General features: G+C 45.3%; 1 long non-coding RNA gene and 6 other non-coding genes across 7 annotated transcripts; all 7 read right to left on the reverse strand.

Annotated features, from left to right (window-relative positions):
* Positions 1–12,125: 12,125 nt before the first annotated feature.
* LOC138569395 (uncharacterized) lies at positions 12,126–37,491 on the reverse strand. Its single transcript, XR_011303232.1, has 10 exons — positions 37,361–37,491; positions 35,301–35,344; positions 34,277–34,325; positions 31,795–31,836; positions 28,468–28,516; positions 26,871–26,922; positions 23,726–23,774; positions 22,599–22,647; positions 16,627–16,862; positions 12,126–12,451 (listed from the first exon to the last, which is right to left on the reverse strand). It is a non-coding gene; the product is annotated as an uncharacterized lncRNA (long non-coding RNA).
* On the reverse strand, positions 16,491–16,574 carry LOC138570861 (small nucleolar RNA SNORD60). The gene has a single exon (XR_011303881.1). It is a non-coding gene; the product is annotated as a small nucleolar RNA SNORD60 (small nucleolar RNA).
* On the reverse strand, positions 23,384–23,467 carry LOC138570357 (small nucleolar RNA SNORD60). Its single transcript, XR_011303442.1, has one exon. It is a non-coding gene; the product is annotated as a small nucleolar RNA SNORD60 (small nucleolar RNA).
* Positions 26,737–26,820, reverse strand: LOC138570358 (small nucleolar RNA SNORD60). The gene has a single exon (XR_011303443.1). It is a non-coding gene; the product is annotated as a small nucleolar RNA SNORD60 (small nucleolar RNA).
* Positions 28,333–28,416, reverse strand: LOC138570356 (small nucleolar RNA SNORD60). The gene has a single exon (XR_011303441.1). It is a non-coding gene; the product is annotated as a small nucleolar RNA SNORD60 (small nucleolar RNA).
* LOC138570359 (small nucleolar RNA SNORD60) lies at positions 31,492–31,575 on the reverse strand. The gene has a single exon (XR_011303444.1). It is a non-coding gene; the product is annotated as a small nucleolar RNA SNORD60 (small nucleolar RNA).
* Positions 34,969–35,052, reverse strand: LOC138570355 (small nucleolar RNA SNORD60). Its single transcript, XR_011303440.1, has one exon. It is a non-coding gene; the product is annotated as a small nucleolar RNA SNORD60 (small nucleolar RNA).
* Positions 37,492–72,089: the final 34,598 nt, after the last annotated feature.

Consider the following 72,089-nt stretch of genomic DNA (forward strand, 5'->3'; position numbering starts at 1 on the left):
GTCGCCAATGATCCCTGCCTTAATGCCAGTAAAACTTTCTCCTCATAGGCACACCTGCTCCCTCCTTTCCGGTCGCTCTGGCCAGCCTCTATTGGCCCTCTTCCTGCTCACACCTGAGGCTAAAAATCTCAGGGTCAACTTTGACTCCACACTTTCCCTTATCTCCTCACATCTTTGACGTTGCTAAAAGTCACACTACAAGCTGCACCTCCTCGGGGGTTATTCCTCCTTTCCTCTCCTTCCCAAAGAAGCTCACTGTCTCCAGAGCACTGGTTCTTTCTAGGCTGGACTACTTCAACAGCCTTCCTAAACCTGCCTGCCTCCACTCTCCACCCTCTGCAACTCACCCAAAACAGGACTGCAAGACTTGTCCTTGGCCTCAAGCCCAGTGATCGTATCTCTCCAGGACTGAAATCTCTGCACTGGCTCGCAGTGGCAGCAATCATTAAATTCAAAACCCTCTGCATAGTCCACAAGGCCTTCTGGGGACTCAATACCTTCAACTGTCTTCCTAAATATCTTCCTTCACTCATCCGCCTCCAACTCCCTCAGCGTTGTCACTTCTCCAATCAACAGCCCTCAACCTTACTATCCCACAGGGGTACGCCATTATCCGGCAAGACCGCCTCTCCTCAGTAGGTGGTGGGGTAGCATTCATCCTGAAAGATCACCTCGAGGCCAGACAAATCACCTCCAATCTAGGTGACAACATAGACTCTCTAGCTATAAAAATTGCCCTCTCCCCTAACTCCACCATCACCTTCAACCTAGTCTACCGCCCGCCCGGCCCCCTAACAGAGTTCCATGAGAACCTTGTACACCGCCTAACAGAAAACCTAAAACTCACCTCCAAAAGCATCCTTCTAGGTGACCTTAACCTGGGGTATAACGATAAAAAGGACAAGCCTGCTAAATCTCTTGCACTAGCCTTAAAAGAACTAGGCTTCGACCAAAAAATAACCTCACCCACACACAACAAAGGCCGTATCCTGGACTGGATAGCTGACCACAACTGTCACGTCGACATTAGCTCCATCACCCCGACTCCTTGGTCAGATCACCACCTCATTCACTTCTTTATTCCCGCTGTATCTAACACAAACAAACCTAACCCCATCCCCCCAGCACTGGCAAGATGTGTAAAAAATCTCACTAAAGATAAAATTACACCCCACCTTCACATCCTCTCCACAGACCTCAAGTCATCTGACCCGTCAGAATTAGCAGATATCTACAAGAGCACCATAAGCACCGCCATTGACGCCATTGCCCCCTTGCAGACCAAAAAAGCCAAAACTATCAAACACTCAAATACCTGGTTCTCCACTGAACTCAAAGAACTCCGCTCACAGAAAAGAAAAGCTCTAAACTCCTGGCAGAAATCGCCTTCCCCAGCCACCCTATCCTCCTACAAAAAAATCACTGCCCAATACAAAAAAGCCATAATCACAGCTAAATCAGTCTCTTATAATGATAGAATTGCTAATGCAAGCTCCGAATCCAAAGAACTCTTCGCCATTTTCAACGAACTCACCACACCGGCCACCAAATCACAAGACATTGTTAAAGACCAAATCTGGTGCAACTCCATACAATCTGCCTTGTTAAATAAAATTGAACTCCTACAAACAAAAATTAAGGAGCACCACAAAAACCTATCACTGCACCTCAAATCTCCCACCACCACGAGCCACATGCCCACCCCTAGTTCGGGAACCACATCCACCAAAGCCCCCACTACCCCGTTCAAATTCAGGGAAGTCACAGAACACGAAGTTATTGAGATAATGAACAAGATCAAACCATCCAATTGTAAAGGAGACCCCTGCCCCGCCAGCCTGATCAAAGACTGCACTGAAACACTCGCCCCTTTCCTTAAATCATTCATTAATGCCTCTTTCAAAACCAACACTGTCCCTGACAGTCTAAAAGAAGCCTGGGTGCGCCCGCTTCTAAAAAAAACCACCCTCGACCCTGAAGTAGCTACCAACTACAGGCCCATCACCACTGTGCCTTTCCTGCTCAAGATACTGGATAAAATGGCCTACACACAAATCCAGGATTATCTCGAAACCAACCATATCCTAGGAAAAAGACAGTCAGGCTTCCGACCAGGTCACGGAACTGAGTCAGCCCTACTTGATCTGAAAATACAGCTTGCTGACACTATGGATAAAGGCAAACCGGCACTCCTTCTCCTACTGGATCTATCTGCCGCCTTTGACCTTGTCAACCACGATATCCTAGGCATGCACCTAAAAAATGAAGCACACTTCTCCCCGGAAGCCATTGCATGGGTGGCCTCATTCCTAAATGGCAGACTCATGAAAGTCTTCTCAGACACTGCCTCGGCAACCCCTACCACCATCCACTGCGGCGTCCCACAAGGCTCCTGCACCGCCCCCACTCTCTACAATATATTCACCCTTCCTCTCTTCAATGACCTCGACTGTCGTAACATAGCGTATACCAACTACGCAGACGATACGCAGGTACTACTCCCTCTAACTGGGACCTACGAAGAAGATGCGACAGCATTAACCAAAATCTACACAGCCATCCAAACCTGGATGGCGGCCAACGGCCTCTGCCTAAACGGGGACAAAACCGAAATCCTCATAGTAGGGACCAATGAAATTCTCAACAAACTCCCCCCCCAATACAAATCCTTCAACATCGACAACTCCACCATCTCAGTCTCCAAGACTGTTAAAACCTTAGGCGTTCACCTAGATGCCTCACTATCTATGTCTCGCCAGGTCAACGCCATAGCCTCTTCCTCGGCACTTACCACCAAGATGATAAATGCTGTCAAGCCTTTTCTCTCCGCCAAAAATTGCCTGTCCATCGCCAGAGCCACTATAGGTACAAAACTAGACTACTGTAATGCCCTGTTCCTAGGCACCTCCGCCCACAACCTAAAAAAACTCCAAATCACGCAAAACAATGCGCTCCGGGCAGCACTGTCCATTCCAAAAAGAGAACACATCTCGCAAGCAAGGAAAGATGCCCACTGGCTACCCGTGAAGGAACGCATACTTTTCAAAGCCATGACCATCACACATAGATGCCTATCCCTGGATGCCCCACCCTATCTCGCAGAAAGAATCACACCGAAAGCCTCCATCAGACCCACCAGAGCTCACCGCACCAACATGATTGATGTCCCCACGTTTCAAAGATCCAGGGCGGGAGGAACCAGCTTCCAACACCTCGCACCTAAAAACTGGAACTCCTTACCTACCTCACTAAGGAACGAAAAATCATACCATACCTTCCGTAAAAACCTCAAAACCCTCCTATTCCGCTAAAGTCTTCCACATGCACTCTCATGCTTGCATTGTAACCACAGCATAGCATAACCTCTAAGCTCAATGTTTATTACCAATGTGAAATGTACTCGGTAACTCGGTTTACATCTGTAAACACATTCCTATGCTTGTGTTCATGACTAAGTCTGCTGTAACAGCGCCACGATGCCCCAGGGCAGTTCTGTGCGCTTTATAAATGCAAATAAATAAAAAAAAATAAATAAATAAAAACAAGTAGGTGGTAGATCTTTTGTCTGCAGGGGCCTCCCTCTGGAACAGCCTCCCTGAAACATGTTGAGAACCATCTCTGGTTCCGGAAGCATCTCAAGACCTTCCTCTTTGCTTCTGCTTTCTCTCTTCCTCTCCCCTGCTCATCTCCTGGCTGAAACTGCACTGGTTACCTGGTCACCCTCTGATCTCTGGCCCAGGTCCCCTACCCACCAGTTGCACACCTGCACTGCCTTCCTGGCAACCCTTGCACTTGGGGACTGCTTTACCCATACAACCCTTACCAGCACTTGGCATCTGATGTCTGCACTTACCCTTGCACCTGCCACCAGCTGGCCGCACTCTTATTTATTTTTCTGTTATCCTATGTACAGCACTGCCCCTCCTGCACTTTTCCCTTCCCCCTCCCCTGCACAATCTCAATGTCACCTAGCCTAGTAAGATCGGTGTCCATCTTCCCTCACCTGCCTAGTCGCACCCTGAAACACTTGTGTATAGGGGCGTTATAAATGCCATATCGTATCAATCTACCACAGTCTGAGTAGTACAGACTAGTTGGGGGATCTACAAAAAACTGCTATTTTACTGAAGTCTTACCTCCAATTACAAAAACTCCCCTAACAGAAGGCAATATTCATCCAACTCTAGCTAGCATATTGGCACATGAATGGGCTGAAAAAGTTCACCAAGTGCCAATTCTACGCATACAGGAACATGGAGGACAAAGTCTGGATGTTACCCACGACTAGGGCCAATTGCTTTAAGATTTCAATAATTGGGTTGGGGGACCATTTGAGCTGCAGGAAGTGACTTAATGGTCAGCTGTTTGCAAAGCCCATTATTAAATGGGATTCTTATTGGAAGAGAAAGGCAAACCTCCAATACAGACAGGGAAGATTATAATGCTATTTTGTTTATGCTTTAAACATAAATATTAGAAGCTCAGAGGATGTGACAACTGTAAGATTTTTATAATTTGTGATAAACATCGACCTGTGTCAACCCCCAGAACCTTTTGCTGGTCTTTATGATTTTATTTCCTTGTTCCTAGGTGAATGAATCTTTTTCCCCCCTCACCTAGTCTTTTACTCTTTATGGGTGACCTTTACGTCTCGCCATGTGTGTGAATTTATAGTTCCCCTTTAACTTTTGGGCTGTATGTATTTTACTATGGCAGCACACAGCATCCTATCAGCAGTGTTGCCTTGGGGCTTCCATTTTTAAATTAGCTTTTTGTTCGGTGAACTACTGTTCGCAAGAGTAAAATTGAATTTCCATCACCTTTACATTTTATATGCAAGACCAGCGCACCACCTTATGTGGAGTGCTGGGGAAATACAATGAATCCCCTTTCTCACTGACCTGGAAACATTTTTCCAACAATTGCAAGCTAACTTTGCTCCTTTTTCACCATGTTAAGTACATTGCGTTTTCTTGGGTCTTCCTCTGCTGCCCTATGTGGGGGTGGCCATAGCTGTTTTGTCTTTGGCGGTAACCCTTTGTATTTCCTGCGGAGTGTCTGAAGACAGGAATCAAGGGAGAATCCCAAAACTCTGTAGCCCTTCTTAGTCTGCCTGAAAGGAACCAGTTCCTAATGGGGAGCTGGCTTTCCTAATGGACAGCCAGCCACTCCCTTCTGTGAACTGCAGTGAGAGTTTGCAGACGTTGTGCTTAGTTTCCTGGTAAATACTCAACCACTGGAACCAAATCCAAAGAGGAAGATAATACTGCTGTAATACCAGCAACTGGATAGCATGCTGTGCAGCCGGAGCTGGTTTTAACCCTTCTTTCCAAACTACCTGGGTGTCCCAAAGACGACTCCTACCCAGAGGCTGGTGAGACTCATTAGCCTAAAGACCTGCATTTAGCGCCATCCCTCGACGAGCTGCGACTTTGCTGGGCTGCAAACCGCCAATACCAGGGGACATCAAGCCAGTATGCCGTGCATGGTCGTGCAAAGTCACATTCATGCTGAAACTTGGTGGACTCCTGCTGGAACTCTAGAGACACGATTCAAAGCCTTTGAAGTCCCACCAGAGTGCAGGACCAGATTAGTTAAGAGAATCAGACAGGCAATATGTGTTCTTTAATCGGGTACCTGTAAAAGGGCACCAAAACTGCAAAGCTGTAGCTGTTAGAGGCTTCCAACAAAAAATTCAAGTCTTCGTCGACTGCTGTTGCCCTGTACTGCAGTCTCTCCAAGATGATCATCCCCAACCTCTTTGTGGATGTACTTTGGCTTGGAGAATACTTACCTTAAGTCTTGTGTCGATCCTGTGTTGGTGACTGATGCACGTGTTTGGGAATCAGTCCTTACCATTTGTCCAGGCCCAGCACTGGAACGCATACAGGGAGCCTTCTGTGAAGTCCTGAACACTTTCACCAACTCTGAAGTCAATACTTTATTGCATTTATAGCAGCACACCAAACCCTTAGGCATCTGGTTGCCAGTTAAAGTGTGAGGTGAACAGTTACATAAGAGGAAAAGTGAGGGTAGTTCAGACCAACACAGCCCTACCTCATAAGGGGGCTACATTAAGCATACAACACATGAAGGTCTGTTTAGGGTAATGCATAGCCAAGCATAGCCACACATCAGGATACAGGGGGGCTTCATCAGGTACACAAGAAGGGTGCATGGTTTGGTAGACAGCACATTAAGGGGTCTACATCCGGAAGGTGTGTAAACCAGACGAGTAGCAAATCCGGCAGGCTTCTGCAAAGTAGAGACTGGCATGAGGCGGCTGCCGGGGGAGGGTTTTACAGTAGGGAGAGAAAGGCAGCAGCCACAGCCGAGTTGGAGTGGAACTCCTGCTCCCAAACACTCCAGCAGACTGGTGGTACTTAGTGCATAGAGTGACAAGTATGCAAGGGTCAAGCCAGTGGGCAAGATACACTGCGAAGCCATGACTCTGGTGCAGGGGGGCTATAGCAGGCATGCAGTGTCAGTGTCACAGTACGATAGTGCTCTAACGAGATTGGCCAATTAATGGCTGGGTGGAGACTGAAACTGAGCCATATGGATGAGCGTGCAAGAACATGAGCCTAAAGTGGCCGGTGGCCATGCATGAACAGTCGATTCACCTTACCTTCCTGAACAGGGGTTGCAAACTGCCAGAAGCCTCCTGGTTAGATGTGGAAGCATCTTACTTGTTTGATCCTGCAACTGAACCCTATCCAGGCATGCCTACTGCTAGCTCCTAGACCACTAGGGTCCCTCTTCTGCCTCAGTGTACACATTCCCTAGAATAAGGAAGGACTTTGAAAGGCAAGGCTGTCTTGAAATTGTAACACGTGTTGGCAGTACCTTGCAAATGAGTTAATTTGTAACTTTGATTCCTGATCAGAATAAGTTACAAAGCGTCCTGGAGTTAGTACTCAAGTTGCTTGTTGCTCCTTTGACAATTATAGAAGTTATTTTGTTAGCTTTGAAATGGATCACACTTTTCTAGGTTTATCATTTGTAAAGTGAATGAGTGTAAATGCTTGCCAATAGGATTTACCCACCTTGAATATGTGTGCTCGTTATTGGTCTTGCTTCCCCTGGTCCGCTTTAGTGCATTTCTGAAACAGTCAAGTTCTTACATGTCTTGATTTGCATACTGCCCCTTTGAAAAGTAAATAGGTCCTTACTTGAACTGCCGATTGCCTCTCCAAGCCTGCTTACATACCTACCCTAGACCCAGACCCAGACGAAACCCAGACCTAGACTCCCCCGCTCGTACATACCGGACGAACACACCCAGACCGACAGACGCATCTAGATAGACGTTGGCCCGCGTAGCATCTGGATAGGATCGATTGAAGGATCACATGCGCACCTAGAAAAACGTGAACGCGAGCATGTGCCACACTCAGAGCCGTGAACACCAGCCTGCGTGGCGTTCGGATGGATGTTTAAATGTTAGCTTGCCCACACCTGGACTGATCTCTAAACACCAGCCTGTGTCGCGTCTAGATAAAAGTGTGAATGTTGGCATGACCACACCTGTATGGAGCCCTAAACATTGGCCTGCGTCACATATAGATGGGAATGTGAGGGCCAAACAAGCGCCACACTCCTCAAAACTACGAGTGCTAGCATTGGTAAAGGTCAGGTAACCCACTAACCTATAAGCTCAAACTCTGCATACCCATCTCACTCAAAAAACACACAACCATCTCTCGCACAACAAGCCGCACGCACTTCACAACACTGCAACACCACAAGCCGGAATAGCACACGCGGACTGACTCCGATCCGATACCCGCACAAAAGTCAGCACCCGGTGTATACTGAGTTGAAGCTGCCAGCAGAACACCACTCCTCTCACTATCCTACTCCCTTCTTTAACCTACTAACCCATCCCACCTTTATCATTTACAGATCCGCCTGGGGACCAATTCCGTTGGTGACGGTGCGCGGTACAAATACCTTTAACATTTAAAATTCTGAATATGGAACAAGTTACTTACCTGTAACTATTGGTTCTCCAGCATGGATTCACGTGCTCATGAATATTCCCTGTAGTCAGGTTGTGAATCCTCGGTAAAAGAAAAACCAGTTTCACTTTCACTATTTCTCTTCTAAACCAGTCACTGAACGCTGGGTCATACTGCCATCTCCCAAAGCCCCTCTGGCATTCATCTCCAGATTTGGTAGCATGTACAGTGGCAGTATGACCATGTAGAGGGGCAGGAGGGAGGGTTCATATGTGAACATTCCAGACCCATGTTGGAGAACAGGGTAAGTAACTTGTTCCTTCTCCAGCATGGGTTCTTGCATGTATTCACATGCTCATGAATAAATAGATAGCAGTACAACATTACATAACCATGGGAGGTAGCAAGGCTCAGCAGGCGCAATTACTCTGACCTCTGGAACAGGCTCACATTCAAGCTAACACGATGCATAGCACTGCGTGGCCAACCCTGCTGGACTCCTCTCTGGAATCCCTGCTGAGGTGTGCATGGACCTCCACATAGCAGCCCTGTACAATTCCAGCAGGGTCACACCAGACAGGAATGCCATTGCAGCGATCGCTCTGGTGGAATGGGCTCGGACAGCCGGGAAGCAATCGGTTTGCCAACCGGTGACTGATACAGCCAGAGAGCCACCTCGAGAGGGAAGCCTTGGACAAGGCCTTACCATGGTTCTCAGGACCAAAGTTCAAATAGTCGAGACGTCTTCTGGAAACTGCTTGCCACGTAGAACCTCAGGGCATGAGCCACAACCAGCGCGTGCAAAGACCTTTCCACCTGCGACAAGGTTTCGGAAAATACAGGCAACACTAAAGGCTCGTTGAGGTGGAATTTGTACAGAACCTTGGCAGAAGTGGTGCCTCTGCAGCACCACCCTTGGGTCGTAAAAAAGTCAGATAAGGCTGTGCAGGATAGGGCTTTGATCTCACCCACCCACCTGGCAGAGGTGATGTCCACGAGGAACACGGTCTTCCATGGGAGGAACTGGAGGGGTGTGATGCATAGACTCGAAGGGGAAGCGGTAAGCCTCGCCAGAACCATGTTGAGTTCCCATGGCGGGGCAGGAGCCTTCACCGTCTGGAAAGATCTAAACAGTCCTTTGAGGAACTCCTTGACTAGAGGGTGTGACCAAAGAAGATAGTCCTGAGACTTGGTGTTACAGGAGATAGCCGCCAGCTGCAGCTTGGAGGTGTGCACTTGCCCAGACCAAGGAATCTGCAGGGCCATAACCCTCAGAGGGCAGATCTTCTGCAACAGGAACCATGCAGAAAAACTTCCACTTGTGCCCTTAGCATTTAAGAGTCGATGACACTCGCCTTGGCAAGGACTTCCCTGCAGTTGACCTCTAGGGATGCATGAGCCAAGCCTCAGGTTCAGCGATCCTGTATCGTGGTGCAGGATTGCGCCTCCTTCCCTGGAGCAGATCTGCGACCACAGCAGCTTGACTGGAGGAGACGCTGACAGGCTGAGAAGGTCCAGGTACCAAATCTGCCTCAGCCACACTGGGGCAACTTGTACCATCCTGCATCGGCACAGTTCATGACTTGCAGCAGGGGAGGGAACGTGTACAGGTACAGGCCTTCCCACATGGAGAACACATCCCCATGCTCCTCAGCTGATGGAACCTGCTGGCCCTGGCCTTTGGAGTTCACTGCCATCACAAACAGATCGATCTGGGGGTCCCCCCCACTTAAGGAACATGCAGCCCACCTGATCCTGCCGAAGTTCCAACTCGTGGCAGGAACGCAGCCCCCTGCTGAGGGAGTCAGCGATGGTGTTCCACTCCTGCCAGGTGAAAGGGGATGAGGAACACCTCTTGGTCAACGGCCCAGTGCCACAAGCCCTGCGCCTCAGAGCGCTGGGATCGGGTGCCCCCCGTGGTTGTGTTGTCCATGAAGATCCTCACCACTTTACCCTTCAGGGACAGAAGGAATGACTTGAGGGGCCAGAACACTGCCTGCAGCACCAGGATATTCATGTGAAGATCCTCCTCTTGTGGCAGCCACAGACCTCTGGCGTGTAGATGTCCCGTGTGGGGCCTCCCCCAGCCCTCCAGGGAAGCATCCATGGTGACAGTCTCCTGGTATGGGGGTTCAGAAACCCTGGGCAACATTGGGGTGGACACCCCACCAACTTATTGGGGGGGGGGGGTCTAGTCTGCGAAGCTTCTGGACACCTGTATCCAGCGAGCATCCAGGATCTCCTGAAGGTGTCGCATCTGTAGCCTGCAGAGCCGGATAAGGTAGATGCCGAGCAGCGACTGGATGGGCCGCACTGTGGCGGTCTTCAGAAACAGCCATTGCGTGCCTTCCCCAATATGGCCGCTACCCTCTCTCCTCTGAGGGCTGCCAGGCAGGAGTCCATGTTGAGCCTGGCTCCCAAGAACATTGCGTTCGATTCGCAAAACAGTATATTCATGTAACTATACATCACCGAACCTACGGATCGTCCACTTGCGCAGACTGCTAGCAAGCAAACCTACAGATTCCAGTACCACTAATGGTGTATTTAACATTGGACGCTTGCCTTGAAAACAATGCACGTCGAAACATCCTACTTGAAAAAATATATTTCTGACTCATTACTGTATAAACTTTTTGGGATTTCTAGCCATTTCTAAATCAAAATATAAAGGCCACTAGCGCTATACGCCGGCCACACACTAAGATCTCGCAATCACTTTCTAAGTGGTCCGGAAGGAGACAGGCACTGAAGGCATTTGTCCTCTACAAATGCAGTCTGCAGCTGGAACAGAGCTTGAAAAGGGAGCTTCCCTCTTCTCTTCCGACATGGTCCGGTGCGGAGTAGACCGGATGGCTTTCTGGAACCTTGACAATCCATCCTTGCCCTCGAGGGGAGCGAAATTAACCGAAAACCCGAACCCTGCTCGTCGGCTAATGTAGAGAAAGAGCACTCTGGCTCAGTTTGACAAAAAGCGTGAAAAACCTAGAATAGCTCACGGAGCAAAACAAGGACTCCCAACACTTAACGTGCTGTAAAAATCCAAAGGCTGCCGCCAGAGAAGGAGCTTAGGGAGATGGCAGTCATTGGCCGGGGGCATGGCAGTCATTGGCCGGGGGCAGTAGGACCCAGAGTTCAGTGATGGAGGAATACAGATTGTAAGTCAAGTGAAACCTTTTAATGAGGATTCCCGACCTGACTGGGAATATTCATGAGCATGTGAATCCATGCCAGACCCCATTGCTGGAGAACACTGGTTAAACTGTATTAGAAATAGTGTAATAGTTTAGATATCAATAGGTTATACTGACCTTGAATAGCTGTTGCTCTTGTAATATTGGGTTCTGCTGGCCGAGTGGCTTTAGTGCACAGAGTTTACAAGGTTCTTACTCGTCCATGAGTATCTGAAAGTCGCTCTGAAAAGTAGGAGTTAATTTACTAGCTCTGAACCGTTTGTGAAAGTAATAGTGTTGGTGTAACTATCCATAATAGAAAGTTAAATATGTTGCAAGATATACTTGTAACAGTGTTGTGATTCTTTGTGATTCCGAAACTGAACGCGAATGACCAATAGGGTCCCCTCTGCCCTTTAATTACTTGCTGCATTCTAAAAGCATAACTAGCCTCGTCTTATTCCCCAAGAATAAGATTGCCATTCGGAATGTATAACTTTAGGTTTGACTTGCCTTGAACTGCTTACTGCTATTCTTAATGGGATGATGTTTTTTTGTGTTTATGTCACAATACATCGCTGAGATTATCTTGACCTTTTATTTAAATAAACCATTATTTTTGGAATGCACAGTGTCCTTCTCTTTGGACCATATGTATGCTACAAAATTTAGTAGTTCGACCTCCATCTTTCATTGTTCCATTTGATTTTCCTTCCCCTGTCATCTCCCCGTTGACCTGTGGGCGCTTAAACAATTTACTTGACGTACAAGCGCCGTACAAACACACAATAAAAAAAACTTGGCGAAAGCATGAAGGGCTTAATCTAACGGCAAATACATTACAACAGGGATCATTGGCAAACACTGGCAAACACGTTTAGGCTAACAGCTCAAGTGACACTAAAAAAATTACCGTTGCATCCCCTAGAAAATCATGTAACAAATTGACACCACTTTGATTCGGACCGAGTTTCCAAAGGAAAAAAACTGGTCATTTCGGCACAATTTATTTTTATTTCGGCATACCACAGCCACCGGTCTTCGGTGCCCCAGTCAGTGAACATCCACAGAAATACAAGACAAAATGAGGCAGAGATTGGGTAAACTTTGGAACCAAAGGCAGTATACATTTAACTTAGTGACTCTCTTTTGGAAGACATGCTCATGTAAGTATGGCGAGATGAAGGACTTCAAGGAAACAAAGGAGCAACATCTTTCCAAAAAGACACTTGTTCATCCGCCTTGCATTCATCTCAGAAGATGCCATCTTTCAGGGCTGGTCAATACAAGCCTTCTACTCCAGGTTTAATTTTCTTCCTAAACAAAGAAAAGGTTATTAGTTCTGCAGATCAAGGGTAGCACAAACCCAAATAGCAGCAGTACAGCATTACAAGGACAGCCCCATTTAAATAACTGATAAGGCACAGAAAGTAAAAGCACACTACAGAAATGTACGCAGCCAGTAAGGTTAAAAATCTCTACAGGGCCGAGACTGCACCTGCATCTTTTCATGGTTGATAATTTCAACTTCAACGCCAAGAAATTTGGTGGGGACAGTTATTACAACCATGGAGCGAGAGAAAACTATTAGCGGCTTTATGTACAAATCTTTTCAGGAGGTACGCTGGATTGTAAGCATTTCCCTTTACCCAATATTAAAGCACGATCAAATGCACATAAAACTAAAAAGGCAATGTACAGTGTGACCGTACACACATTAATTTACCATACATGGAAACTGAGCAGGCACATGCCAGACTCCTACTTATTGTAATAAAAAAGTGTGATTAACTCCATTCCACCTTCTAATTCATGCTTCATAAAACTAGTGTTAGTCCCTCTTCAGATCAGGAATAAATATAAAAGTCCCTCTTCCTGTGCCACTGCTTACCACAGATCCGAAAAGATCTGTGGTAATTTATATAGCGCTACGAACAGGTATCCGAGCGCTGCTTATTACCACCCACGGTGTTGTGCTCATTTATCGACCTCGGAAGGATGAAAGGATGAGTTTGGCCCCACCGGGATTCGAACCTGCGTTAGCAGGCTCTGCACGGATGTCAAAGCAAGCGCTCTACTCACTGTGCCACTTGACAGGCTTATGTAAAGGTGGGTTGATCATCATGGGTGGAAGCGGGGTAGGGTCCTAGGTGTCATGTGCGCCCCTTATCTATAGGGCTGACAATGAGTTGCAACTGCTGTTTTAGGGCAAAGTAATGTTTACCAGTGGCACAGGAATTCGAAATCGTACTCCGTTGTGCAGCAATTCTCCCGACAAATTAGACCTTCTGCACCTGAACTACTTCATTCTAGTCGCACAAGAAATCATAGGAATACCTTTGGCACACTCCCATTGGATGTCATTCTGTCTGGCAAATATCACACCTGAACCTTTTGCCCGCCACTAGTTATGATAACATTTGTATTCCAAGCATGTTCTGCATTTCCCAGAGCATGGTTTGACACGCAAATTAATAACTGCAACTAAACCCACTGCGTATACAGAGCATAGAATGCTTTCCTTTGGCACATACACACAGCACTGAGCAGGCTTAGAGGACTTAGGTAGCCCAGTAGAACTTTGTTCCCAGAGCAGAGGTCAAAATCCACCGTCATTTTAAGGGGCCGTGGTTAGTCCCAGCTTCCACTTATAAAACCTAGCAGTGGGCCCAATAAGGTAATATGCTCTGCTCCTTGATCCAGCCCTCCACTTCCTACTCATCAACCCTCTTGAGTGGCCAAGGAGAATTTCAGGCAGTACATTCACTGCACATTACATTGATGTGGACCAGTCTCTTTCCACTATTCATACCTCCTCCATTGATCATGCCTTTCCTGATTTTCACTATGCAGTTAGGACTCCAATTGACCAACACTGTTACCAGCCGTGGATCACTTCGGAAATTCAGACCATGAAAAAACATTTACTATTACTCACTAAACCTAATCTTCACCTAAAAAAACAAAAACGAATTAAAAAAGAAACCTTTGCTGTCCCATCCTCTGCACTGGGCTGCCAAATCCTACTTCAAAACAATCTGCTCCGTTCACAATCACTGCTGTAAACTTTCTACCATTCAATCTTTGCTCAAGCATCCCAAGCAACTATCCATCACCTTCACGCTAATGACTTTGCTAAATCACTTAATGTGCGACTCACTGCCTTCCTCTCACCAACCCTCCCGTCCACCAGCTGTCCCTGCCTCTCCTACTCTTGACTACTTCTCCTGTTAAATTAACACCCATCATTAGAAGATACAACACATCTTGCCCTCGTATCGATCCTTTTAGCTCACCTGGTTTAGTCTCAATCACTTGCCCTGATCTGAGCTCTTCAACCTCTTCCCCCACTAGACTCTTCTTGGCCTCCTTCAATCTACAACTGTCGTGAAACTCGCAACGTACCCAAATGTCGAGGCAAACCTCTCCCAGTTTCTCCCCTCCCCCATTATTAAAAAGGTCCTTGAGCGTGTGGTCTTCGACCAGATCAAGTTATCTTCAGGATAATTGCCCTGAGATGTCCAATCTGGCTTTCAGAGCAAACCCTACACCAAGACTGCACTCCTGCATGTCTCCAACTTTCTAATACTCACCACTTCATCTTTTCACTCATGCTTTTGGATTGGTCTGCCGCTTTCAACACCATAGACTACACCCCTCTCCTGCTCGCTTTCAAAGACATAGGATTATGGAAATATGCACTTGCCTGGATCCCCCCTACATGGAAGGTTGAGCCTTTAAAATATCTTGGAACTCTGAAACCTCTAGCCCCCTGGTCTGCATCCCCAAAGGATACATCCTTAGACCTTTGCTTTTCCTTTTGACTTAATCAAGTTTTTGCTTACAACACAAATAGTTTTCCTTTCCCTCACCCCAGCCATCTCTGACCAGATTACGAATGGTTTTAATGCAATTTGTCATGGGATGTCCACCTGCCTCCTGCAGCACTGTCATCTTTCTCTTGGCTTCCAATACCATTCCTACACATCTCATTCCAGACTGAACATGCTCCTTAACCTAAGCCTTGCAATCCTGATTTTTGTTGGCAACCTCTGACCAACAATTCATTCTTTCCGCTGCAGTTCATATTAACCCCATTTTCTTGCTACCCATGTTCCACTCTTGTGCTCGCAAATTTGACACTGTTCAAGCCTACTCCTTGGCCTTCCCCTCTAGTCCTTACTCCCTTTGGACACGTCTTCAAATTTGCAAACAGCACTTAACCTAAAGTGATCCTCCACCACTTTTACCTACCATCATACTGGTTGGCACTCAAACACAACCTCTCTAGTTAATTCTAGTTGACAAAGCAATCAATGGTCTTGCTCCCTCTGTCCCCATTTGATTGCATCAGCTTACAACTCATTCCCTTTGATCCTCTTGTACACTCCACCCCAATGCCACATACTTACCCAGCTCCACTGGAACCCCCTGCCCAGAACAAAGCCAGCCCAACTGTGGTTCTCTTCAAAGCACGGTTTAAAATCTGATAGGAAGCATCCCTGCACCCTTCCCCCACCCCCTCTACCAGACCCCCTCCACTATCCCTAGTGACACTATATAGTACACTGAAGCACTTGCCTCTTAAGGTTGCCTTTTTAAAGGTAACCTTGTTTTCTTATATATTTTTGTAGGTTGTCATTGGCACGTCATTTTTTTACCATGAAACAAGGCTCACTTGTTCCCATCTTTGGGCCACTGTGCAGGCACCCTTTATGGGAATGCCTCTATCTGTAAACGGATTCTTACAAGTAAATTAAATGCAAATGTTGTGGGAAAATTAAAATGCTGGGCAATAAGCCGGCTCAAAAAGGCCTGCTTGAGAACAGTCCATCAATGCAGCAACACAATTAGGGAAAAGGTTCAAGGGAATATTTATGAGCGGGCAGTTTCAAATGTACTCCAATTACATCAATTGTGATTTTATATATACTTTCACTGATGAACCTGCCTGGCCTCCATGCCCTCTTTCACCCCCCCCACCATTTTAACCATTGCCTTTACTCCAGATTGGTCTGGATACCCTGGGGTGGGGACAATACATCAACCTATAGACAAATCTTGGTGCTTTCAGATTGCTGGAGATTTGTCACATTATACAAGATTTAATAAAACAAAAGGCTCCCTGGTCTCTAACCTACAGACAAGCGAGATCGAGACCACTACAACGTTGACTTGGCAGAGTATAAAAGATAACATTGTACACAGATCTAATGTGTGCCACGGTATCCCGAGCAGCCCCTTGAATACAGTTATTCATAACCCTGCATTGTTCATATACCACATTTAGCAATTCCGGCTTCCCCTCGTCAAGTGATCTTGTGAATTATGCATTAGAACATGCAACTCATTTAAAGAGCCTCAGACAGAAAGAGTAATCAAATGCTGCACATGCAGCTTCAGACGAGGTGTCAGAAATGTTAGGGTATCATCACTGGCTCAAATATCAAGTTTATTGTAAAGTTGAAAACGGAATAGGAAATGTCACTTACCGCCGATAACAGATACCGAAAGCAGTACGCCAGTAACTTGCAAGAAGAGCACCATCGATGGGAGCATCCGTTCATGCACTGAACAGCAGCATTCGCCAAGACCAACAAAAAAAGAATCCGGTAGTGTATGTAGGTTATTCGAGGTGTCCGATGTTTGGGATCATGAAGGCTAAAAACTCCACTTGTATGCCACCTTCATGTGCACGGATCACAGCCACACATGCAGTCAAATCTCACTAAGGAAAAGAAAATGGAACACATTTGCATTAACTAGTGAAACAGGGAAAGCAATTCAAAGAATTCCTGTACGTTATGAGAGACAGGGATTAAAGGAAGACGGTCTTTCCATGTAGTCAAAGCACTAAAAGGAAATCAAAGGATTAGTCCTAATGACTGAGAAAAAGGTTTCAGCATACATTTAAATACAGAATAATGGCAGTATTTTTATTGCAGGGGTGGGCAAGAAGAGGGGTGCAAGGAGAGTTAAAGAACAGAAGCAAAAAGGGTGCAAGAGGGGCGCAGGGGTAAAAAGGCAGCAAGAGTAACTAGGGGAGGAGCAAATGATGGCTAAAAAAGGAGGCCATACTGTGGACACATTTAACGACTGCCAATAGGAGTTTGAAGAGGAATCAGTAAGTCTTTATGCAAATAGGTTGTAGAGCATAGTAGCAAAACTGACTTTTGGTGGGGGGTCAGTAATAGATGGCCATTCATAAGCGAACCAGGACAGTACTAAAGAATTGACATGGTAGACATTTGTTGAGTGGAATATTAGGTGGCAGAAGATTTCTTCCCTGTTACCACAATGTTTCAACCGTATGAAGTGGTAAGGTTGGTGATTGAGAGGAACCAAAGGTTGAAAGCTTTCAGGGGATATGAGTGGTTTGGGAGAACAGTCACAACAGTAATCTAACCCCCACAGTTATGCTCGCCTCAGTCCGGGAAGATAAAATCAGGTATTGGGTTTCACCAACACTCAAATGGGGTGTCAGAAGTTTAGGCTCATCACAGGTACACAAGCACTTCACTTTCACCTGTGTTTTGAGACACCAGGCCAGACAGCAGCACAGTAAAGCAGACTAAAATAAAACAAACATCATGGTACAGCAGTGTCCACCCACTGCAACCTGATCAACCATAAGCCACTCGCCACACAAAGGTATTTTGGCAATAATCAAACAAGGCGTCTCATTGAGATCCTAGGACAAATTAAAATTGGGAAAACATCCTTCCAAAAACAATGACCTCAAAACATTTTCAAAGGTCATTTGTTTTAACAGGCCTAGCTAAACAAGAGCGCGACACTGCATTGCACTGGGAAGTCGGACCGAAAACATGGCTAGTGCTTAAAGGAATGGTTCACACAAAAAATGTTTTTCAAAAATAGATAGGCAATATTAAAAAAAACGTTCGGCATTTTTTATTTCGAAGTCCCTATGTAAAATTGAGCAATTCAAGCTCAAAGAAAACATGGGGGCATCCATTTTGTGAAATGGATGCCCGCCGCTGTGCTCGCTTTGGCTTTTGCGGCACTAATGAAGGAAAAGCCAGCCAGCTGTAGTAAACAAAAGCTACCAATGGGTGGCATTTCCTGTAATGGTGCTGTACGCAGAGGACGGGGTCTGGAGACTACAGGCAGAAAAACTGCAGCTGCATCTCGGTAAGTGTTATTTTTTTAAATAAAAATAAATACTAGCTGCGTTTTTTTTCCTAAGTTTTCCGGGCTGGAAAAAACCGCAGCTTTAAAAACATATTTATGTTTGCGGTAGCTTTTGAAGCGACCGCAAAAATAAATACGTTATTGTCTTTGAAAACGGTGCGGTTTTTCTTTCTAAGTTTCTCAGGGTCGGAAAACTCAGAATAAGTACATAAGGCATATAATGGTGTGCAGGAAGAAGTGGATGGGGAGGCACAGACAACAGCAAACCAAAATAATGGAAATGATGAGTAAACATGAACAGATGAATGGAAGAACGTAACTGGTAAATTAAGCTGTAAACGAAACAATTCTATTACAGGTTATTGATCGATATAAATGAGAAAAATTGATGAAAAAAAAGTTGAATTGAAAAAAAACGGTGTAAAATATATGTACTTTCATTTCCCCAGCAAACACCAGCGTCTTGGAAAACAGGGATAATTGTCCCAATTTTTAAAACAGAACATCTCCCACTACCGGCCAATAGCCCCGTTAGACATCTTAGGTAAGATCTATGCTTCAGTCCTACAAAAAAAACAAATTACCTGGGCCCATTCTGCAAACAGAATCGACGAAAGACAAGCAGGTTTTGTAAAATATGTGGGCTGTTCCTTGAACCTACTTATTTTAAACCTGCTAAAGATGGAAGCGCTACGAACGAATACTGCAGTTTATCTTGCCTTTGTGGACTGCTCTTGTGCTTTTGACATGGTTGACAGAGAGCTGCTATGGCATAAATTAAGATCGTGGGGCTGCCCTGTTGGGTTGCTGGAGGCTATCAAAGAGCTACATACAGATACGTCAATTTCTATCTGCCTGGATCAAACGGGTACCCTGTCGTCGCAGATTCTGACACATAAGGGGGTGAAACAGGGATGCCCGTTGGCTGCAGCAATATTCAGCTTATTCATCTCAGACATCGGCGAGTCGATAAATGCGGTGCGGTCTTTTCCACCTAAGCTCCACCTTTCCAAGACGAGTTGGATTCTATACACTGATGAGTTATTTTAGACGTAACCCCGATTGGGTTACAAGAAAATTGGAAGCAGTCCAGGAGTATGTGGCTATGAACAACCTGAAAATCAACATAGCTAAGGGCGAAATTCTGGTGCTGCACAACATGAAGAACAAACAAAGGCAAAAGATCTGAAGTTCGCATGGAGGTTGGGTCCCGAGACGCTTCGCATTACAAACAGTGTAAAGTATCTGGGTATGACATTAAATGCCAGCATTTGCGACGCTCCCTGGGTGCATGATTCAAAAAGGAAATGCGGTCAACTTGCAAACTAGGCACTAATTCTGCATATTCTCCTTGCAACCTTTGAGAAATTTTTACGAATTGAAAGTTGCACCAATACTAACATTCGGTGCAGAGAATGCGTTGGGTTGTTCATCTAACCATTGGTCCTCGTTAGAACATGTGTTCTGGACCAAAGCCTTAAGTCTTCCTCCAGGTATTTCAACTGCGTGTATAAGTTATGAACTGGCTTTGATCTCTTTGCACGCACGGATTAGTTGGCATTTACTGGCACTATCGAAAAACCAGACGTGAAGAGGGAATTTTGCAATTTCGTGATTTACACAACATACCATCCGACGGAAGTGATATTGCTTCCTTGTGGGTAAAACGTTGCAAAGATCTACTGCTGGAATAGGATAGTGTGGAAACACTCCAAAACAAACCCCTTAGCTGCAAAGACCAAGATTTGGCGAACAGATTGGGAAGTAACATGTAATGAGAGATCTGCCGCCAGAGCTATGCGAAATTCCCCCGGCTGAGTCGGATTTAATGTGCTACAAAAATACCAGCAGCGATTTCCGAATCCTGAAGCCCGGAGACAGACTGTTTCGTTTAAACGCTCTACAAACCAAGGATCAGTCCAGTCATTGGGCGTGTAATGCAGACATAAATCTCCGGTGCAGATTCTGTAAGAGCGGAACGGAATCGCTTAAACATCTGGTTTTGTTTTGCCCGAAATTGAGGGATGAGCGAACTGTCCACTTGGCACGCTGGAATGAAGACCATCTGGCGCTGGATGCGGATGACTGGTGGGGGCGAATGTGGAATGGCACCGATACGAAGCTAATATTGCCCTTGACATCTTTTTTTAGCATGTATTGAAGAAAAGCTAAAGGCCTTGCAAGAAAAATAGGAAATGAGACTGAGTCGTAAATAGGATGACAATGATCGATTAAACGAATCGGCCCAAGAAGATGGGGTGGTGTGGTAAAGAACGTGTGTGATGTGGACAGGGGATTTGTTGATTTGTTATTTGTGTAACATTTTAAAGGTTTGTGTTTTAAACCAATAAAATTAATTTTAAAAAAAACACCTTCCGCAGTCTATCACTGTCCTCAGTATGACCTGGCCAGCAGGGCCAGGGTGGAAAAGAACTGTAAAATGGTCCCCCGACAAATGCCCCAAATACTAATATGCAAACTGCCTGTGATGAAACTCTTCTCTCCACAACCTTTTTGATAAAATATGTAAACTCCATGAAGATGGCAGAATGTGTGTTCATGTGGCATTCTGGTTGAAATACCCATATCCCCGTAGCTATGCGCAAATGGTAGAAGTGTCCCGGGTTTTATGTTGTATGTTTCTCCCAGAAGAATATACTCCAAAGCCCTATGCCATAACTGAACTAATGCTGCTAGAGTGCAACGGAAAACAAGTGCAACCGCGTTGGGAGCTCATGTAAATTGTGTAAGAAAACGCATAGAATGTATTTGAATGTTCAAGCTCACCATGTGTCACTGCCATCAGTCTCAGTGGCCAGTTCCTGCGTGCTCCACCAACCTTAACACTACCTTGCTTATCGTGCATGCATAGACTAACAAAATGTCGTGGTTGTTAAATGCTTAACATAGGTAACAATAGCAACATTGGTATAGGTAACATTTGAAATGGCCATGTAAAGGCACTAACAATGCAGACATGCAAGCTGTGAAGAAAAAGCTCAATGAGTATTGTACAGTATATGAATTATTATGTCTTTTTGTATAACCTGCAAACACGAGGAAAATACCATTGTGGGCATATCCAAGGCCACTTCCCCTCCCTCCCCAGTGAAGCCTGCCAGATGAAAGACAGAGGCCCGGGCTGCTCTGCCTCACCTCCCCCAATTCGGCTGGAGCCGCTTCAAGCATTCACGTTCCCCCGCAGCTCCCATGGCCGCAACCAGCCACCTGAATTTACAACCCAGCAGTAAACCCCGGCCATAAACACAGGCCAAAAGGTGCCCTTTCTTAGGCTCCATGACCCACCAGCTCACCCCAGGTTAATGGCCCCTGTAAAATTAGGACACCCAATATTATAGCAACACTGTAGGAACCCATTCATAATGACTTCTAACGAGACACGAAAACTTGGACAGCTCACTCCTTGCCCTGAGACCCAACCTCGTGACCTATGATACCCGGCCAACAGGATGATGGTAACCATGTATTGATATATCACCAAAGGACCCCACTCTAGGTGCATTCCTCCTGTGTTGCATTAACCTGTAGAATAACCTATAGTAGGATTTACAGGGGAAGATAATATTGCGGTATTGAATGAATGCAGTGTGCGTGGCCTTCGGGCAGAAAGCCAAGGAAGACGTTCATCAATGACACTGGCCACGCCTGGCACAACAGCACCGCCCGGATGAGCCCAGCTGACCTGCCCGGCCAACGTTGGCAACCAGCGACGTCCACCAACCACGGCGAACCACATCACAGCTGCACCTATAGCTAGTCATCGCCACCCAATCCCCACGAACATGTGCCCCCTATAGTGTGTAGGTTCTTGTGACGTATTTTGTAAATATATACGCCTGTCTTTGCTAATGTCAGACAGAGCGCTCTCGGAGTTTGCAGAGTCCTTTGCATGCCCTTTGACTTAGATAAACTCCCATTAAGCTCACCCGCACTTTGTCTTAACCTTATTCCCACCTTGGGAGAGTCCATTATTGTCTCATTGCGGGGGAGGATCGTGCTATCTGGGGACGCTCGCCTTCATGACTTGGCACAGTATTAGATAAAACTGCTCCAACATTAAATTCTAGGACCTCCAGGCAGTTGTCACAATACACCAATATTGCAATTAGGACAGCATTTTTCTGAGAATGAACAGCTTCACATACCAGTCGTGTGACCTAAGTAGTAATACTTACACATTTAAAGCATTGCAAGAGCCTCAAACTGAAATGGTAATCAAATGCAACTTCAGACGAGCTGTCAGAAATATCAGGTCTGATTAATTTGAAAAGGAAATCATGAAGTCACTTACCGTCAATTAACAGGCCCCCAAAACAAGAGGCTGGGCAGCCTGCCAGTACCTGGCAAGAAAGAAGAGCATTAAAGGAGTCTGGCCATAAACTCAATTCATGCAGTACATTGCAGCCGCCACCCAGAGAAAGAAATGGGTATTTTTTGGGAGAATTAAAAAACACTCTGGGAAAGAAGCCCACCAGCATCAAGGGTCTGCTTGAGAACAAGAGTCCCATTATGCAGCTGCTCACTTGCGAATAATCTGAATCTGCCTCGACATTCCCTTCAGATGCTTAGTCCAATTTTGCCAAGATTTACTTTCCCTGCATCAACAAGAACCCAAGCTAGCAAACCAAATCCCCGAAACCTGCTCGTCCTCCAAATGCTCCTCATTTGTGCCCGCTTACCCCCACCACTTCAGCTGTAATCCAGACTATTTTCTGAATAGTCTTGAGTGGGGACAGTACATCAATTTAGAGACAAGCTTCGGTGCCTTGAGACCAGTGGGGGAGATTCAGCCCAGTATACAAGATTTAACAAGGCAAGAAACTCCCGGGTCACTAACCTACAGACAAGCTTAGGTGCTTTAAAGGCCACTACCAGTGTGACTTGGCACCGTATAAGAGAACATTGCTCTAACCTACTGCAAGTAAAGTGATCCCCCGGCAGCCTCCAATACCGTTCCTCACAATCCACCACTGTATCTACCGATGACAGCATTTACAATAAATTCAGCAGCTCCAGCTTCCCATACCATTATGTGGCCTTCTACACGGTTATACTTTAGAACACAATGCATATTAAGAGCCTCAGATAGAAAGGTTAATCAAATGCTGCGCATGCAGCTTCAGACGAGGTGTCAGAAATGTTAGGATATCATCACTGGCTCAAATATAGGATCTATTAAGTTTTAAAGGAAAATCATAGTCAGATAAACCCAATAACAGGGCCCCAAATGAGGCTGGGCACTAAGCCAGTAGCTGGCAAGAAAAATCATTATTGATGCGAGTCAGACCATAAACTTAATTCATGCACTGCACAGGAGCTTCAGCTCAAAGAAATGTGGGCATTGTATGACAATACTCATTTGAGGCGTCAAATGTTTGCGATCATAGGCTAAAAACAATGCCACCCTCCTAAACTCACCTTCACGTCCACACGTCCATGGTTCTGAACAGCCACAAAGGTTGTCACACTGCTTGAGGAAAAAATGAAACATTTATTTGCTGGTGAACATAGAAAGTGAATCAAATAAATGCTGTACTTTAAATGTTAGCTTATTCAGTATTAATACTTCACAAAACTCTGAACAATGGCATATTGGGATCCCAAAAGGGTGCTTTAAGATGTTGGTCTGAGTATTGAAGGCTTGGGGCAAGGAAGTGAGGGGAAGGGAAACTTGTTACGACAGCTCTTAATCCTCCCCAAGGAAATGGTTGTGTGTAGAGATTTAACCACACCCTAATGAAGGTTATTAGGATTGCAGTAGCCACTGGAGGATACTGGGCGAAGGTTGTCATGCAGAGAACGTTTCAGTACAGGTTATTTTATTTTTACGTTTGTATAGCGCACAAAACATCCCTTGGGCATCGTGGCGCTGTTACTTGCAGGTAGGTAAATTTGTCCGTAGATAACACATTAATACAATCAGCTAGTTACAAGTACATTTGCAGGTTAGCAGGGAATGCGACGAGCAGTCTCATGGGGACTGTGGAGTTGATCAAGCGAACAGTGGTTTTCATGGCTTTGCGGAAGGCAATGAATGAAGCTTTGCAAAAAGTAGTAGGAAGGGCGTTCCAGTGTAGGGAGGCAAGGTAGGGGAAGCTATTTTGCATTTATATAGCGCCTTATGTACCATTGGTATGGTCTGAAGGTGCTGGTAGGTTGAGCGCCCTTGGGAACCGAAGTTCAAGTCAGTAGAGTAAGGTGCATGTGAGCACCGGATATGTGTGCAGCTGGTATAGCATTCGTGCAATAGCTGCTTCTTAGTGGTAGGTGTGGCGGTTGAGAGATCAAGAGTATGTGTTTGTTCTGGCAGGATTTATCCAGACCGATTGTGGCTGCCTGAGGAAGACGTCTGGCTGGGGGTGTGTAACCAGCAGTGATTAGTTAAGAGTGATGGTGAGTAGAAGGCAGATGTTGGTATGAGAACAGCTATAGCGAATGATGTCATAGTATCTCTGTTCTAGTTGAATGGTGGTGTAAAGGAGTGTAAGCGTGGTGACGTTCCATGCACTCCAATCCGTTCCACGCTGTGGCAGGTTGGATTCTTTGTGATATGTAAGCCGGTGAATGCATTTATGGGTGAGAGTCAGGGCTTTGAATATAACCCTCTACTTTATTGGGAGCCAGTGGGCTGATTTTCTAGCGGCCGACATGTGTTCGCTTTTAGAGATACCTTGGGCTGCACGCAAAGCATTGCTCTGGATTACTTTTAGTTTTTCAAAAATGTTGGTGGAGGTACCTAGGAAGAGTATGTTACAGTAGTCCAACCTAGAACCAGTGATAGCTCTGGCTATGTTGGTGCAGTTCTCTTTGGAGAGAAAGGGCCTAGCCGTGTTAATGAGTTTTGCATGGTAAGCTGCAATAGAGGCAATCGCATTCACTTGTCTAGTCATGGATAGGTTGGAATCCAGATAGACTCCAAGAGTTTTCACTGTCAGATACTGGGATTTTAATAGAGTCAAAGGTGAAGTAGCAAAACTGAGTGTCAAGATTTTTGAGTGTGTCAGTGGCTCCTACCAGCAGGAGTTCTGTCTTGTCAAGAGTTGAGGCAGAGTCTGTTGACAGCCATCCACATTTGGATGTTGTAGATTTTGTTAATGTCGTGGAGTCTGTCAGTTGCCTGTGAGTGAGAGGAGGATCAGAGTATCAGGTTGGCTCCACATACAGTGACGGGAGTACCTCCCACCCCCCGTTTGAGCTGTTGTGGTAGGAAACCCAACACTCACTTGTGTCCTGGTTGGATGGGGAGGTCAAGTTATGTTAGAGTGGATGTGAAAGGTGTAAGAAAAACTGGTCAGTGGATACAAGTCCAAGAGGAGATTCGATATGAAAAATTGCGGTAGAGGTTTTATGGTAGTCCTGGGTGATGCGATTAAAGTGAAGGTTCCCTTGAAGATGAGAAAAGGGGCACTCAGTATTCGAAAGGGGCACTCAGTATTGTCGGAGCCCAAGGAGGTTAAGGATCTGGGTTCTTCGATCTTGGTCAGAGGTGGTGGCATCTTGAATAAGGAGAGTGGCTGTCGTACTAAAGGGTAAAGTGTTGTGGTTAGCAGAGAGGAGGGAGTGTTAGCGCTCAACGCGTGCTGGTTTGGATGTGTGTTGAACCCAGTACGGTTGCAATTTTGGTTTTATGTTTAGAATATTAGAAGGAAAGGAAGCGTTAGGAAAGCACCTCTTTCCACAAAGCTTTCTGCTTGTCACTAGGTGTGTTAGTAGTAGTGTTCATGTTCTTATAGGCTCTTCAGTTGCTTGAATCATGGAAATTGGAACCAGGTTGCTCAGAGCTCAGGTGGGTTGCAGGTTCCCAGTTGGTTTGGGTATGCAGCTGGAGGTCACTGCTGGGCAAGACTTAGCTTACCAATAATCTAATAAAGCCTTGTCCTTAATGTCAGACGTGTGCAGAGTATTACTTTCCATCAACAGTCCATACAAACATAAGTGCCATGTTCATTGTTTCAGTAGTGGTTGGCAGTGTAGCCAAGTTTGACTGACTCTTACGGAAGGGATCTAGCCTGGTGTCAATGCCCCCAATTCGTCACCATGACTGCCATTTAGCCCCACTGTAAAAATGTACAACTGCCTCCTGCAGTCGAACGCCCTACCTTGCCTTGTGCAGATATAATTAGCACCAACCACCAAATTAAGCTGGATGTCCTTAGGGCAAGGTCTGGCCACCACTATCAGTTGTGGTTGAACATGCACATTCTTTGCAGAGGGACTTTTATCAGCAATTAGGCAAAGTATTGGATCAATTACATTATGAACCGTGTGACATTTGAAGACAAAGTTACCATTTATGACTTTTGGATCTACATCAAGTAACGGGGCGGGGGACACATCTATTAGAAATGCAATGGCCCTTATGGAACAAATGGGGCACTGACGTGATCTTTTACAGTTATTTATACATAAGCAAAAGTAAAGCATTGCAAGAGCCTCAGACAGAAACGTTAATCAAATGCTGCACGTGCAGCTTCAGACGAGGTGTCAGAAATGTTAAGCTATCCTCATTGGCTCAAGTCAAATTGCAGTAAAGCTGTACAAAAATAAATTAAATGTCACGTACCCTTTTTAACAGTGCCCAAACATGAAATGTTGGGAAGCACGCCAATCCGCACCTGAAAAGATACAGGAGTGAGATACCGGATTAACAATTTATGTGCAACACTGCAGCCTCAGCTCAGAGATCGATGTATGCTCCATAAGGGATATGCTAATGATCAATGTGGATGACCCCTCAAGAGTGCGCTCATTCTTCAGGACATTTCAGCAGCTTTGAAATACCATAGCCCGAGTTGCAACTAAAAAACAACTTTGGCCCTACTCTGGATTACCTACATTCCTCACCAACAGGACCAAAAGCTCTATAATATCCCATCTCTCAAGCACTGCCCTCTTTCTAGTGATTCCAAATTCTGCCAGGATTGGAGGATCCACCTTCTCAACCTTGGCCTCAACCGAGGAACTCACTACCCCCACATATTCCACAGGAACGGTTCCCTTCCCTCACTTCCTATTTCAAGGAGGGCCAGGTTGCTTCCTTTGATCAAGCTGCAGCAGTCAATTTCTATAACCTACAGCCTCCGATGAAGCACCCCACTCTGATTAGCTGTCTTGTCCCATTTGGGAGATTACAGCCAAAAATAAAATGTTGACCTCAGCTTCCAGTCTCTACTTCATAAAGTATGCAACCGAAGCTTAAAAGCCGTTTTACAGCTGGAATTTAGCCGAATAGTGACTAAGCCAAAGTTTGGTACACTTCCATCTACAAATTACAGCATACAGTTGGGAATGCCTTCACATTCGACGATTCCCTGGAGAACACGCAGAAATGTATTTGCATCCTCAATGCCTGTGTCCGCCACTAAAGGACTGCAGATAAATTTGAGTTTGGACAGGCTGAAGTGTTGATTTTATCTACACCTTCACAGTAATTAAGAGCATTAGAATCGCAGTGGCTTGTCCACAAGTGATCATCCTGGTGCTGGCTAGATTTTGGCAATACAGAAGGACTCCTTAGGGTGTAACCTGAGCACTAATGATAATCCAAATAGTTGCAAATTGTAACACTATTAACATAACTAATTGAATAAGTAAAATGTATGCAGTAGGCACCATCTTAAATTCTTCTATTTGACTAGCTTCTCCGGTTTACCATGAAAACAAGGTATCAAGCCCCATCCTAACATGCTCCACTTCTAAGCCCCTTTCCAGTTTGATTTTTATGTTATTCGATCTTCAGCCTTCGCCCCACCACGTCCCTCCATACCAGTCTGAATACCCCGGATGAGGGCACAATACACGAACTTCTAGAACGGTTGGAGTACTTTGAGAAGCAGCAAAGAGACCCGTCACAGTATTTGATAAAAACCGCCACGTCCTAGGATCGCCAGGCAGCTATTGAATACCATTCCTCACAATACACCAATGTTACAATTAGGACAACATTTCTCTGAGAAAATTAACAGCTTCACCTACCAGTCACGCGGCCTATATAGTACTACTTCTGCACATGTAAAGCATTGCAAGAGCCTCAGACTGAAAGGTTAATCAAATGCTGCATATGCAACTTCAGACGAGGTGTCAGAAATATTAGGATATCATCACTGGCTCAAATATCGGGTCTGATTAAGTTGAAAAGGAAATCATGAAATGTCACTCACCCTCAATTAACAGGGACCCAAAACATGAGGCTGGGCAGCCCGCCAGTACCTGGCAAGAAAGAAGAGCGTTACTGATGGAGTGACCACAATTCATGTACTACAATGCAGCCTTCGCCCAGAGAAAGAAATCGGGCATTATATGGAGTTTATTTTGTTGGAGAATGAAAACACTCAGTCCACCAGTATCGAGGGTCTGCTTGAGAACAGTCCCATTATTCAGCTGCACATTTGCGTAAAAGCTGCATCTGCCTCCACATATTCCCTTCAGATGCTTACAGTTCAATTTTGCCAAGATTTACTTTCTCTGGATGAAACAAGCACCCAAGCTAGCAAACCAAATCCCCCAATTAGTTTTTTTAGTTTTTTTGTTTTATTGTGTTTAATCAAAAGATTTTTACAAAATTTGAAGTTTGTCTTTAGTCTGCAGTCATGAAGAAGAAAAGAAAAAGAGAACGGCTCTCTAAAGATGTGCCTTTGTCGGCCAATTTATGGCTCCCAAGATTTTGTAGGTGGCTATTTGCCATTGTGTTTTGTCGCCTCCAATCAGACGAGACCAACATGTTTCTTCGTCCTCTATGAAGTCTGTGAAGGTTGATTTTAAGTATCGGCTTCTTATATGTTGGTTTGAGGCACATTTTAGGAGCAAATGGCGGATTGTTTCCTTTTCTTGTGTTGCACAAAATCGACAACAATTATTTTCCGACTGGCCTCTGATTGACAAGATCTCGTTTGTCTGCAGTAAATTTAAACGGGCCCTCATCAGCATGTCTCTCCCCTTCCTGGATGGGAACTCCTTTATATACTCCTGGAGTTCATTGAGTTTTTTCGTATTTGATGGCAGGTGTAGGGTTAGTTTGTTTTTTCCTGCTGTCTCCAGGGTGTTTATCCAGTAGAGTTCTTTGATTTTGGTGAAGGTTCTCTTTGGGTACTAGTTGTTCTTCATCTGCCTGTACCTGTTCTAGCAAACTGATGTTTTCTTCTTTCCATTTGTTAAGGGATTTGCTTGTGTTCCTTTCTATTTCGAGGTTGATGAGATAATATATTGACGGTGGCTCGGCCATCCGGCATTTCCTGAACAGCCTTAGAGACGATTGTGAGACTGAACTTCTGAGAGATGGTAAGATGAGCTCTCGTCGGATTGAGGCTATTGGGGTCGAGTTTGGAAGTATAAGTACTTTTCGCCAAAACTTTGCCTCATTTTTTGTCCAAATGGATGGTGGTAGGTTCATCATTGCGTCTCCCCCATATGTTAATGTCGGCATCACCTTTTTCTTGTAGTGTTCTAGCACTGGGATCAGCGAGAATCTCCCGAACTTTTTATCTATGGCCCTAGCTTGAGCTGCCAATTTATTGACTTTGGTCATCAGGGCCAATTGCATAGCTTTGTCTTGTGAAGATGAGTCCAGAATTACTCCGAGATATTTGAAATCGAACACTCGCTCGATCAGTGATCCTTCCAGTTTTAATTTTTCTGTTTCCCTGGTCGATTTTTCTAGTACTAGAAATTGTTTTTTTTGCATTTATTTCCAGTTTATTTTCTTGCATATACCCTTGGAGCTTTGTCAATTGGCGCTGCAGACCTATTGGTGTGTGGTCCATTAGGACCAAATCGTCTGCGTAGAGCAATCTCGTTATCGGGGATTTGCAGACTTTTGGAGGAAATGCTTGAATTTCTAGATCCTCCTCTTGGATATCACCGATAAATGCCAGAAATAAGGCCGGAGCCAATGGGCACCCCTGCTTCACTCCCCGCGCTGTTGGAATGGGTGATGACAAGAGACCATTTTGGTCGAGTCGAATGTGTATAGAAGTATCGGTGTACAGTGCCTTAATCGGGTTTAGTATAGAAGGTGGACAATCCCAGGCTTCAAGTTTGGACCATAGGCTGACCCTGTCAATCCGGTCGAATGCTTGGGTCAGGTCGATGAACGCCACGAAAATTCTCGTTCCCCCTTCCAGTACTGTTTTTCAGCACGTTTAGCATTAGAATGTTTGCTGTCGTGCCCAGGTTTTTTTAAAATCCCGTTTGGAGTGGGTCGTTGCAAGGTGATTCCTCCGCCCAGATCTTAAAGCGGTTAAGAAGCATTGAGCCAAACACTTTACCTATAACATCCAGGAGCGCAATGGGTCTATAATTTGCCGGGTCCTTTTTGTCTCCTTTCTTGAATATTGGTACCATTGTTGCTTGTTTCCAGGAGGGTGGTATCGTTTTCAAGCTGGAGCATCTGCCGAAGATTTTACTTAGCAGACTGGCCCACTTGTTTTGATTTGTTTTTAGATCAATGTTCGTAATCCCATCGGGTCCTGGGGCATGAGAGTTTTTTTAAGCCCCTGATCTTTAATCGGGTTTTCCTGTGGGTCGTCTATATTTACCCATGGCTCCGAAGACATTTCGCCCTGTAATTTTAAGTTGGTGCCAGGTACATAGTATAGTATTTTGTCCACGTAGTTTCTCCAATCTCGCTTATGATGGTATTTTCTTGCGTTTCATTAACCGCTCTCAAGATTTTCCAAAATTCTTTTATATTTTTGCCGCTTATCACTTTTAGGATGTTTTCAGCGTCTTGTTGGTAGAGAGAGTCTATGACCTTTTACCCAAGCTTTGTAGAGTTTGGTTTCCACTTCCGCCGCACTCGCAGCCTCTGGAGATCCGGAAGATCCCCCAATCTTGCTCGACCTCCAAGGTCCCCTCATGTGTGCCCTCTTTCCACCACTTCAGCCGTTCCCTCACTACAGACTACTGTCTGAATAGCCTCCGGTGGGGACAATACAACTTAAGAAACAAGCTTTGGTGCCTGTATAAAAGACTTAAAGCAAGATGCTCCTGGGTTACTAACCTACAGACAAGCCTGGGTGCTTTAAGGCCACTACCAGTGCGACTTGGCACGGTATATGAACATTGATATAACCTACTGCAAGTCACAGGACCCCCGGCAGCCTCCAATACACCACTATCGCCTGATGACAGCATTTGCAAGACATTGAGCAGCTCTAGCTTCCCCTATCAGTCACGTGGCCTTTTAAGAGCCTCAGATAGAAAGGTTAATCAAATGCTGGACATGCAGCTTCAGACGAGGTGTCAGAAATGTTAGGATATCATCACTGGCTCAAATATCAGGTCTATAAGGAAATTATGAAATTTCACAACCAATACCAGGGCCCCAAAAAAGGAGGCTGGTCACCATGTCATAGCTGGCAAGAACGAACATTACTGATGGAGTCAGACCAATTCATGTACAGCAGCCTCAGCTCAGAAAGAAATAAGGTATTGTTAACCAAATGTTTGTGGTTATCATAGGCTAAATGCCACCCTCCTAAGCCGCTCACCTTCAAGTCCATGGTTCTCAGCAGCCACAAATTGTCACACCCCTGGAGGAAAAGAAAAATAAATATTTGTATTTACTGTGAAACATGGAGTGAACCAAATAAACTCTGTACTTTCGTTTTGTTATTTAGTATTAATACTGAAAACACGATTGTACAGGCGTATGCAGAAGCGGACTTGTCTGAGCAATGGCATTTTGGTATCCCACAAAGGTGCTTGAAGACCTTGGTCTGTGGGTATCATCCATTCCATATAACAGGTCTGGCTGACTAGCAGTGCAGTAACTGCACCCCTGTAGTCATGCCAATGACCGTCTGCTATGCGAAACACTTCAGTGAAGCACAAAACATGCTACCCGTTTATGTACAATTGTGTCAATACCCATCCTATATGAAAAAAAGGATCTGCGTTTGACCGAAGTCAATAGATGAAGCAGAACTGACTAGTTTATTTCGCCGCAAATCTGCCCTTTGGCCAAACAACCCAAATCCATGTCCCAGCAGCACTATTCCAATGCCTCCCACCCCTTCCACCTTCCCTTCACCGACCTCAGGCGCTCCTGCTATACCTCTGCAGCGTCAGTTCCATCCCCCAACGCAAGTCAGCTGAAGCCTCAGGGTCCTTTTTACGCCCCTGAAGCCCATTATACTGAACATGGGGAGCAAGGGACAAACCTGCAGCCCCAGCTCCTCGTGTTCAGTATAATGGATTTGATCAGTTCGTAGTGGCCGAATTCGTCCAAATCGCCCACATGGACAAAAAAAAAGATCAAATTGGGTAGTACTGAAAAACATATATCCCTATAAAGACTGCTTTAAGTGTGAAATGTGGAGTATATGCTAATTAAACCCATAGATTCATGTAAAAACCAAACAGTTTATCCCGAGAATAGCTTCCACAAGACAGGGCTCCTGGCACCAAAAGACTGAGCAGGGTACCTATATAGAGTAGCAATTTTTGGTGGCTGAAGTGTTGTAAACTTTTCAGAAGCCTGGCAGGATAGGAGGTTTAACTCAAATTCTATTTGAATCAAGCAAACCAAACCCTCAGTCCAACAGGACCTCTATGGTCCTGTCTCACAGGTAGCCAAAAGACCTGTCTAGGCACGAATACCATGCTAATTGCTCTCCATCCCTGCTCCAACTTGAAACCTCACCCTTCCAGCCCTAAGGGCAGCCTACTGTAAACCCTTCCTTGATCTCTATAGCAAGGTAGAAAAACAAAAACCTGTCCACCTCACGGTGCACCCACTTCTAACGCACCCTGGTGTAGTAATGCAGTGGCTCGCCAGACAAACCAAAGCATGATAAAAGATAAAAACTGAAGATTGAGTGAATCTTTATTGCCAAGGACAGCAATCGAGAATTATCCAGCCTTACATTACAAAAGGAGAATGCTGTATGCAAATCATAGTTGCTCCCACCCAAAGGGGTACTCCAGCTTCATTTGCTTGTCGCATTCTATTTAAAGGTCATCTCAAGCAACACAAATATTAGACACACTGGGCTTCATACAGGAGGCGTAGTTTAACCGACAAATCAAATCCCTTCTGCCATTTTTCTCTTGTGACAACCCTTAAAACTATAAGTGGCCAATGCCAATCAATGGCTTGTGTTCAAAATGGGGGAAGCAGCTAGGAAAAAGTCCACAAAACAAATCGCAGTGCAGTTAAACAAGGGGTTAAGTTTGCAGAGACAACTTTTGGTGTTACTTGTTTAACTTTCTAGTTTAATCAAATGCATTAATTTTTGCATTTGTTATAGTAATTATACTTCAATTAAAAATCAGTTAACAGAAAAACCATGTGCAGTCATCTGGGCAAATGTGTAAAATGGGGAATCAACAAATCCAGCAGCTTCCAGGTAAAGCAGCTCAACCCTACCACCTCCTCTGCGAACAGATCAACCATACCTTAAATTCCAACAGAACCTCCGAGTGGATCAAATACCTTGACAAATAAGGGCAGGCTTTTATACCAGCAAACAAAGGGGGGGTCTGGGAATCTTTTATACCAATGACCGATTTTTTCTGCCTACCTCGCCTGGCCAACTTTGTATATTTGTACACTCACTGAGCCATACGGTTCTCTGCTCTTGCAGGGCTTCTTTAGTGTGTATCCCGGAACTACGTGTATGTATGTCTTATCTGCTATATATAGTTATTGTATGTATTCAAACTTTTATGTAACCAAGCTGTAAGCTGTCTTATGCAAAGCACCCCGATACCCTTGGGTTTGGTGCGTAATACAAGTAATAAAACAAACAGCTTTAATGAGGACACGTGGTGCTGCACGTAAGACCAGGCAAGCTTGCGTGATTAGCAGTCACTCAGCGACCACCGTACTGGTACCACACACATCTAGAAGTGAAAATCAAATGCTGCACATGCAGCTTCAGGCGAGGTGTCAGAAATGTTAGGATATCACTGGCTCAAGAATCAGGTCTGATGTTAAAGTTGAAAAAGAAATCATGAAATGTCACTTACCCTCAATTAACAGGGACCCAGAACACGAGGCTGGGCAGCCCGCCAGTACCTGGAAAGAAAGAAGAGCATTACTGATTGTGTGACCACAATTCATTCACTACACTGCAGCCTTCGCCCAGAGAAAAATCAGGTATTTGATATTTTGTTGGAGGGAAATAAGCCCACCAGCATCAAGTGTCTGCTTGAGAACAGTCCCATTATGCCACTGCATACGTGCGAATAATCGGAATCTGCCTCCACATATTCCCTTCAGATGCTTAGTCCAATTTTGCCAAGATTTACTTTCTCTGGATGAACAAGCACTCAAGCTAGCAAACCGAATCCTCCAAGCCCCCCTCATTTGTGCCTTCTTTCCCACACCACTTAAGCCGTTCCCTTACTCCAGACTACTGTCTGAATAGCCTCGGCTGGAGACAATACAACTTGAACAAGCTTTGGTGCCTATATGCAAGATTTAAGAAAGCAAGAAACTCCCGGGTCGCAAACCTACAGACAAGCCTGGGTGCTTTTAAGGCCACTACCAGTGTGACATGGCACAGATTAAGAACATTGCTCTAATCTACTTCAAGTCACAGGACCCGCGACAGCATCCAATACTGTTCCTCACAATACCCCACTGCATCTCCCGGTGACAGCAGTTCTAGCTTCCCCTACCAGACATGTGGCATTTCACACAGAACAATGCATTTTAAGAGCCTCAGATAGAAAGGTTAATCAAATGCTGCACATGCAGCTTCAGACGAGGTGTCAGAAATGTTAGGATATCATCACTGGCTCAAATATCAGATCAGGCCTATTGTAAAGTTGAAAAGGAAATCATGAAATTTCACATGAGGCTGGGCACCACGCCAGTAACTGGCAAGAATTACTGATGGGAGTCAGACCATAAACTCAATTCATGCACTACAATGCAGCCTCAGCTGAGCTAAAGAAAGCTGGTATTGTATGGAAATACTCATTCGAGGTGTCAAATGCTTGTGTTAATCATAGGCTAAAAACTATGCCACCCTACAAAGCCACTCACCCACATGTCCGTGGTTCTCTACAGCCACATGAATTGTCACACCGCTGGAGGAAAAGAAAATTAAACATTTACATTTACATGAAAAATGGGAGTGATTCAAATAAATGCTGTACTTTAGTTTTATGTTATTCAGTATTAATACTTCACACAACACCATCGCACAGGCCTATGCAGCACCAGACCTTGTCTGAGCAATGGCATATTGGTACCACACAAAGGACCTCGGTCTGTGAGCACCATCCATCCCATACAAAAAGGACTGACCGCTGTAGTCATGCCAATGACAATCTGCTATATTTCAGTGAACCACAAAACATGCTACCCAATTATGTATAATCGTATCAACACCTATCCTATATAAAAAAAAAATAAAACAGGATCTGTGATTGACAAAAGTCAACAGATGTGGCAGAATTGTGTGCAGTCGATTTTGCTGCAAATCTGCCCTTTGACAACCCAAATCCCTGTCCCAGCAGCCCTATTCCAATACCCCCCCCCCCACGTTCCTTTTCCATCAGCCTCTGGCATTCCCACTATACCCCTGCAGCGCCAGTTCCGTCCCTCCAACGACAGGATCCCTTTGTCTTTTTTTCTTTCCGTCCCCCCTGCCAAATATCCTGGAAGCAGGGGACACCCCTGCAACACCTGAAGCCCATTATTCCAAACATGGGGATGGGGGTGTGGAAGGGGACACCTGCATCCCCTGCCCCTCATGGTAGGTATAATGTTCGATATAAACGAATTCGGCCAAATTGTCCAAACGGACAGACAAAAAAAAGTAGTACCGAAAAAACTTGTATCCTCCAAAGACTGCCTCAAGTGTGAAATGTGGAGTATATGCCAATTAAATAGCCATAGATTCTTCTGAAAATCAAACCTTTTTATCTCAAGAATAGCTTCCAGAAGACAGGTTTCCCTGCACCAAAAGACTGGTCATGGTACCCTTTGAGTGGCAATTGTTGGTGGCTGAATTGTGCTTTAAGTCCGACAGGATTGGAGGTTTAACTCAAATTCTATTTGAATCAAGCAAACCAAACCCCCAGTCCAAAAGGACCTCTATGGTGCAGTCTCACAGGTAGCCAAAAGACCTGTCTAGGCCTGAATACCATGCGTGTTCTCCATCCCTGCTCCAACTTGAAACCTCACCCTTCCAACCCCAAGGGCAGTCTACATAAACCCTTCCTTGATCTCGAAAAGCCATGCCAAGGTAGAAAAAGTAAAACATGTCCATCTCACGGTGCACCTACTTCTCGCGCCCCCTGGTGTAGTGATGCAGGGGCTCAGACAAATCAATAAAGCATGCTAAAACTGAAGATTTTGAGTGAATCTTTATTGCTAAGGACAGCAATCGAGATAACTGTCCAGCCTTCCATAACGAAAGGAGAACGCTGTATGCAAATTAGTTACCACCCAAAGGGCTACTCCAGCTTCATCCGCTTGTCGCATCCTATTTAAAGGTAATCTAAAGCAACACACATATTGGACACACTGGGCTTCATGCAGGCGGTGTAGTTTAAGCGACATAAATCAAATCGCTTTAATGTCGCATGCGACAACCCTTAAACTACAAGTTGCCACTGCCAATCAATGGCTCCGGTTTAAAGGGGGAACAAGCTAGGAAAAAGTCCTTTTAAAAAAAACGCACTGCCCGGTAAACAAAGGGAAAGTTCGCCAAGACTTCACTTATTCGCTGTTACTTTTTAAAATTTCTATTTTAATCAAATGCATTAATTTTTTTATTTGCTATTGTATTAATAAATATTTCTAAGAAAAATCAGTTAACAGAAAAAACACGTGCAGTCACGGGGACATATGGGCTCACATGCAAAAGGGGGGAAATAAAAAAAAAAACAAAGCTTAAATATATGGCACGTGGTGGTGCCCGAAAGGCCAGGCGAGGCGCGCTCGCGTGATTAACAGTCACTCGGCGTACCGGTATCACATCTAGAAGTGAAAACGGGCAGGCAGGAACAAAAAAACACTATTGCATGTGGAAAAAAAAAGGGGGTGGTAGGCGTGATAAATCCATGCATGCGCACAACAAATTCTGCGGCCCTAACCTCTGCAACCACCGCTTCGCACGCATCGCTGCAGCCGGCTTAGAACCAACGCTGACGCTCTGTATTTCGAAAAAGGCCAAACCCGTCCTCTGTGCACCACTTTATAAGCTGATCCACCTCAACCATTGGACGTCTGGCGATTGGGGCACGTCTCGATCCAAAAAAAGAAAAGACAGACTACGGTTCCAATTACAGAGTCCTACTAGAGAACTAGAGGTCCAACCTTCCACCAGGAACTGGATCAGCCGTGGAAAACGCGTCACTTTCCATGGCAGTTTTTCCACCAGCATGGCGTCCATGGATGGTAAATGAATGGAAAACGGTTGCCTCGATTTTTGCTTTAATAAATTATGGGATGTTGGTCTCTAGTTCTTTAGCAGAACTCTTTGGTTCCAATACCGGATGACAGCTACTGTAGGTATGGTGCGCAGTGAAAACTACATTATGTTTGTATATGTGCACTTACTACGCGCTTTATTCAATTCGCTCATTTGTGTGTTGTTATTTGATTAAAATGCGCCCAAGCCCTCTTGGGATTTGTGTTACCATGGCTGTTAACGTGAAAAGCAATGGCCGACGCTCAAAATGGCCTTGCTTTGAACCCAAAACGAACACGCAAAATGGAGTATAAGTATAACTCGAGCCATTGCTGGCCTCGCTCAAAATGGCCTCACTTTGAACCCAAAATGGCCTGCAGTTCACCCATGTTGGAGTGGAGGGGCTACTATTACAGCAGTTACCAGAAAAATAATGTTTTTTGCCATACTCAATATGGCTGCCCAATTTGCCCATTGCCATTCTAGTCTTTCGACATTTCGATTTTACGTCACTTACGCGTTTCCGTGAGGCGACGGTGACGCCGGAGAATCGATAAGGCTAAGAGGCGCCTTACGATCATCAAGAACCGAAACAAAAGAACGTTTCCGGTGCTGCCCGCTTGCCCGCAGACTGCTTGGCCAGCCTTCATTCGGTGTTTATCCGCCCAGCTGGGGCAGGAGCAAGGTATTCAAGTTGCTGGTGCTGCTGAAGCCCGGCACCAACATGGCGGAGGAGTCCAACGCTTCCCTTTTAAAAACGCCAGTTCAGCTTCTGAATGAGTATTGTACCAAGGCAGGAGAGGAGTCGATATATGAGTTTGATACCGTGGGGGATCCTTCGGCCCCCAGCTTTACCTGCAAGGTTACTGTTGGCCGAGCGGCAGCTGTTGGAGAGGGGCAGTCGAAGAAAGCAGCGAAGCAGAACGCAGCGATACTCATTTGGGAGACTCTCCAGCAGGAGCAAATCTCCGTCCCGCCTGTAGCCAAGGTAAAGCCGGCGGCGCCCACTGACGGCCTCAACAACCCCGTTATGGCCCTGCACGTGCTTTGTTTGAAGAGAAGACTAGACCAACCTCAGTACGAGCTTATCGATGAGCGGGGGCCTGCCCACCAAAAGAAATTTAAATTTTCTTGCAGAGTGGGCGACATTGTGGAAACGGACGTTGCGGCCTCGAAGAAACTTGCCAAGCAGGCCGTAGCGGCGAAAGTGATGGTGCAGATCAAGAAGGCTCCGCCGCAAAGATTTCGCGGAAGAAGATCACATAGCCCACCTGATGTCAGGAAACCTGACAGGCGAGCCCGTGAAAAGCAATACCGTGGCGAAGAAAAATATGAAACGACAATGCACAGTGCGCGACGTCTTTACAGCAATGGGCAAGAAAAATATGAAATGACAATGCGCGATGCGGCACATCATTCCGGCAATGGGCAAGAACCATATAAAATGACAATGCGCAATACATCACATCTTTCCGGCATCGGGCAAGAACCATATAAAAGGACAATGCGCGATGCATCACATCTTTCCGGCAATAGCCAAGACCAATATAAAATGACAATGCGCGATGCAGCACATCTTTCCGGCAATAGCCAAGACCCATATAAAATGACAATGCGCGATGCATCGCATCTTTCCGGCATCGGGCAAGAACCATATAAAAGGACAATGCGCGATGCAGCACACCTTTCAGGCATCGGGCAAGAACAATATAAAAGGACAATGCGCGATGCAGCACATTTTTCCGGCACTGGTGAAGAAACATATAAAATGACAATGGACGATGCAGCTCACCATCCCGGCCGTGACCTGGGCCCACGACATGACGGTGATGACAAATCTAAAAGGTTCTCAATCTATGATGGTGACAAACCCATAAAGTTCTCCATATTTGATGCCGACAAACCCAAAAAGTTCTCCATATTTGATGCCGACAAACCCCAAAAGTTCTCTATATTTGATGCCGACAAACCCAAAAAGTTCTCCATATATGATGCCGACAAATCCGCCGACAAGCCCAAACAGTTCTCCATATATGATGCCGACAAATCCGCCGACAAGCCCAAACAGTTCTCCATATATGATGCCGACAAATCCGCCGACAAGCCCAAACAGTTCTCCATATATGATGCTGACAAGCCCAAACAGTTCTCCATATATGATGCTGACAAGCCCAAAAAGTTCTCCATATATGACGCCGACAAGACCCAAAAGTTCTCCATATACGATGCCGACAAACTGCAAAAGTTCTCCATATATGATGCAGGCAATCATTCCGACAGCGACTCAAACGACGGACCCATTCAGTACAAAACATGTATACCTCCATCTATGCATGATTTCCAATCCAGAAATGACTCGAACAGCCGATTCCGTGCGACTGACGATTACTTAGACGACGGACCAATTCAGTACAAAACATTTAAACCTTCATCTATGTATGATTTCCAATCCAGAAATGAAGCGAACTACCGATTCCGTACGATTGACGATTATAAACTGGCACCAAGATCTCGTTCGAGGAGCCCGTCGAGGAATTTCCCAGAGAACCAATACCATGGGGATGAAGCATATATAACGGCGCTGGTGCATAATGCTCAGTCTAGGCAGAGCCAAGTTCCCGATTACCGTCGTGTTGAAATTTATAATAAGGCGCAAGTACACTATACAGATGATCAATTCAGGCCGACCCGATCCTACCGCTAATATGCACTTAAAGGTTGTAACATTGTAATAAGTTTATAATAAAACGTACCACTTCAGAGCGACCATGAGGACCTGTACCAGAGAGCTGAGAAAATGTGCAGCAGCAGTATAGAATGTTCTTACCAGATAAGGCCTGCCTTGGAGCACCACTGACCGACCAAATGCGTAATAATTTTAACATGCACCTCTGAGTGCAGGGGTCTTTGTGGAACCAGTCCGACAATTTCTAACATAGGCACGGATACCCTCTTTGCACTCGGTTTGTTTTTCTCTTTAAGATGCATTTTTCCCAACCAGTTTCACCTGATGCTCCTTCCTTCCCTACTTATGGTCCTATCCCCTATTTTCTGCTCTAAGTTTGGGCGGTATGCAGTTACGTAGGACACTGGACGGCGTGCTCTCTACGTGTTATCTCCCCATGTAGTGAACCCCGAAACGTTGAATTCTTAAGTCCATTTTGAATTTACCTTAGAGACTGGTGCATTCTTTGCTGTACGTTTTGTAATAAAGGGTCATCTGTTTAAATCATCAAAGTGACTCTAGTTTCTAACAGTAAAGCTGTAATTGCCTTATGGGAGAATTGGTAGTCATCCCTCAGTATTTCAGTGTAATGGTGCCAGGCCTGAACCTACTATTTGCCATTGTGTTCTTTTATTTGAAGGTATGTGCGTTTTCAGTTTGTTTCTCAAACAGGGTTTCTCCAATATAAGCTTGCTTTAAATGGCATTCGGGATTTTTCAATGCACTATATTGTAATCTTGTCAAGTGTAAACTTACTTCGAACGTCTTTGAATATCCGACTGTGGGGGATGTCTTCCTACTGTGAACGTGTTGGCAATATCTCATAGCGCCCAACATAATTCACGATGTAGGTGAAAACGAGATGGTGTCACCTGCAATGTTTGTCTTGCAGAAATGGATGTGCACGGGAGCTTGCTTGGGCATTAATTGCTGGAGCTCAACACGTGTTTGCTCTGAAACTGGTGCAATGAACGGATTTGCACAGTTAGGGCTGGTGTAATTTAGCATCCATGCTTTTAGCTTGGTGGCTAACGCTTGCTTCAATTAGGCTTGACCTCAAAACTTGCACTAGCCATTGACTAGTCACTCCATAAATGACTTTTGGCGAGTAAGACACTGCATTTTGTGTGTGGAACAGGAGTGACTTGAATTTTTGCACCTGGCTAGTGTTTTGCAACTTGTCAGTTTTACCACTCGCTTTTAACAGACATAGTTTGTGTTTGGGCGAGAATTGGCAATGACCACCTGTGTGGTGGCATAAAGATGGACTCTTATTCATGCTCTAAATAATGTATTGCCATATCTTGTCACTGCTAAACTGGCGAACGAAGGCTGCAGTGAGAAGACGACTATTGGAAATTGCATACAAATGCTTTACTGTCCATACTTCCTGTAACTGCCTACAGTTCCACAACCTGCATTCCATTCACACAATCCCCACTTCCAACCCTGGCATTCTCGCACCCAGGATCTCACAAGGCTAGTACATAATCTTAATTTCCCCTTTCTTTAACCTTTGTACGTTTTGAGAAGAATAGCTTAAGGGTTACAGACACTCATCATTGGGCAATTGCCTTCATCTACCATTTTCCCACACGCAAGTCTTTCTCGGCCAGGCATGCCACATCACAATCGTGTGTTAAATTGTTCACACACGATTCCTTTCCTCTGGTGTGCCTCGCTATCACCACGTAAGTCCACACATGCTCACCGTATCAGTCGTTCTACGATTTGCTGCACAAAGCTACTTTATTCACTAACCATTAGTTCTCATCTGACAACGGCACACTGCTTAAGACCGTGGTGCCAGATCTGGTATTAATGTCTGCCCGTAATTACCCTGGGCATGGTATGTATAGCTTCTTGCCCGACCTCGAGAACTCTTGCGTTTCTTTAGAGATGTATGTTTTCATAAATATTTGGGACTCCTACCCCAATGGCAAGCCACTTAAAGAAGCTCATTATAGTTGATGTGTTGCCTTGCAAGTTGGACTACGCCAAATTCTGGAAGGACACAAGGAATGTTATGGCACCTTTTTCCCATTGAGTGTCTGGGCATATTCATCCTCAATGTTTATTCAGATAAAAAGAAATCCATAAACCAACATTCAAAATAACAATGCCATAAGAATCAACAGACCAATTGAGATCCCAGTATAAGCACATTTTAAGAACAGTAAGAATAGGTTAAAATAAATTCAGATTTTGCACCAATCATTTTTTTCCTTCGTTACCAAGATTTTCTCAGGAATTCTAGACAACCCCATGTAACGGGTATAGTTTCTGCATGCAACAAGAATTAATGTCAAAGCAGGTTGGGCTTGAATGAAACCAGCATTTTTCTTTAGCAACGGGACAATAGTCCTCTTTCTGGTGGTGTGGTAAGAGGCTAGAATAAAACGAAATGCAGAAGATCTTCATCTGGCCCATTGCACCCCAGACATACTGTAGACGGCTCATCACTCGACCACATTTTAGTTCTACACCCCAGACATACTGTAGACTGCTCATCACTCGACCACATTTTAGTTCTACACCCCAGACATACTGTAGACTGCTCATCACTCGACCACATTTTAGTTCTCGCCCCAAGCGATAGTAAATTGAAACGAGCCCTGGTCCGTGCCCAACGATCTGTTCTTATTGCTATGCAAAAGATAGGGCCGATTACCATCTAAACCTGTAACAGTTGTTTATTTGATTCCTCTGTGAGCCCAGATGTTTCCCTATTGGCCACAACGATAGAGAAAAACATCTGCTTATATTTATTCGAGATAGCAGAGGTTGGAAGAACAGGCAGCCACTGCAAACTTTCAGCATTCAATTGTAATAAGCATTAGGAAATGAAATTCAGCCAATGTATTGTGCGCCAGGACAAACTTTGGATCAGGGTTTTAATAATCATGGGTGTTAGGTTATCTATTGTATTTGACCAAAGTGCCAAACAATGTGAAACGGGGTCATATACCATTCATCACCTATATGCAGGGTTCCCAGTTAATATGTACTGTGTAATTTGGTGCTGCACTGGGAAGACCAACTAGCTTTTTTTAAAGTATGTGTTTTCTATTATTTCAATAGGTGTGGTTTTCTCAATACCCCAAAGGGCCACACCATAATTAGTTGCAGCCTTGGTTTGTGCTATGTAGACTGCCAAGATCAGTTTAATTGGCTGGCCTTGAAACATGTTTCTAAAACAAGACTGCCCCCTCATGTATGTGGATGTGCCGTCTGCCAAGGGGGCCTTGTTTGGCAGTCAAGAGCATAGGGAAAGTGAGGCCACATTAGTAAATGCAGCTTTTCTGCTGTGACCACTCTTTCTCTGTGATCAGTAGAGTCGGGTCAAAGATGAGCCGACTTTGCGCAAATTGTGTTGAAAGCTGCCCAGTGCTTGAACCTTTGTGTTCCCCATGCAAAGCTGGTAACGATGAGCTAACTGACTGGCTCTGTATGCATACCTGAGACTCCAGTTCATAGACTCCGCCGGTCCTGGATTTCATCGGTAAACTAGAACAAAGTTATTTTGTTTCAGGCATTATTTATTTTAAAGGCAGCATAAAGATTGTAAACGTTTTCACACAGTCGTGCTGCTCCGCGCTACAGGTCAGATCTTCTATGGTGATTGTCCCGATTTTCAATTTGGAATTAGCAAGCCCAGAGGGACATCACAATGGTGAGTTGAGGGCCTGAACTGAAAGTGATCATATTTTTCCTTTTGTTCGTATGTCAACAAATGTAATAAAACGTTCAGTAACTTGCAAAACAGTGGAGCCAGGAGCACTTTGCTTAGCAACCACTCAGCCAGCAGTAGCAGAAATGCATTGATTCAGCCTATGCCGGCATCATGTGCCATTAGTTCTTTAAGTTAAGATCCTACTGCACTGAGCAAACACACATTGGAACAGCTCTTGCTCTGGCTGTGCAAATTGTAAAAAAAAAAAAAAAAAAAAAAGACGGCCAGTGAAGTCATGCATATGCAATTCTTCTCTCCAAGGTTTAGATTCAAGGAACTTAAGTTTCTCATGGTCATGGATCAGATAGCCATCCAGTTCTGTTTTAGCTTAGAATTCTGGGATTTGTAGTTTTTCCACCAATTTGAACGATGGGGATCTACACATCCCAGAATTCAAAGGGGGAATGAACTGGATGCCCTTCTGATGCATGTCCACAAACAACTTCAGCTCTAGAGACCAGGCATGGACTGGCCTTTAGGGCAATAGGCCCATGGCCGAACCAAAAACGCAAAATGCTTGTGTGGGCCAGTTTTTTGGGTCAAAGTGGGGCACTTTTTTGGCCAATGTGGGCCAGTTTGATGAGGGACTTCACTATGCGGCTAAAAGTTTTGACCACTTGCTGAATATTCTTTTAAATGTACAATTTGCATCACATTTTATCAAAAATCTCCCCCTTGGGTACTATTCAGTGTTCCAAAAGGAATGAATTCCCATTTGCAACTGTGGGCCACTTTTATGTTGGTGCCCAAGACAATTTTATGCCCTAGTCCGACCCTTCTGTTGTGTGAACACAATGCTTTCTGCTAGTAAATAAACTTCCCCCCTACCCCTGTCCTCTGTGTAGATTTGCACATTGGCACTAGAGTTGTTGCTTCGCTTGATCCTTCACCTACCTGCCTTCTGCATATGGCACTGGACTCGAGCAGGCAAGACAGAATCTACATTTAATGTGAAGTATCCAGAGCAATGGTGGTGAAATATTTCTTAGGTCTATTCTCAATGTGTGACACGACCCATGAAAGCATTCCTCCCTCTGAACTCGCATCACAAGGGTCCTAATGCACTCAGACCTGGGGAAAACAGTAATGGTGGGGCTCTGGTGAGGTGGTGGTCTTGGCCATATTTGTGCCGATATTTATTTTAACTGTCATTTTCAAAGTTTTCTTTTTTGCCTAAGAAGGTAAATGAACATGTATTGCAAGAATCAAAAAAGAAATCGACAGCGCCCACTGAATGCTGTCCCTTTAGGATTACATGGTCAGTGGTGACTCCAACATCATACCTTCATAATACACCAGGCAGATGGTAAATAAGCTATAGTAATTAGATCACTATGCAACCTTTTTGGTGTGTATGTGTTGGCTATGACATTTTGACAAAAGCAACATAATGACATGGGCTTTCAGACCGCACACAAGTGACTTTTCTACCTTTTAAACGGGATAAAGAGTTGTAAAAAAAAACATTTTGTCGCAGCGAGGGGTCATGATGCCCATGCCATGTGGTTCCAAAAAAATCCAAGTCGATGGCAATTTTGAAAGCAATGACAAGTGACTGAGCAGCAAGCTCATTGCTCAAAATGTGCATTATAACGCTTCCACTAGTCACTCTTTCATTCAAGGCGATCGAGTGAGCGCCATGGAAGACCAGTTCTGCAGCCGCCTTAGATTCCTGGAGTATCAGCTAAATATGTGCAGAGACAAGTTTCAAAATGCTACCTTGCTACAGCTGGAAAATCCTGCCTGCGTATTCGTACGTTAACTAAAAAGCATTAACTTAATGGTAAGTTAAAGAACTTCAAATGCAAAAAGGCAATGTAAAAAAAAAAGGTTCTTGGTACAAGTAGTTTCAGTTGGAGCAGTTTTTAATGCCATTCCGTAAACCACACGTGCCTGATGCAAAATCAATATGTTAGCAATAGGGAGAATAAATACAGTGCCAAGAAGGAAAAGGATTTACTTTGGGTTGGCGGCTTTGGGGTTTATATATTTATAATGGATAATGGTTTCTAAACATATGATAATGGGGATTTCCCCGGTTCTATCATTGAATTTACATATAATAAGTCACACCACGAAATTCACTAATCTCTGTGGGTATTCCCTGCTGCCATACCAAAGGGTAGCATGTCCGTGATTACTGAACATCTTTTGGCCCGCAAGTAAACTAAAGGCTGTAACATAAAGCGCGAGAGAGTGCGTGTGTGTATGCGCACAAGCGCATGCTACAATCAGCCTCCATTGACCTGTGGCATGCAGATTATCAAGATGGCAACATGTTCATCTTCACCAGTAGCCAGTGGGGGAGCTAAAAGCTTAAATGACAAATTAAGAAAAGCTATTAAGTTTGCTTTTCCAGTCGCAGCAGGCCCCTCCCTCCTCCTCCCCCCCCCCCTCCTCTTCACACGTGTTTGTGTTATTTGGTGGAAGCAAGGGGTGGCATTTCAGTGGAAAGTATGTTGAAAAGCCCAATTCTGGCCCTGGGTTCCTGGTTTTGTTTGTGATGATAAATCTGACGATGTATGACCTTTTTAAGAAAATATTTGTTAAGATTAGTTAACTCCACCTGCTATACCGCAATAACCATGATATACTGTCATTTGGCAAGAAGGTTATCGTACCGCCATAAAACTAATACCGTGACACCCCTATTGCAGAGCGATTGGGGTGCGAGCAATAAAGACCCGCATCTGCATAGGCCAATACAGGTAGGGGCATTGCACCCATCCAAGGAAAGTCATCGGTTGTCTCAACCAATGCCTTAGGTAGGCCATTATTATACAGAGCAAACACAGGGGCTACCACACAACCGTGGCGCCCTCGTGAGGCCACATCGAAGTAACCCGTACATTGGCCCTGTTCCCCCAAATCTCACGCATGCTCTGGTGTCCTCATGAATAATCTATAATGTTGTTACCGACTTAACTGGGAACCCCATGGACCTGAGCACCTGCCACAACATAGCTCTACCCACTCTATTGAATGCTGTGCTCATGTTCATGAATGCAAGTATACTGGTTCACCCCTTAGAAAAATGGAGGACGCCAAATGCAGATTAAGGGCTTGATCTCGTGTCCCCAAACTTGACCGAAAACCATATTGAATGTTGTTTCTGGGCATGTTGCAGTAGGTGTTCACGGGTAATGATTGTTTTGACTGTGATTTTGCATATGCTGCAAACGAAACTCATATATCCACTTGCCCGTCAATGCCACAGCCATGGGAAGGTTGCACAGAGCTTTAGATTGGCACCTGTCATGTCAAGATGTCATTATTTTGCCACTTTATTCAGTTTTTTGCATATGGGCAGAAGCTCGGTCTGACGTCCCCCCCCCCCTTTTGGCAATGCACTCATTCTTTAATTATCATTGATGGTTCCCTCAGTAGGCCATTAACTGTTTTTCCTTTGAGGACCATCCCTTCTTCAATGTACATCTTTATCACCTTTTCCTCTTCCCACGTAAAGCACACATTGGTTTATGATTGCTGCATTGTCGGTGTCTTTTCTTATGAACAATATTATGCATTGGCCATTTTATTAGCCTTTCTTGACCTACCGATCTTGCTAACGGTATCCTAGAAAGACATCCCACTCGGTGGCCCTCCTGGAATATTCTCTGGGTTGAACTGATATTCATGTAGTTTTGACACTAGTGTCCCAAGCAGATTTATCCTTTTCTCTGCAGGAGAAGGCAGAGTGCAAAAGTTGCTGGGCAGAGGCAGGCATGCTTGTTGAGCTTGCCAACAAATGCTGCAGAAACAGCAGTAGGTAGGCAATACGACACACCAGTGATTTGGAATTCCATAGCCTCCTTCCCATTCTCACACTAATCGTGCATTTCACTTTCAATCCGACGCCCGAGTCTGGAGCATCTTGCACATCCCTAAAAAGACAATATTGCAAGCCTGCCAGCCATGTTTTGTCACCTTAGTGACAGCACAAGGTAAGTGTGGTTCAGGCATGGGGTACATGCTTAAACTGACAAACCAATGTTATTCTCTATTCAGATTGTTTGATGCATGCAGCCCACAGTTTGTATAGTGTCTCATCTCACATTTAGCCATATTGTGTTAGCCAGCCATATCTTGCATTTGGGCATGCTGTTTTGGTAAACCATAACTTCTAGGTGTTACTGCATTTACTGTTGTGCCCCAATTTTAGGCCCTCGTGCCTCTAACCAGGTGTCCCAAATCTAGGTCCTACTGCATGTGCTGTTGTGCCCCAGTTTTGAGCGCTTTGTCCATCTGTCTAGGCACCTTAGGTGTTATTACATTTGTTGCTGTGTACCCGTTTTAGGTGCGTTCTCCCTCTGTAGAGGTGTCAAATCTAGGTGTGTGTTCTCTTACTGTTGGGCCCCATTTTTAGGCCCTTCCACTATCCAGGTGTCCCAAGTCTAGGTGCTACTGCATTTACTGTTCTGTCCCCATTCTAGGTCCAGGTATTCCAAATCTTGGTGTTAACTGCATTTGTGCCTCCCTTTTTAAATCCCTTCTCCCTCATTGCAGATGCACTAGACACCATTGCCTCAATTCTGAGCATCTTTGCGCACTGTATCAGCCTCTCAAATATAGCCCCCACTCTACAGTAGTATCTCAATCACAGCCACCACAGTGCCTCCAACCTGCCCAGCTCCAGCCACACCTTTACAAGACCATGGCAATCAGCATACTCTCAAGCCAGACACACACACTACCTAGATCCCTACCCCCACATCTTCCCATACATCGCTACCGCGCTTGCCCAAACTCACTCGAGCGCACACTACCACTCACCATACAACCCTCTCCCACATACAAGAGAAGCACTCCAGAATACACCACAACCACCCTACGCCACTCGCCCTCATTCTCAAACCCATTACCACACACTCCCAGAATCATGCACTCCAGAATACACCACACTCGCTCACCCTTGCTCCCTAGTTCTTGAACCCATTACCACCCTAAACCGGAATTGTGCGCACACAGCACCTCACACACCCCTACTCACATGGAACTCTCAAACCTTCCAGAACACACCACTTCCAGATTTCATAATTCACCCTTGCACCCACTTTCCTGAACCCAGTACTGCACACACACATCATTTAGCGACCAAATTTAAATATTGTACCCACTTGATTGATCTAGAACCTAATCTGCCATACTCCCACTGCATAGATTTTTGTACCGTGCCACTAAGTACTATTGTGCATGCAGCAATACTGTACCTTACATTGCTGTATTTAGCCCTGCTTAGCATATTTGCCCTATCGCCTGCATATACTGTGTTGCTCCCTAACTGCTTGTACTGACAGGGCCGCACTATTACGCTCCACCGTGTGCCACTACTGTGCATTTCTGTATTGTACCATATAGTGCCCAGCACGCATGCCCCATTACCTGCATTCACAGTATTGTACCTCACCTTACTGCTGTGTCTTTACTGCCCGTCTTACAAGCCATGTTACCGGCCCACTAGCACATGGTGCACTTCAACCGCACCAGACATCTACCCCTCACTCCCGAATACGCCATGCTACCCCCAGCTCTCCCACCTCACTCCGACGTCCTACCTACCCCCTTCCTGCCCTCCTTCTCTAAACACACCTACCCCGCTGCCACCTCTCACAAACCCCACTGACCCATCCACAACACATCAGACATCATGGCCACCCAACATATCCATTGCTCCATATCCTCACATCCCTGCCCAAGATCTGTGACCTCTAGGAATACACACCTAGGCCAAAGCTCACGCCTGTACATGTACCCAGACCTACCATCACCAAGCCACATACAACTTCTCATGCCAAGATTCAGGAAACCTACCCACTCAACCCTTCCACTGACTCTACTCCTACGCCACCCAAGGATACCAAAGTTAACACCACCACACAGTCCAACAAAAGCCCTATCATACTCATCACTGTTACAATGTGCCCTGATCAATGCTAGATCTCTCCCGGCTCACGCTACTGAGATCTTTGACATACTCTCCAATCTTGACCTAGATGTGTTAGCCATTACGGAGACATGGCTCCATGAAGCCTCAGGCCCGGCCTTATCACTAGCCCTACCTCCAGGCTACACTATCATTCGCCAAGACAGACCCACTACCAGGGGCGGTGGAGTAGCCCTCATAATAAAAGAAAGCCTAGACACCAGACCAATAATCTCTTCCCTTGGTGAGAACACAGACTTCCTCACAGTCAAAATCGCCATCTCCCCCAATACCACCTTTACTATGCACTTAGCATACCGCCCTCCAGGGCCCATAGCGGACTTCCACAACAACCTTATCCACATCCTTGGCTAAAATTTGAAAACATCCTCCAAATCTCTTCTCCTGGGGGGCCTCAATGACCAGAAAGACAGACCAGTCAAAGCCTTAACCAAAGCACAGAAGGAACTTGGCTTCCTCCAAAAAATCCTCGACCCTACCCACTGTAAAGGGCGCACACCCTGGATTGTGTAGTTGACCACAACTGTAATGTAGACATCAGCTCCAACACCTCCAACCCCTGGACAAACCACCACCTCATACACTTCCTCATCCCCACCACCTCCCCCTCCAATAACTCCAGCATAGTCCCACCAGCCTTAGCGGGAAGTGCATGCACAAAAGAAAAGATTCTCCCATTCCTAGACACTCCAGCCCTCATACACCCTGCCTCATCAGACCCCACGGTCCTGGCTAACATATAAAACACGCAGCTCAAACCCGCAGTGGACATCATCGCCCTGCTAGAGAGCAAAAAAACGAAGAAAATAAAAAATTCAAACTCCTGGTTCTCCTCAGAATTAAAGGAACTATGTACCTTAAAGCACAAAGCCTTGAACGAATGGCAAAAATCACCACAGGACGACATGCTCATCGAGTATAAAACCCTAGCTAAGCAATACAAGCAAACTATAATTAAAGTAAAATCTGCCTCCTATAATGATAGGATCACCAACGCCACCTCTGAATCCAGAGAACTCTTCTCCATCTTCAAAGAACTGTCCACACCAGTCACCAACACGCAAGAAGTAGTTAAAGATTAAACCTGGTGTACTAATGTTCATACAGCCCTTATTAACAAAATTGATCTGCAACAAAAAAAATCCATGCCCATCACAACAACCTCGTTAAACACATGCAGTCTGAATCCCTCATGGCGAGCAAAGACACAAAACCCTTCTCATTCAGAGAAGTAACCGAATCTGAAATAATTGACATCATAAAGAATATTAAACTCTCCAATTGCAAAGACGATGCCTGCCCAGCAAAATTGGTCAAAGAATGTGCAGATAACCTTGCGCCCTTTCTCAAAACCTTCATCAATGCCATCCAACTCAGTCCCTGATAGTCTAAAAGAAGCCTGGGTCCGCCCACTCTTGAAAAAACCCTTGCTGAACTTCGAGATAGCCAACAATTACCTAACAATCACTATGGTCCCATTCTTGCTCAAAATCCTGGACAAGGTTGCATATATCCAAATCCAGCAATTCCTGGAAGACAACTGCATCCTAGTCAAAAGACAGTCCGGATTCAGACCAGGCCATGGGACGGAATCGGCTCTACTGGATCTTAAAATACAACTTGGTGACATTATGGACAAAGGCAAACCAGCACTTCTTCTGCTAGACTTATTGGTTGCCTTTGATCTCGTCAACTATGACATCCTCTGCAAACAACACAGAAATACTGCCCACTTCTCACCTCAAGCCACAGCCTGGGTTGAGTCCTTCCTCAAAGGAAGACTCATGAGTGTCTTCTCTGAAACTGCATGCGCTGACACCACCACCAATCACTGTGGAGTCCTGCAGGGCCTCATGTACAACACCCACACTGTATAACGTCTTCACCCTCCCTCTCTTCAACAACCTGGATCATCACGGCATAGCCTACACCAACTTTGCTGACGATACGCAAGTCCTACTCCCAATCACAGGATCCTATGAACAAGATTCAGAAGCCCTAGCTAACATCTATGTAGCCATACAGACATGGATGGCAGAAAACGGCTTATGTTTCAATGGGGACAAAACTGAGATCCTCCTTGTAGGCACCAAAGAGATCCTCAACAAACTCTCTCCCCTATACGCAACCTTCAATTTTGACAACACACCCATCGCAGTATCACCCTCAGTCAAAACGCTAGGAGTATTCCTCGACTCCTTACTATCCATGTTGCGCCAGGTCAGTGCCATTGCCTCCTCAGCTGCACTTGCCACAAAAATCATAAACTCTGCAAACCTTTCCTATCTACCAAGAACTGCCTCAGCATTGCCAGGGCCACTGTAGGCACTAAACTAGACTACTGCAAAGCCCTCTTCTTAGGTAGCCCTGCCAAAAACATCAAAAAGCTACAAATCACACAGAACAATGCCCTCTGGGCAGCCCCGAGTATCTCCAAAAGGGAGCACCTCTCTCAGGCTAGGAGAGAGACACATTGGCTGCCGATTAAAGAGTGCATCCTATTCAAGACCCTTGCAATCACACACAAATGCCTCTCACACAAGGCCCCCCATACCTATCTGACAGGATCACTCCAGTCACCTACTCCAGACCAACAAGGTCTCACCTGACCAACCAGATCCACGTGCCATCCTTGAAACGAGCTAAGGCAGGAGGTGCGAGCTTCCATCACCTAGCACCAAAAAATTGGAACGCTGTCATGATGCCTGCCCCCGGAAGATCAGACCAGGCCCAACAGCCCCGGAAACAGGCATCATGCCACTTGGAGCATGCCCAAAAGCCCCAGTTAGGGGCTGTTTGGATGCAGTCCTGGAGCCTATGGCGCCAGGCTCATTATTGATAACTTACCTGAAGCAGACCATGCTGCATACTCACCTGAGGCAGACCATGCTGCATGAAGACTCAAGCCAAATGAGGCTTAGGAGGGACTATTTTACTGAAGGGACTATTTTGTTACTTGGGTGGGGCTGTGGAAGAATACTTACCTGGAACTTCTTCCAAGGCTATTTAAACCATGCCCGGCCAGCCACACGTGCTTCACGTTATTCTGCTTGCTGCAGCGTAACGCTCACTGTGTTTTCAGCAGCTCCAGTCTTCAGCCACGCCCGCTTCAGTCCTGGGACTCCTGAAACAAGAAGAAAAGAAGGATAAAGGTTAGAACAGGAGTTTTAACTTTAATCCTTACCTGAATCCTGATCCATCTCGCCACGGAGCTGAAAGACAGAAGTCTTTGAAGCATCGCTTCGCATTCCTACGGCGCAGCGCTGAACTCACCTGCTTGGCGGTACTTCAGCATTCCATCACGCTCTCGCCATCTCGTGGCCGCCCTCCGACACCTAAGTAGACAAAGACAGCAAGGTGAGCAAGGGGAGAAAGCAAAGACAATACAAGTTACCCCTCACAAAACTTACCTGATTTACCACGGGGGTCTCACCTCATCTCTGGTCGGCGCAGTCAACTCTGCTTCATCGCCGTACCCTGGCCCCTAAGGGGAAAACCACAATAGACTTACCTGAATCTTACCAATTGCCATTTGGAAATCTTCAAGGGGATTCATCGGCAACCTGCAAGGAATCGGACAGAGTGAAGATCAGACATTTGAACTCATGAACAATTGGACTTTAGAGTCAATACTGGAACTCACCAATTCCTCTACGCCAGTGAAGTAACTGGTCATCAACGCGCCCCTGCGGTCGGCGCAGGATGGAGAGCTCATCCTTCCAAACCATCAGGTGAGACTAAGGAGGGGACATCAAGAGTGATCTGTGGGAAGACAACGGGAGTGGGGAAGGTGGGTTGACACTCAATTCCACGGGTGGTTAATTCCCCTTCTCCTTTGCAGAAGAATATTCCTGCGAGCCAGACGAACTAGGCTAAGCGGCCAGTCCAGTCAGTCATCTCGGCGCTACACGTCACGCTGGTGGAAACAACAGCGGCCCAGTTCCGGTCGACGCCCCCGTGGGAACCAGGTGAGCGTAACAGAACGCAAAGCCTACCCACAAATACCCACATGGGCGTCATGGAGACCTCGGAAACTGATCAGTTGGCCCAATTATTAGGGGAATTAAGGGCCGAAGTGCATTCCGCCCGCCAAGAAACCAATGCCCTCAGGAGGGAACTGATAGTGTCAAAAGAACGAACTGATGAGTTGGCCAGACAACTATTACAGAGCCAGGCTGGACAAACACCTCTACCAGGACTTGGGGCAAGTCCAGCTCCTGTACCATCGAGTAACTCAGTGCAGATAAATTTACCTGGAGCTGTTCCTTTGGCTCCGCCTGAACGCTTTGCTGGAGACCCAAAAGGGTTTGCAACATTCATGAATCAATGCCGTCTGCACTTTTTATGTAGACCTGGAGCTTTCCCAAACGATCAGGCCAAGGTAGCCTTTGTGCTGTCATATCTCAGCGGCAGTGCGGCGGATTGGTCCATTCCACTAGTTAACCAGGATGACCCGATTCTTCGAGATTTCCAGGGTTTTCGAACAAGCATGGAAAGACTATTCGTCCGACACTCCCGAGGACAGGCTTTGGACAACAAACTTTTATCCCTATGGCAAGGTAACCAGGATCTTTTATCTTACATTGCAACTTTCAATAGATTAGTAGTGGAAACCGAATGGCCTGAAGCCAAGCAAATCACATTATTCCATCGAGGACTTCGGGGAGAACTCAAAGATGTTTTGGCCCAAATCGTGAACCTGCCTCAAGACTGTGCTAAATATATAGATCTAGTGGTCCAGCTCGATCACAGACTTCAAACCAGGAAGGCTGACCGAACCAAGTTTGAGAATAGGGTGTTGGTTAACACCCACGTAAGCTCCAAGGGAGTAGATGTCTCAGAACCTATGCAAATCGGGGGGGTTAAAGGACCCTTAACCCAGAAGGAAAGAGATAGAAGACGGCAACTGCAATTATGTTTATATTGCGGAACTACTGGTCATTTTCTTCGGAACTGCCCTGTAAAACCACCCAAGAAAGTTATAGGAGCAGCAGACGAAAACCATGTGAAATCTGACTCGGGAAACGACCACGCCCGGCAAGCGTAGAGGTCCGCTTGCCAAGCTTAAAGAAGGACACTCTGACCTCGCATTTCACCATACCCATGGTCCTTGTAGATCCAGAGCAGCCATCACGCATGCACGCGGTAAAGGCGTACGTAGACAGTGGAGCCATAGGAAATTACTTGGACTGGGAATTGGCTACCAGGATGAATCTATCTCTCACCCGCAAGACCACGGCCGATGTTGTCACCACTGTAGATGGAACGGAAATTGCCTCTAGACCCGTAACTCATTCCACTGCAGAGATGACATTGCTGAGTCAAGATGGGCATCAAGAGGCTATGGTGTTTGACTTAATCAAGGCCCCACAGTTTCAGCTGATACTGGGGATACCTTGGTTGGAAAAACATAATCCCTGTATTGATTGGCGAGAGAAGAGACTAACCTTCCCAGAATGTGCTCACCTGCTACCCAAGGAAAACTCAAAACTCAGTCCTGGCCCCAGTAATTCCAGTAGCCATACAATTACCTGTTGAATACCAAGACTTTCAGGATGTCTTCCAAAAGGAACAGGCAAACACCTTACCACTTCACAGATCGTATGATTGTCAAATAGATCTTGTACCTGGAGCACAACCACCTTGCAGCAGAATCTATGCCCTTATGGAACCCGAAAATCTCCATTTGCGCCAGTACCTAGACCAGTACCTTGCTAATGGCTTCATTCGCCCGTCCAAGTCCCCTGCATCTTCAGCTTTGTTCTTCGTACCAAAAAGGAAGGCGACCTTAGAACATGTATAGACTACCGCGCACTGAATCAGATAACCATCAAGAATCGATACCTACTGCCTTTGATCCCAGAACTACTAGACCAGGTGAAGGACGCTTGTATATACACGAAACTAGACCTTCGGGGGGCATATCATCTGGGACGTGTCAAAGAGGGTGACGAATGGAAGACTGCTTTTCGCACCAAGTACAGACTATTTGAGTACCAGGTGATGCCCTTCGGACTATGCAATGCACCAGCAGCCTTCCAGTTCTTCATGAACGATGTCCTCCGAGAGCTTATCGACGTTTGTGTGGTCGTTTACATCGACGACATCTTAGTATACTCTTTATCAGAATCTGAGCATGTAAAACATGTCCGAGCAGTCCCAGAGAAGTTACGCCAGCATAAATTATATGCTAAACTGGAAAAGTGCATCTTCCACACTACGGAAGTGGAATTCCTTGGATTTATTCTGACCCCGGGAGGAATCCGGATGGATACACGAAAAGTGGATGCCATTCTTAATTGGCCTTCGCCAAGTTCAATCAAAGGAGTTCAAAGCATGCTTGGCTTTGCCAATTTCTACCGCAGGTTTATCCCAGACTTCTCGCACATTGTACATCCCATTACAACGCTATTGCGAAAAAACAAACGCTTTGTGTGGACAGAGGAAGCCGAGAACGCCTTCCAAGAGTTAAAAGCTAAATTCACATCTGCTCCCATATTAAGACACCCGCGCCCCGAGCTTCCCTACATAGTGGAAACAGATGCATCCAGTTCAGCCATGGGAGCAGTCCTTTCCCAAAAGGATCCCGAAACTAACCAGCTTCACCCAGTGGCGTTTTGGTCAAGAACATTTTCAGCCCCTGAATTAAACTATGCCATAACCGACAAGGAGCTGCTGGCCATCAAGTCTGCCTTCAAGGCTTGGCGGCACTATCTACTGGGTGCCAGACATACCATCACGGTCATCACCGATCACCGCAACTTACAATACCTAAAGGCAGCCAAAGCCCAATCTTCGCGCCAACTCCGTTGGGCATTGTTCTTCGCCGAGTTTGATTTTGTAATAACCTATCGACCAGGTTGTAAGAATGGTAAAGCAGACGCCTTGTCCCGGATTGGAATGGGAGAAGCAGAAATAACTTTTGAACCCGTACCCATAATTCCGGAACAGAGAATCCTTGGCCTGACATACATACAGACACTGGAGGACATTCAAAACAAGATCCACCAACTCTTTGATTCCGTTGCCCTACAGGACTGGGCAAAGAAAGGTCCAGAGTACTCTGTCATCGATGATTTACCTATTTACCTTATTACCAAGGCCGGCTATTTTTACCGCAAAAAGAACTACAGGAACTTGTCATTTCCCATTACCATGACACCTTAATAGAAGGGCATCCGGGTATTGCAAAAACTGAAGCTAAAATTAGGAAGCAATTTTGGTGGCCCACCTGCGAAAGGATGTCAAGTCATTTGTCATGTCTTGTGGAATTTGCGCACAAAATAAAGGGCAAAAGAAAAAACCTGCTGGATTATTGCAACCATTAGACATACCACCTACCCCTTGGCATACCTTGTCATTAGACTTTATCACGGATTTACCCCCGTACCAAGGTTACAATACCATTCTAGTTATTGTAGATCTTTTTTCTAAAATGGCCCACTTCATTCCTTTAAAAGGGATACCTTCAGCTTCAATCCTGGCCAAGGAATTCCTTGAAAATGTTGTCCGCCTGCATGGCTTTCCTTCAGTGTTAATTTCAGATCGGGGCAGTTAATTCATTTCACATTTTTGGAGGAAATGCTGCCAACTGGCACAAATTGATGTTAGGCTTTCGACCAGTCACCACCCTCAGACCGACGGTCAAACGGAGAGGACCAACCAGCCTCTTGAACAGTACCTCCGTTGTCTGCTACATCAGTCTGAGGGGAATTGGAAAGACATTCTGTGGATCGCAGAGTATGCGTACAGTAATTCCATACACTCAGGAACTGGACAAAGTCCCTTTTTTACCATTTATGGGCACCATCCTCGAACCTCGGATTTGGACTCGCCCCAGCATTTAGAGATGCCCGCAGTGGACCATCTCCACGCTGTTATTACACAAGCCTTTAAAGAAGCAACCATCCATTTGCAAAAGGCTAAGGAAAAATACAAAAAGGATGCGGATCAGCACAGAAGTGAAGCTCCTCAATACCAAATAGGGGACCAAGTATGGTTAGCCACTAAGCACTTACCACTCAAGGGGACTCGGACCTTTAACCCCAGGTATTTGGGACCTTTTTCTGCCAAGGCAATTATTAACCCAGTGGCCGTCAAGTTGGACCTACCTGCTCATATGCGAATCCATCCCGTCTTCCACGTGTCTCTTTTGAAGCCAGTGCAACCAGGAACTAGGCTAACCACTCCACCTGAACCTGTCCTCATAGACGGAGAGCCCGAGTTCGAAGTCAAGAATATTTTGGACTCAAAAAGAGTGAGATCAAAACTCTTTTACCTAATTGACTGGAAAGGTTATGGTCCGCAGGAAAGGTCTTGGGAACCTAGTGACCACGTGCATGCACCTCGTTTAGTGAAGAGGTTCCATCGGGAATTTCCAGACAAACCACGGCCAAGGGGGAGAACGACTTTAGGAGGGGCCTTGAGGGGCAGTGCTGTCATGATGCCTGCCCCCGGAAGACCAGGCCCAGCAGCCCCGGAAACAGGCATCATGCCACTTGGAGCATGCCCAAAAGCCCCAGTTAGGGGCTGTTTGGGTGCAGTCCTGGCGCCTATGGCGCCAGGCTCATAAAGATAAAGTCAGTCCTGGCGCCATGGGCGCCAGGCTCATTATTGATAACTTACCTGAAGCAGACCATGCTGCATGAACACTCAAGCCAAATGAGGTTTAGGAGGAACTATTTTACTGAAGGGACTATTTTGTTACTTGGGTGGGGCTGTGGAAGAATACTTACCTGGAACTTCTTCCAAGGCTATTTAAACCACGCCCGGACAGCCACACGTGCTTCGCGTTATTCTGCTTGCTGCAGCGTAACGCTCACCGTGTTTTCAGCAGCTCCAGTCTTCAGCCACGCCCGCTTCAGTCCTGGGACTCCTGAAACAAGAAGAAAAGAAGGATAAAGGTTAGAACAGGAGTTTTAACTTTAATCCTTACCTGAATCCTGATCCATCTCGCCACGGAGCTGAAAGACAGAAGTCTTTGAAGCATCGCTTCGCATTCCTACGGCACCGCGCTGAACTCACCTGCTTGGCGGTACTTCAGCATTCCATCACGCTCTCTCCATCTCGCGGCCGCCCTCCGACACCTAAGGAGACAAAGACAGCAAGGTGAGCAAGGGGAGAAAGCAAAGACAATACAAGTTACCCCCCACAAAACTTACCTGATTTACCACGGGGGTCTCACCTCATCTCGGGTCGGCGCAGTCAACTCTGCTTCATCGCCATATCCCGGCCCCTAAGGGGAAAACCACAATAGACTTACCTGAATCTTACCAATTGCCATTTGGAAATCTTCGAGTGGATTAATCGGAAACCTGCAAGGAATCGGACATAGTGAAGATCAGACATTTGAACTCTTATGAACAATTGGACTTTAGAGTCAATACTGGAACTCACCAATTCCTCTATGCCAGTGAAGTAACTGGTCATCAACGCGCCCCTGCGGTCGACGCAGGATGGAGAGCTCATCCTTCCAAACCATCAAGTGAGACTAAGGAGGGGACATCAAGAGTGATCTGTGGGAAGACAACAGGAGTGGGGAAGGTGGGTTGACACTCAATTCCACGGGTGGTTAATTCCCCTTCTCCTTTGCAGAAGAATATTCCTGTGAGCCAGACGAACTAGGCTGAGCGGGCCAGTCCAGTCAGTCATCTCGGCGCTACACGTCACGCTGGTGGAAACAACAGCGACCCAGTTCCGGTCGATGCCCCCGTGGGAACCAGGTGAGCGTAACAAACACCCTCCCATCAGCCCTCAGAAACGAAACGTCATACTCCGTATTCAGGAAAGCTTTGAAAACAAAACTCTTCACCTAGCCTGTCTACTCCACTGCCTTTCTGTACAAAACTGCAACATGCCACTTATGTCTACGCTTCTACGAGTTCCACTGTAACCATGGAACCACCACTGTTGTCTTACACTGTTTATCCCACCAATACTATGTAATGTGTTTTTGCAGCCGATCAACAATGTAAGAATTCTGTAACAGCTCCACGATGCCCCAGGGCCGTTGTGCGTTTTATAAATATAAATAAAATTTAAAAATCTGCATCTGGCCTCTGTTCTTCCATCTGTGAATTTCTTCTGCAGATTTTCCTGCACTCTCAAGTCTTTTGTTTACTTCCCATCTGATTGCAGCCCCTTTCACTCCAGGTTTTTCGTATCTGATCACATGATTCTTAGTATGAGCTCTTAGCCTTGTCTACGCATCTTGGATATAGTCATCTTCGTCTGGATCTGTACAATCAGTTGGCCATTTAAGATGGGCATCTTGGCCCGTGAACTGGCCTCTTTTGCGACAGAGGTCTATATGTGATAGACAATGTGCTGTCTGGATGTCTATTTCAATAGCTATGAAGATCTTCAATTTCCCCATGCTATAGGGCAGGAGTTCCCATACAAAGCGTTCCTCCTTTGAGGTCCTCCTTCCCACTTCTTTCATATGCTGGTACCATATGTTATTATCCAAGTGTGCTGTACTATCCAGGTAATCATTCAGCTCATGGTCATCTTCCCTAGCACTTCTCTTAGGTCTCATTCTTTTCTTACCTACTTCTTTAACCAATCATTGTATTCAACATATAAGCATAGTTTCTCCTTACTGGACCAACCATAGAAACATTTGTCAGTGGACTGGGTGTTTTTACATGTACTATCTGTGTAGGACAAAGATCTAAAAGCTTCATCCTGTCCACATAATATGCAGGCATAAAGATGTCTCGCATAATCTCAATACGTGACCTCCCTCTAAAAGGTAACCAAGGCTTATCCATCATAGGACCAGGTGCCCTTGTATGTATGTCTAAAGTAGGAACAATCACATAAGGTCTCGGCTGCCTAGTAGTTGCCACATCTGTACTCGCAACAATAAATTACACACAAGTCATTTGCAGCAATACCATCTTGCACAACGTGGATGTGTCTCGGGATCTGTCATAATAATGTTGCTATTGATGCTGCCCATTTTTACTCTTTAAGGAAGGAAAAACAAACTTTGAATCAGGCTACATCACACACTACTTTCTGGAAGCTGCTGAGTCGGCTCCAAAAGTTCCTCGATCAGCTATAGCTAGCTATATGACTATGAACAAAAATTCCCAGTGAAGGCCAGAAATTGGCCTTTTACCAGAAGACATGAAGATTCTTCTTCAGCATGAAACAAGTTCCTTAACCAGTATACATTTTGGATCGTCTCCCTCGAAAGTCTCATTCAGTTCTCAGTGTTCTCACATAATACAAGTGAACAGGGTACCTGTTCACTTGTATTATGATGTCTCTCAATATTTAATTGAGCGCTGCATTGTTCCTTGGGTCTCTCAGGAAGGGTCTGACATCAGTTTGTCTCCCAACAAGATGCGGACATTCCTCAATCAGATAGTAAAACACCAAACTGACCAATCTATGTGCTTTATCCGCTGATAGGGGCATTTGCATTTTCCCCACTGTACTCAGGAAGCTGAAGGATATGTTTAATGATAGCTGCAAGCAATCTCCTCACGATTGGATCATTCTTAGGATCTTGCAGTAACAGATGAACACTAGTAGTTCTACGCACAAGTGCAGGGTATGCGCGCAAAATGATCAGAAAAACTGCAAGAACGATCTGTGAAACTTTGTCATTAGGCACCACCATAGGCACTTCCAAAAAGAAATTCAGTGAGAAAGGAATCAGGGAACTGCTCCCTCTTCCAGTCGTCGAAAAGGAACTCCAAATCTGACATGCTCTCCTTTATGATCAAGACATAAGCATGTCTCAGTCCAATGTCAACAAATTCCTGTGACTCAAGAACTAATAAATTCCCTTAACTCCTTTTTTAGTGACTCACAAGAGTGTCCCGAAATAAGCCACAGTCCAATGTACTCTTTATCTTTATTCAACAGCTTTTGTGTGATTTTTCCTTGTCATAGACCTAGTGGTTCTTCCCTGATGCTTGATTCCGATGGGGGTTGAGGTGAAGTGGGTTCTCCAGCGTAGATGTTCACGCCTCCAAGGAAAATCCAAGCATGTCTGCCTGCCACTTTGACTGCAGACGATGTCATGTCCTCCACTATGAAGGGGCCCTTAAAACGAAGCTGGGCCACCTTCTAGTGAAGTTGCCGATTAGGACCGCATCTTCGGGGAAAAGTTTGGGATGACATAACTTTTCAATTCCAGTTGTTGTAGCATCTCTTCTGTTTTCTGCACTGCCCCACACCCCTTTCGCCTGAGCTGAGCTGAAATGACAGAGATACTTGAAGTCATACACGTAAGATAATCACGTAAGTCCTTTCCTAACAATTCTGCTGTTGTCTGGGCATCACTTCTAATTCTAGACAAAGGTGTGAGAGGTGTTCTCATTCACCTCCCTGTCACTACTATCTCGTGGGGAGTAAGATGGTGGTCTGAACCTGGCTGATTCCTCAACGCATACAATGCAAGTAGTAGACAATTGTAACGCTTACCTTGACTCTGCGGGGACACACACGATTGGAACCACTTCACACTGACTCTTCTTCTCAGATTGCGAGCTCCTACACTCTCCTCAGCTTCCCAATTTAGGACTCCCTAAAAACAACACAGAAATTCCTTAGGGGGGTGTGAGAGAATCTGCAACCTGATAATGCAGCTAATGTACTCACACTGTAAAAATACAAAATGCCTTCTAATTATTCTCTTGTCTTTACCTTATTTATTTTTTGGGTGAGCTCTCCATCCTGCATCTATGCAGGGGTGCAAGTTCTGTAGAGTGGAATTAATGGAAGTTTTCAATGGCGGGAAATGGGGGGAGGCGCCAATCTGTGTAAAACAACTATACACCTGGAACAATAACCTGCGCCAAAAAACAATAATGCAACAGAAAAGACAATAGGAATAATACTGCCTAAAGATTTGATGTGTAAACCTGTGACCCAGTGGAGCCCCACTAGCCACTAGAAGCGGGACAGGAGAGCTAATACATGAAGGCTAATGGCGTGTGTAGCAAGGAGGTGAATGAGAAAACTACAGCACTCCCTTGCTGCTTTTTATTAAGTACTGAACTCTAAAATGTAAGCGGAAAAGAAAGGAGAAAAAACAACTAACTCCTTACACTGTGCGCGCTTGAATCAAACTTCATTCAGAGGGCAGAGACACTGCGAGCACAATAGCGCTGCTACCTATGTACACAAACAGCGGCTGACTCCTGTCACTGAGAGAGCGGGAGCCTACTTCCCACAGCGAGCGAATAATGCAAGCACAAACGTGTGGATATCAGTGAAAAGGCACAATTCACTTGGCAACAATGTAAACGAAAACCAATACTTGCATTTTTGAAGCTTCTGACTGGAAGTGGGAGTTACGTGTGAGGAATGCTACTGTAATAATAAAAACACGGAACTCTCGGGGACAAAAAACCTTTCACACCTCAGGCTGCAAAAGACAGGGGATACCACAGAAAGTACAACGAATGCTATAAAACTACGAATACTGAATAAAGGTGAAGTGACTGGAACAGATGAGTGAACCGCGGTAAGCGTTGACTGAAACTATCGGAACGCGAAGCGCAGAACAGTCGGTAGGAGGGGCTTAAATAGGAGCAGAGCTGTGAAAACTAGACCAACCTTGCTCACAATCCTGAATAAACTAGGCGGCCATGTGTGAGAGTCAGGAAGTGACTATCTATGCCCTGTCAGTGCCATAACTGCCTTTCCCCTTAACCAACAGTGATAAGCAGAAGACCAATTCCTTTTAGGAGCAATTAAGGAACCCTTTTCCGTGATCATGACAACAATGCAACCATCCTTTCTTCAGGGTAAGCTTCATTTTGGCTATTCTCTCTTTAAGCAAGCCGTTGAATCTCTCACAGAATCTGTTCACTTGCAGGTGATACGCCGATGAGAACTTGTGCTTCTTGCTAAGCAACAATCTTATTTGTTCAAAGACTTTGTTAACAAAATGAGGGCCATTATCTGATCTTAATACTTCACATATTCCCCATCTAGGAAACACTTCTCGTACAAAATGTTTTCCTGCACAGGTGGAGTCTGGATGTGTACACGGTCCAGCTTCAATCCACCTCAAAAAAGGACATACCCCTACGATCATATATCTATATCCATTACATACTTGCAGCATGTTGACATAGTCGATATGCAAATGCTGAAAGGGTCCATTACGTCTTGGAATAACTTCTCTAATTGTGCGCAATTTGTGCCCAGCAGTAAACCTTTGACATACGATACAATTTACTACATAAAATGCAACATGTTCTACTATATTTGGAACAAACCAATCCTCTGCAATTGTTGCAGCGAGGCTCTCTCTAGTAACGTGCGCAGGCTAGTGTAGCTGTTCCAATGCCACCCTTAATAAGGCTACAGGCATCACCGGTTTACCAGTGCTGTCTTGTCGCCACAATGCTTCAGAGGGGTTTGAAGAACACCGTCTCCGCGTCCAAAAGTCTTTCTCATCTGCAGGCACCTCCCCCTGAGTCTCTGCCAATTGAGTCTTAGACAAATTATTATAACACACAAGCACACTCATCATCACCACCATTCTTTCATTCACATCAGGCGTATCAAATAACAAGATCGTTTCTGAACATGCAACCCGCGTGGATTCCTCATCTGCTTTTTGATTTCCTCGCGAGATCAAATCGGCCCTTTTAGTATGTGTTGCGCACTTACTGTGATGGCTACTGGGAGTTGTAGTGCTTTAATGAGCCTGTCCAATAAGGCTGCATTTTGCACTGGAGTGCCGTCCCCTCGGCGGTAGCCCGCCCTTTTCCAACGTGCTAGCCCTGCGTGCACTGTTGATGTCATATAGGCAGAGTCGCTGTACACTGTTACTTCCTGGTCTGCGTGTCTCTCGAGCGCGCTAATCCGCACCACTAATTCTCCAGCCTGTGCCAAAAAGTGAGACGGTAACTGTGCACTTATAAGTACTTCAAACTCTCCATTGGCTGTGTGCTTCATCACAGCGGCTCCTGTATATCTTTATCCGTAATTTTTATCGATTCTCTAGGAACCGTCAATAAAAAGAATCTCCAAACTGCCAATGCATTTTCCTTCACCCTCAGGAGTTCATCATAGAATTCCTCATAATTCGAGCAATCATGTGCATGCTCGTCCTCTGCCAGTGGTTCTGCTACACACATGGCAGGATTCACTATTCTACATCAGACTATTTTAATTGCTGGATTTGATGTGACTACCTCATCGGCAGAAGGCCTTTGAGATGTCAGCGAAAATGGCAAACAATGCATGGAATATCCCATCACTATGCTGGCAGCCTTTTCAATAGCGAACGCAGCGGCAGCCAAAGACTGTTTGCACAGAAAGTGAACCCTCATTACTGGGTGGAATTGTGAATGTTAGGATGTGCTACACTTAGATGGAATTGTGAATGTCAGCATGTACCACACCAAGATGGAATCGTGAACACTAGCCTGAGCTGAGTCCCATCTAGACAGGACTATGAAGCTTAGCAAATGGCGCACCAAGATGGAATTGTGAATGTCAGCATGTGCCACACTTAGACAGAACTATGCATGCTAGCATGTGCCACACTTAGATGGAATTGTGAATCTTAGCATATGCCACACCTAGATGGAATCATGGACATTAGCCTGAGTCACATCTAAACAGGATCATGAAAGTTAGCAATTGCCACACTTGGATGGAGTTGTGAATGTTGGCATGTGCCGCAATGTAGAAATATAGCACATCACTTCTAAGCAACAATGGCAATAACCAACCCACTAACAATTTCACCCTCTGCATACACCTCTCAAACTCTAAACCAACACAACCACAACCCTATAGCACAACAAACCGCACAAACTTCACTACACCGCAGCAACAAACCAAACATAGGGGCTCATTACGAGATTGGAGGTAGCCATGGCGCTATTTGCGCCATGACTGCCTCCAATAACGGGACCGAGTCCAGTGTGGTGCAATGGGGACTTACCGGTGTAGTCCGACCCTTGCGGGACCGGTAAGTCCCCATTGCACCAACCATTCCCCATTCCCATTTGAGCCCCCATAGGGCTCAATGGGAATGGGGAAGGTGCTATTTACGGGCCTGCTAATGGCAGGCCCGTAATTAGCAGCCTGGTCCCCTAACGGGACCCGTAAGGGACGTGTGTTCCGACCACACGTCCCTTGCGGTTCCCATTAGGGGACCTCGGAATCAGGCGGTAGGGGATTACCGGCAGCGGTCTCCTTACCGGTGCCTGGTATCCCCTACCGCCCGACTCGTAATGACCCCCCATAGACTCGCACAACAGCACATGATGGCTACCGAACGGAAAGCACCCCAAGCCCAGCGGACGGTGTTAACCGGTTGAGGCTGCCAACAGCACATCACTGCTCTCTTGCACTTTTCCTGCTCTTTCCCACTAACACAACCCCTGTTCCCTTTTCAGATCTGCCAGAGCGCAATGGGACCACTCCGGCGGTGATAGTGCATGGTACAAATATCCTTTAACATTAACATCTAGAAACTTACTGTAATATTCAAGGGGCTTTTACCCCAATGTGGTTCTCTGCATGAGTACTGCTGTCATAACAGTGCCATTCGTGTGCGAGAACAAAAATAATTCCTCAGCGCAACTGGAAATCCCTAAAACTGGAGCTGTGCAAATTGCTTTTTTCAACTCATCAAACCCAATCTCCTCATTCCAAATAATTATTCCTGATTTACCTGTGCTTTCTTCAGAGCTTGCAACAAGGGCCTTTTGATTGAGCTGTAATAAAAGACCCATGCTCTTACATAGTTATGCAGTCCCAAAAATCTCTGCATGTGCTTTATCGTGAGCGGCTTTACTGTTTTCAAAATAGCCTCAGCCCTCTCAGGAGTGACCTTCTTTCCCTCATGCAAAATTAGCTGACCTATGTACAGCACTTCCTCTTGACAATACTGCAATTTTTCCTTGTCTACTTTATGTCCTTTCTCTGCAAGGATAATCATCAGTTGAACTGAATCGCATCTGCACTCTTCCTCTGAGGTGCTACAGACCAATATGTCATCCACGTATTGCAACCCAACACTTTTCAAATCTATATTACTTAAGTCCATCTGTAGGACTCTATTGAAGATTGACGGAGACTCACAGTATCCCTGGGGTAAACAAGTACTTTTTAGACGACTTTGTTTGAACATAAATGATGTCAAATCTTGCGAGTCTTTATGCAATTTGATGGAGAAAAGCACATTTTTTAAGTCAATCACAGTGAAATATTGTTCTTCAAAAGGGATATTACATAAGATCGTTGCAGGATTAGGAACTAGAGGGCACTCTGCCTCTACAATCTGGTTAATCAAGCGTAAATCCTGAATTAAACTCCACAACCCCCCTTTCCCTTTCTTCACAGGATAAATTGCAGTATTACACAGTGACTCTGACATCACTAGGATGCCCTGTTAGCTGATATCGCCTTAAAAATACCTTCATCTGCCTCTCGAGACATGGAATATTGTCGTGCTCGAAGTAAAATTGCTCCTGGTTTCAATTTAATCTTCACTTCTCCAACCCCCTTTAATAGGCCTACGTCATAGGGGCCTTTTGTCCACAATGAAACTGGCACTTTCGCCATGTCATCGCCAGAATACTCTTTTCTGTGCTAACATTTTCTGAGGAACCTCACGTTTAATTGCTCTCACCTAATAAGTAATACTCCTCTCGAATACTTCTTCTTCATTTGATGGATGATCTTCAAACATATCCACTAAACCTGGCAGCCATGTCAACAAAATGCGTACCCCGTAGTGAAAATCATCTGGTTCTATCCATTGAAAAACACCCTTCAGGGCCACATGCATTGTCTTCCTCCTCCCCACGGAAGGTTGCTCTGTCCTCGTCTGACATATCCTGTCCCCAACCTGTGTGACTTCTCTCCTCTTCATCTCCATTCAGAGTCAGTCTATCTAAAGACAGCTCCTTTGGCTCAAAACTACATGAGGCTCCCTCTTTATCATACAGATGCATACTCTCGAGCCGATCAATTTTACCCTTGCCTTGCAGCACTTTCTTAGTCCTCATATCATGATAGACTTTATTGATAGCATCCCCAGTGCTTCTCGAGTCAAACTCATCCTCTAGATTTGCTCTAGACGGACCTGCTATTGGCTCATGTGCTGGGAAGAACTCTTCTATGTCTTCCCATGCCACTACTGGATTAGGATCCATTACTTCCTTTTCCATATGATCAATGTTGCATGCTCTTTGCCTTCTCTTTCTTTCTAGCTCATCATCAAATTTTCTTTGCTTTCTTGCTTACTCTCTTACTTCCTCTTTTCTCTTCATGTCTCTTCTCTCATTTCCCCTTCGTATCTCTTCATTCCTACGTCTGTTCATTTTTTATCCCTTAATTTCTGTTTCTCTTCCCCCATTCTTTTCCTTTCTAGTCCCTCTCATGCTTCGATTGCCCTCTGTCTGTTGTCATACTTTCTCTGCTCTTCTGCTCTTTCCTGCTTTCTCAGATGCTCCTCTTGATACAACTGTTCCTGTCTTTGTCTATCCTTTCTTTTCGTCCTATCTTATTCCAATCTTTCCTCTCTCTCTTTATCCTTTTTATCTTGCTCGTCTCGATCTTCCCTTTGCCTTACATCCTCAATGCTCTTACCATCGAGTTTGAGCAAAATCTGACCACCCATCCATTTGTTCTGTATAAGCGCTATCTCATCAGCCTTATCCTTCTCTCCTTTCCATCTCTTTATTTATTTATTTTTTATTTGTAACACACTCCAGACCCAGAGGTATTTATTTCTCATTCTATATCTAAGGATGTACTTGGTTGTTCACTTCTCTCCTTGTCACGTCTCACCTTGTCCCTCTGGACTTTAGAGATTACATCTTTCTCAGTATTTTTCTCTGGGCCCTCTTCACTGCTTTGCGCAGGTGACTCATATGCTGGGTTGCTATACCCTGTTGCTGCTTTAAGCTCCCTTAATGGGTAGAACCCATCTTCTTTCTTACTATCGCCGTCTGCTTCAGGCGAGGCGGGTGGAGCAGAATGCTCCTCACCCCCCTCTTTATATACATTGAGTAACCAATCTACAGGAGGCGGTTCTTCTCTCTCCTCCTGGTACATTTTCCAGAGCTCTAAGCTTGCTAGTCACTTTTCTAACCTTTTTCCCATACAAGCCGCATGCAAATATGTCGTCATATACTGCGAAACTGTCTTCGATCGTGATCCCCCTTGTGGCCATGGCATGAACATTTTGTCTGCTGTGCCCTTAACCCATTCTGCACTATACTGTCTAAGCTTGGGTGCGTGCTTGGGTAGCTGCTTGCAGAGATGTATAAGAGGAGTAATATCCTCCATTTTGACACATCACTCTTGGCTGTCAATACTCACCTTAACACTTTGCAGATTTAAGAAAATACGTTTCAGAAAAACAACACAATATGAGTGTGCACTAATTGTTGCAGGCTCCAAACCCTCTATGTCACGTTTTTTACTTTAATCTATGTTTTCACTAAACACCATCAGTTCAATTTCAACAAATAAATAATTTATTATCAAATCATGTGTTTTCTGTTCACATCTATCAATTCCTCTATTATTTTTTCACCATATTTAGTCACATAAAACAAACAGACAAACGGACATACTCGACTGGCCACATATATCTCAGTCCTCTCCTAAAGCCCGACCTTTACCTACCCCTAAAAAATACCCCGATTTGGGATGTGAATCGTCCTCTTTAAACTCGTCTTTAACCGAGTTTGTTGCCTATGTCGCCCCTCTATAGGGCTCCAGGTGCAATTCCTTCTGTTCCGTTCTTTAGAATGCAGGAAACCTGGGCGTATCCTTTACCGTGACACCTTCCCTCACGATACCTCTTAAATGCTTGGCCTCTCCTCAAGTCAATTACTTAATATTCAACACTCATTGTTCTCAAGTTACTTTACCCCAGTCTCCCTCCGTTACTCGTTTTTCCCTTATCACTTTCCTCACCGACTGCCCATTCACACTTTTGCAACCTCACTCAGTTTTACTCACAATTCATGTTTTCAACTTCCGACTCTCAGGATCGTACGCCTCTTCAGTAGCCTCCTCAATTTTCTGTTCATTCAGCTAACCGCAGACGCCGGGAGGGGTTTCTGCCTGAAAACAATGTACCCGTCTAACCTGGTTTGCAAGACTTGCATTACAGTAATATCCGGTATCTACAGGGAGTTTCACGTCCTTTCAGCCGAATGGCAGAGGTTGTGCGATATTTCCAGGACCCCAAAGCCTACTCTCTCGATGGATATCTAACCATCATCTCTGCTATCACGTGAATTGGAGGCTTTCAGCCCTTTAGGATGAGGTAGCAATACCCTTGAGATGAATGGGGATGCAGAAGTTACTCAAACATCAATAATCAAAACGACTCAGGTAGTTGGCAAAAGGATAACTATTTTAATATCAATTATTTAAAACAGGGAGTACAACGGACATCAACAGACATCTCAGCGTAAGATCTCACAATGCATCTAAAAAAAAACATTCTTTTATAGCAAAAAATCGTCACTAATGACATCAACCTACGTATTACTAACATCATCCTACGTTCTGAACTACAAAAACCTATTGAAGAAAGTGATAGGACTGGAGGGAATATCTAAGTATATAATCCATACTTGTCTAAAAGAGTGAAGAAAAAGTGATAGGTTTCCTAACATCAGGTGGGGCAACTAAGCCCTCCCCTTAAACAGGTCACTATGAACGTCAGTAAATACACAATGTCCCATTGGCTACAAAAACTATAGGACCATTAATCACGCAGCCCCCTACTATTGGTTGGCAGTCTAACCTCCATCAGTACTTTTCCACCTACGTTAGCAGCACGCATATTGGACTTCCAGGTGCTGGTGAGCTAGTCTTCAACCATAGCTTCCAACCAATTAGCATATTCATCTATCATCACCTCAGTGCTCTGCTGTCAATTATGGATTTGAACTTGTCCTTGGGAGTGTTCTTTTGCTCTGGAGAATTCAGGGAAGTGAAGGCACGCTCTGCCCTCATGCTTAGGTGTGACCACTGTGTTCGTCTAACTTCATCCTTCCACATGACTGAAGACCACAAAATCGAGCCCAAGTGTGATTAAAATTCTATTTTCTAATAGACCTCTGGCGTCTTCCTTGTTTTTGTCCATGCCGTCTGAACAAGAGTTTCGTTCTTTCACACAATTTGTATCCAATGTCTGCTCACCCCATCCTGATAAGACCATGGCTTCTTGGCTCATCCAGTCTCGCCTTTCTGAGATCTGCTTCTGTACTCCAATTGCTTTTTTAACTGCGACACAATGGAAACGAGGCCTTCCTTCTCTGGTCCAGCTGTGCTATAACACGTAGTGGAAACATCAATTTTTTACTTGCTTCACTATATATATATATAAATATATATATATATATATATATGTTGCTGCATGCCACAATCTATTCACTATAAAGCTGGCCTCAAGAATACTTTGTCTGCTTGCGTTTCTTTGCATCTGTACACAAGTAAAATATCTTGATATCTTCATCAGTTCTGTAGCATAGGTTTCTTCATCTTGATCCCAAGATGTCACTTATCTTCGATACTTTCTTGATGCCTTATAGAATATCATCATTCTGTAGTCTCTGCAGCTCTTCCATGTACGTCAACTCGGCTCTGTGTGATGCCACCATTCTTCTTTGCCATTAGGTGGTCCTGCTTCTTCCGGGATTGCATTCAAATGGCCATCATACTGTCTTGTATGCAGGAATGGTTTCCTCAATGGGACCCTTGCCTCCAGGATTCTCCTCGGTATCGCTATTTTCACTGGTATTGCACGTGTCTCACACTCTGGTTCCCAACATATAGGCAATATGGGCGAAGTGGTTGAGGTGGGGGTACTTAGCTCCTTCTCTACAAACCCATAAGGCAAAAGAATTACCCTTTTCTTCCAGAGTGGGAAACTGATTTTTCCCCCTCCATTTTAAAAAGATGTGATCTTTAATTTACAGTACCCTACAGTGAGCGAATAGAGTAACTTTAAGCATTGTGAAAATAACTTTCCCCAAGAAGGCAGTCTG

This window comes from Ambystoma mexicanum, chromosome 2q (assembly GCF_040938575.1).
Source record: "Ambystoma mexicanum isolate Mex_15411 chromosome 2q, UKY_AmexF1_1, whole genome shotgun sequence".
In the NCBI taxonomy this organism is placed as follows: Eukaryota; Metazoa; Chordata; class Amphibia; order Caudata; family Ambystomatidae; genus Ambystoma; species Ambystoma mexicanum.